The 72,089-nt window shown below is 42.9% G+C and overlaps 1 protein-coding gene across 1 annotated transcript; it reads right to left on the reverse strand.

The window, feature by feature from the left end:
• Window positions 1-11,769: 11,769 nt before the first annotated feature.
• Window positions 11,770-59,501, reverse strand: LOC138283591 (uncharacterized). Its single transcript, XM_069221530.1, has 10 exons — window positions 59,424-59,501; window positions 58,181-58,217; window positions 53,489-53,532; window positions 52,754-53,331; window positions 41,531-41,636; window positions 39,693-39,839; window positions 38,391-38,451; window positions 36,099-36,265; window positions 18,217-18,337; window positions 11,770-14,079 (listed from the first exon to the last, which is right to left on the reverse strand). The coding sequence occupies exons 1-9, from the start codon at window positions 59,499-59,501 to the stop codon at window positions 18,233-18,235; spliced, it is 1,323 nt and encodes a 440-aa protein (XP_069077631.1). The 3' UTR covers window positions 11,770-14,079; window positions 18,217-18,232.
• Between the last annotated feature and the right edge of the window lie 12,588 nt (window positions 59,502-72,089).

Genomic DNA, 72,089 nt, shown 5'->3' on the forward strand with positions numbered 1-72,089 from the left:
CAGTAGTAGATGCCCACTAACACTATTGGGGTAGGAGTGCTTCAGAGCCTGCCAAACAAGGGACCTACCCTGCCATGTGCGCCCTGGCCTAGGGGCACCCACATCCCACATCCCCTACCCAGGTAAACCTTAACGCGTGTACACTCATGATTCTGAATCTGTACTCAACCCCTTGTGGCTGTTGTGATGCCTTCAAGTGCCTATCCAACTCCGGATAGGCCACTGCCAGGATGCGGAACATCAGGGGGGTCAGGGTACGATGGGCACCCCTTCCTTGTTGGGAGGCCAGCCCCAGCTGGGCCTCCGCCATCTTCCTTGCCCACAGGTGCAGGTCCTCCCACTATTTGCGGCAGTCGGTGCTCCGTCTGTCAAAGACACCCAGGGTCCGCACCTCCTTGGCAATGGCACGCCAAATACCCTTTTTCTGGTGAGCACTGACCTGCATTGGAATGACAGCAGAAAAGGGAATTAGTCAACCGTCCGGACTGTCACACTCATGGCCCACCAGATCCCTCAAATCCCCTGACGCACATACATTGACCACCATACATGCAGCACTCTGGCCAGGACGCCTCAGACCCCCCTTACATGTGGCTTACACACATAGCACTCCATACATTCATGGCCCACGCATCATGCAGACCGTAGAGTAACGTGTACTGGGGTAGGACCCCATCCACCAGTTTCTCCAACTCCTCTGCATTGAAGGCAGGGGCCCTTTCCCCAGACACATGAGCCATGGTCGGTTCCACACACAGGTCACAGAGGCACTTGTAGTGTAGTTCCTCTCCTGTTGAAGGCCAGGTAGCAAGTGAGTGAATAGATAGATAATGGCGGTCCCATCGCAGCGGTGCGTACCATCACCGCTGGAGTACATCGCCATTTGCTCCTGGAACCCATAGGGCCCAATGATAACCAATGCGAAGTGGCGCGGCGGTCGTCGACTGCCTACTGCAACGGCAAACAATGCCGGCGGAATTACCTCATTTCCACTTGTCCTTCCTCACAGGTCAGGCAGCTGCCATTTCAGGGGGGCACAGAGCATGGCACCTAACTGCGTCACAGCAGATATTGGCACAGCAACTGACTCTCGGATTCACATACTGGTTCTTTAAAGGAAAAGATGCATCATTATTGCTATAGATGTGTGAATATGACCCTCTGCTCATCGTTTTCCTACATAGGCTTTAAACTCTGAGGATGAATATGAGATTGCGACATCATCCGATGTACAGACCCCTGGTGGACCCTGCAACAATGGAGGACAGACACATTATCATTACATACAGATTTGATCGGGCCACAATCCAAGAACTGTGTGCCCAATTAAAGCCATACCTGATGTCATCTATCCGCCAGCCCACAGGTATCCCCTCTCTAGTGCAGGTCCTGTCAGTGCTCCATTTCCAGGCCAGTGGTTCCATCCAAACAACAGTGGCCATGGCATCAGGGATGTCTCAGCCAATGTTCTCCAACGTGTTGACCAGAGTGTTGTCTGCCCTGCTGTAACACTTGCGCAGATACAACGTATTCCCAGAGGTGGAGGATTTGGCCACAGTGAGAGCTGACTTCTATGCCCTGGGACATATCCCCAACATCATTGATGCCATTGATGGTACACATGTGGCATTTGTCCCCCCAACACCGGAGAAATTAACAAGTGTTCAGGAATAGAAAAAGTTATCACTCTATGAATGTGCAGATGGTGTGTTTGGCTGACCAGTACATCCCCCATGTGACTGTCAAATATCCTGGCTCTGTGCATGACTTCTTTATTTTGAGGAATATCAGCATCCCATATGTGATGGCTCAACTCCAGAGGCACCGGGTGTGGCTAATTGGTGCGCCCAAGGTCCCCACCTAGTATGTATTGGTGTATGGGTATGGGGTTGTCCCTAAGGGTGAGTTTGTGGCTAACAGGTATCCCTCAATATTTGCAGGTGACTCTGGTTACCCCAACCTTTCATGGCTACTGAACCCAGTGAGTAATGCCAGGACAAGGGCAGAGGAACGTTACAATGAGGCACACGAGCGAACAAGGCGGATAATTGCAAGAACCTTCGGCCTCCTGAAGGCCAGGTTCAGGTGCCTCCATCTGACTGGCGGATCCCTGTACTACTCACCCAAGAAGGTGTACCAGATCATCGTTGCAAGTTGCATGTTGTACAACCTGGCCTTGAGACGCCAGGTGCCTTTTCTGCAGGGGGATGGGCCTTGAGATGGTCTTGTAGCAGTGGTGGAGCCTGTGGACAGTGAGGAAGAAGAAGAAGATGTGGACAATAGAAGTAATATAATACAGCAGTAATTCCAGTGACACACAGGTAAGACACTGTAACTTCACTTTACTTTTCAGTTTTCTGTTGGACATTGTACATGGCAGCCTGATTTCCCTATGTCTATGGCCACTTACTGTACCCTTTGGCATCTCTATTTTCATATCTCTGTGGCCCACTCTGGCTCCTGGTGTGTTTACTGCTGCCCGCTAAAGGTCATTCCAATGTAAATTTAACTGTACATATGACTTGCAATGCTTTGATAATGTTGTACTAATACATATTTAAATCATTTAACAGACTCCAGATTTGTATTTGTTCCAAGGGTGTTTATTTAAGTGCTCATAAGTAGAGGGTGATGTGCAATGGGCTGGGGTGATGGTGGAGGAAAATCCAGGGTAGAGTCAAGTCTCTTTGTATCACAGGTACCTTGTCTTAGGGGGCATAGGAAGGGGAGCAATGGCAGTTCAAGGTGGACAGGGTGATAGAGTGGGACAGAAGGGTGACAATCAGGAGAGTCTTATTTCCTGGCTGGGGTCTTGGCAATATTCTCTGGCTTCTGCCTGGATCGCAGGGACCGTTTGCGGGATGGTTCCCCTTCTGCAGGGGGTGGGGTGCTGGTGGCCTGTTGTTCCTGTGGCGGGCCTCCTGTCCACTAGCGCCGGCAGAGGTGGAGCGCTGTCCTTCGGTATGGCTAGTGTCAGGAGCCCGTTGGTGTGCCACTGCCTCCCTCATGGTGTTGGCCATGTCACCCAGCACCCCTGCAATGGTGACCAGGATGGTGTAGATGTGTTTAAGGTCCTTCCTGATCTCCAGGTACTGTCCCTCCTGCAGCCGCTGGGTCTCCTGCAACTTGGCTAGTATCTGGCCCATCGTCTCCTGGGAATGGTGGTATGCTTCCAGGATATTTGTGAGTGCCTCCTGGAGAGTGGGTTCCCTGGGCCTGTCCTCCCCCTGTCACACAGCAGTCCTCCCAGCTTCCCTGTTGTCCTGTGCCTCTGTCCCCTGAACCATGTGCCCACTACCACTGACCCCAGGTCCCTGATCGTCCTAGATTTGTGAGTTTGCCTGGGGTCCCTGTAGTGGTGGACACACTGCTGATTGACGTGTCCTGGGGACAGTGGCATGGGCCTGCTGCGTGGGTGCTGTGCTGGGGTTTCCTGAGGGGGGAGGCTCTGTGGTGGGCTGGGACTGTGGCAGGGTAACCAACTGTCCAGAGGTTCCTGATGGGCCAGGTTTGTCATCGTGATCCAGGTGTGCAGAGCTGCTGTCATCACTGTGGGCCTCTTCTGGGGGGACGGGATGTTGCTGGCAAGTCCTCTCCTGTGACATTGAGTAGGGGTCCTGTGGGGATGCAACTGCAGTGTTATTGTATCTGCGTGTGCCATCTTGTGCATTGGTGTGTGACGGCATGCAGGTTGAGGAGTGATAGTAGTAAAGATTTGACTTACCAGAGTCCAGTCCTCCTGCTTCTCCTGCGAGGCCCTCAGGATGCATTATTGCCAAGACTTGCTCCCCCCATGTTATTAGTTGTGGGGGAGGTGGTGGGGGTCCACCGCCAGTCCTCTGTACTGCTACCTGGTATCTTGCAACCATGGAACACACCTTCCCCCGTAGGTCGTTCCACCTCTTCCTGATGTTATCCCTTGTTCTGAGGTACTGTCCCACGGCGTTGGCCCTGTCCACAATTCTCTGCCATAGCTCCATCTTCCTAGCAATGGACGTCTGCTGCACCTGTGATCCGAATAGCTGTGGCTCTATCCGGATGATTTCCTCCACCATGACCCTTAGCTCCTCCCCCGAGAACCTGTGGTGTCTTTGGGGTGCCATGGATGTGGTGTGAGTGATATGATTGAGGGTGTGTGGGGTGCTGTGTTGGGGTGTGTGGTGTGAGGTGTGTGGATGGTGAATGGGTGATGGTGTTTTGTGGCTCTGATTGAGTGCTCCTGGCTTGTCTCTCTCTGTTTACTATCTTTTTTTTTTCACTGTAAGGGGTTGTGGGGAATGTGCATGTGTGTTTTATAGTGGTCTGAGTGTGTGGGTGTGGTGTGTTTGTGTGTCAGGTGTATGTAGTTTGAATTGTCCAATGTGGTGTAGTTTTGTAAGTATGGGTGTATTTTGAGCGCGGCGGTGTGTATTGCCAATGGTTTACCGCGGTTGAAAGACCGCTGCGGTGATTCGTGATACTGTGGGCGTATTCCTGTTGGCATAACGGTGTGGGTTTTGCTGTCACCAGTTTATCACTGACCTTTGGGCTGGTGCACTTGTGTGGGTGTCTGTATAGTGGCAGATTTCTCAGTGTGGGTCATAATACCGGTAGCGGAATACTGCCGCGGTCACGATATGTTGGCGGCCGTCAGCCAAGCGGTAGGTGGCATTTGCCGCCAGGGTTGTAATTAGGGCCTAAGTGCCTTTGTTACACAGCCCTCATTGTTATATAGTTAGAGAGTTGGAGATCAAATATACATCCTCTACCACCAAAGCTAGCCTTACATCAATCTATACAAACAATGTCACAGCAAAGGAGATCATGGAAAGTCGCTTTGGCTCTAGAGAAGTAGAGATGCAGGTCCATTCCTTCTCGCTCCCAAGCAAGGACAGCAGGCAGCAGGGCAGACACAGCATAGCAGGAGTCCATCAAAGTCCAGCAGAGTTCCAGCAGAGTGGCATCCCCTTTAGCAGCACAGAAGTCCATCTCCCTGGCAGAAGGTCCTCAGGTCGAGAAGTGTACTGATTTGGTATGGTCAGATGTCTAGTTCGTATATCCAGTGATGCCTTTGAACTGGGGGAGGCTTAAAAGAGAGGCTTTTGAAGTGCAGAAAGTTCCTGTCCATCCTTCCCTGGCTTCATACGCACTTCATGGGGTTGTGAAGCCATTGTGAGGGCTCAGGAACCAGCCCATTCAGGTTGTCAGCTCCTCTGTCCCATCCTCCCTGGGATGGCCCATTAACATGCAGGTGGACACTCAGTCATACCTATGCTACCTTTGCGTGTAGCTGTCTAGAGGGAAGTCACAAAACCCAGCTGTCACCCACCCCAAACGTGTATTTAGAGACAGGCAGATGACACCAAATGGGTTGTAGTGTGGTTAGGTATATGTATCCTTTACACGTTTGCTTCAGGCGTTAGGCCTTTGTGCACTTTGCCCTGGGTGTATTTTTATTCCTTTGCTTGCAGCATTGAGCCCCCGTGCACTTTGCTCTAAATGCATTTTATTCAGCTTCGTACTGTTATTTTTTCAATAGCCAGTTCTACGGTTTTGTTTTATTTTCCAGTATCATACTGTTTGGCCTATTTATGGGCTGGAGTTCTCAATAACACATTCTTGCTCACTCTGGGCTCCAGTCAAGGATACAGTCTGGTACATTGCCGATAGAAGTGGTAGGAGTTTAGTCTTTGAATACATTCTTGCATAGGGACATTTTGTGATCACACTGACATGTTAGTTATAAAAACACTTCCTTGTCATAATACACGCAGGAGGGAGATTCCGACCAGGGAACCACAACTAGACGCTGACTGCCTTGTTGCAGATGCTGAACCAGATCACAGGCCTTTGCTCAGGTATTAGGGTTGATGGCTTCCTAGGGAATCTGAAAGGCAAGCTAATGGCTTAACATGCTGTGCTCTAAATATAATCTATTGAGAGAGAATAGAATCTATTAACACCATGATAGCGTTGTTTTTATGTTCCACTCTCATAGTGACTATTTCAATCCTACTGTGTTGTATGGTTCTGGTTATTGCGGCTCATGCCTTAATATCTAACCTACAGTCGTTTTATTAAAGACAATCTATAAAACGTAAACTGCCTTTGTCATTTGTATATGAGATCATGCGGTAAATGAGAGAGCTGGTTGGGACCTGAGTGACCACGACTTCCCTGAGAAGTTCTATAGATGTCATGCGCTCGGCTGCCTAATCATCCCTTCCCCTTGAGAGAGATGAGGCACTGCTAGTTAGCTGGAGCAAAACCGGATTGAAGGTAACAAAGGTCCTTCTAAGTGGGTAAGACTCAGTCCCCCACACCAGGAACGACCCTGCTACCCAGAAATCCAGTAGTCTCATTTAGGATAATGAGAGCCCACGCGACAGGGTAAAGTAAGAAAATGGCAACTTTCTAAAAGTGGCATTTTCAGGATTACAAATTCAATGTTCGACTTCACCATGAGATGTGATATTAGATTTAAATGTTAAATGTGATAATAAAATGTAATAAGGTTATCACAGTGTTATCCTATGAGGGAGATGGGCTTTGCAGTAGTGAAAAATTAATTCAAGAGTTTTTCATTGCTAGGACATGCAAAAACTAACAGGACATACCCTACATTTTAAATACATTGCCCCCTGCCCTTGGGCTGTTCAGGGACTAACCTAGGGGTGACTTATTTCTAGTTAAAAGGAAGGTTTTGGCCTGAGAAGAGGGTTAACTTGCCAGGTGACATGGCAGTTAAAACTGCTTATACAGGCTCTGCATTGGTAGGTCTGACACACATTGAATGGCTACTTCAGTGGTTTGCACAATTGGTTCTGCAGGCTCTCTAGTAGCATTTAATTTACAGCCCCTTTGCACATGTAGTGCACTTTACTAGGGACTCATAAGTAAATTAAATATAGCAATTGTGGCTAAGCCAATGTTTCAATGTTTTAGCAAGAGAGCATAAGCACTTTAGCACTGGTTAGAAGTGGTAAACTACAGAGAATATTAAATTCAACAAAAATGAATTCAGCAAAAAGGGGAAGAGGAGGCAAAATGTTTGGGAACGACCCTACAGAAAGGACCAAGTCCAACAAGAACCCTTCCAGCCTAAAGCCAGGGGAGACTAATCAATAGCTTGATGGACTTCCCTTTTTAGGTGACAGGACATAGACAATGGTTCTCTACTACAGGGGCATTTGCCAGTTCTATGTCTCTCTGAATTCAGTTTGGTCCCTCTGTTTATAATCTCCTGAACCACTGAATTGACCCATGGGAAACCCTTCTCCTCATCTGTGGACTCAATCTATGCAGCACCTAACCTTAACTTGCTCACAGATGCAATCAAGTAAGCAGACAGTACCACCATGGCCAAGAAAGTGATGTGACCCGTTCCATCCCTTGTATTAGACTTCTGTCCCCAATCCAAGGAAATCTCTGTCCATAAGGACAACAATCAACAGAGGCCACTGACAGTAGTCTGGGTCAAGAGTGAACCCCCAGGCCATCCAAGGGCCTCTTACAGGCTGTGGTTTCTCATAGTGGGGGGCAGTAGCCCCTAGTATCTTGACCCCTTTCTTCACTCACCTTCCACCAGTTCAGGGGTGATATCATGAAACTTGCCCTTCAACCCAGGGAATGTACCCTCAGCCTGAAAATGTGCTTAGCAAGCCAGGACTTCTGGGGGAGTACCACTAACCCCCTTCAAAGGAGACACACTCTGCGTGTGTCATGCTAGAATCTGCCAGATGCAGGTCCCCAGCCCTCCGTCTCTGTGACGGTGCATGGAGCCCACCTGGCCAAAAGTGACCTCACCACTTGAGTTGCTCTGTTCTCAGAGCTGGCAACCCTTGAACCACTGGTCTTCCCACTGTTGACTGCTTCCACCTACTACCCCTCCATCTTGCCCCTTTACCCTATGCTGTGAAGTGGTAGCCCGAGAAAATAGACCTGGTAGGGAGCCTGTGGCCGCCACTCGATTCAGCTCCTATGACACTGTGGAGCTCTCATCAGTGGATGGTCTCTTGCTACAGACCAGGTCCCCATGCTTGTGCCCCCTCATGGAGGAACACAAGCTCTAGAGCTGGTAATAGGGCATCCCGGGCCTTTGCACACCCCAGCCTCCCCTCTTACACTTAGAAAGGACATGGGGCCTTCCCACACTGGGACCTCTCTGGGTTAGTGCATACCTCCCTCTCACTCTGTTGGATCAATTCCTAATACGCTTCCAGACACTCTGGTACCCACCCAGAGGTCTGCCTCCTTTGCATGTTTCCTGTGGTCAGTGAATTTGGAATCAACCAGGTATTGGCGTACCTCTGGGAAAGTGACTGAACATGTGTTCTCTAGAAATCAAATTGTACAGCCTCTTATTGGTGTTTACTTCATTACCCTTCACCCAACCATTCAGTACCTTGCAAAAGTAACCCAGGAAATCCCCCCAGGACTGATGAGACAGTTTCTGACTGCCCCTGAATTTCAAACCTAAATTCTTTTGGAGTGAGTCCATATCTCTTGACAAGGGTCTTCTTCATGGTAGGATACCTCCGTCTGATCCACTTTGGTACGGCCAGTAAAGCTTCCCTACCATAACAAGGCATATGCCTCCATATGCCAGCTCCTAAGTCCCCCTCAGGGATCCTATGCACCTGTAGAGTAACCTCATATGCCTCAAACCACGTCTATGTCATCCTCCTCCTTGGAGTCAGGCATCAAGGGTGTGTGAATTGTTCCTTCACCACTGGACACTGCGGTTTCACTGCCACCATTCCTGCTAGACTCTACCAGCTGTATGAGCCAGCAAGATCATTTTTTCTTCCAAGGCTCTCTCAGCCTCATCTTTTCTTTGTTCTGCCCGATAGCAAGTTTCTTCTTGGCTAAGGTTCTCTCAGCCTCCGGCCTCCTCTCCTTTGCTAGGGCTTTTCCAACCTTAGCTCTTTTCTCCTCTGCAGCCAGTTGGGAAAGCTGCAGCCTCAGGTTCCTCTCAGCGTATATGTCACTTAACTGCTCCGGCGACAGGGTTTGGGAGGAGACACCAGCATTGGATCCAGCAGAGGATTCCCTCTCTGGGGGCTCCCCTCTCTCCCCTGGAGCCTCTGCTAAGTCATTTTTCTACTCCTCTTCCTCCGTCCAAGGACCACTACTTTCTTGGGGCTCTGGTTTGGGATCCTCCAGGTAGTACCAGGGCTCTACGTTCTTGAATCCTAGAACGCCAAAGGGGTCATCCTCCTCAGACACCTCCTCAGAGTCATCACCCTCCTAGTTCTCTGCTTCCTGTATCCAATATGCTTATTCGTATACACACAGAGTTTTCTGCAGGCCTATATTAGTGGACCTCTTTTTCACATGCACCCCCCTCTTCTTGCAGAAATCCTTCAGCTCCCTCATAATGTGGTATGCTATGCAGTTCAGTTCCATGAACATTCTGGCAATGTATCAGTGGTGCTAAAACAAGAGTCCCAGGTCTCAGAAGGTGAATCAGGTGTCAAATTCAGAAAAATGCCCAATTGAGAGAACAAAAAGGAAAAAAAACTTGTAATGGTCTTCTGTGTGGAATGGAGGTGTACACCAAATCACTGTAAGGCACGGCACAAACACAAGTTCTATCCTCACTGCTGATCACTAATGTTAGAAAGTGGGGTTCTGGTTGTCAGAGGTATGCACCTTGTCCAAGCAGGAACCACAATCCCTGTCAGGGTAAGTCACCAAGACACCCCACACCCCAGGTTAACCTGCGTTCACCCTCTAGCAGCTTGGCACAGAGCAGTCAGGCATAACTTAAGAGGCAATGTGTTAAGTATTTGTGCAACACTTCAAACAGTAAGACAGTAACAGCACCACATAAAACGATGCCAAACATGGCTAAACAAATAGAACTTAATTTAATAAGTAAAACAAGACCAAAACAACAAAAAATCCAATGAGTAGAACTTGAGTTATGAATTTGTTAAATTAAACACCAAAATAGAACTTAGAAGCAAGAAGTGCCAACTGGGGGTATCTGGTCATGCCAGACCGGGACAAAGTAAAGAGTTCAGATGGACCCCAATGGAGTGTGGGCTGGCTACAGGGACTCAGTGAGGCCTGCTGCACAAAAGCACATACTGGAGCGATGCGTCGGTGTAAAACCCCGCAGTCAAGGTGATGCATCAACCCTTTCCATGTAGTGGCAAAGATGCGTCGATTTTCTCCACACAGCAGCGGCTATGCATCATGTATGAGATGGAGATGGAGTGGTACCAAAGGTGATGCGCCTAGTCAGATCTGCTCCGGAGAGGCGATGCTTTGACTCCAATCCACGCAATGTGGCAGATGCACCAGTTCTGGTTGATGTGCCTGTTCCAATCTACGGTTCAGCAGAGATGCATTGATTTTGACTGAATAATCCCTTTATACCCACTTCCAAGGGCCCAGAACTAGATTGGCACCACTTGGCAAGGCAAGAGTCCAAGTGCTGTAGCAGGTAAATTAGAAGTCTTTAGTGTCCTTGAAACGTCAGAAAACAGGAGGCAAGCCAACAAGTCCTTGGAGTCACTTTGGTTCTGGGTTGAGAGATGCAGTTCCAGTCCTTCTCACTACCTGGTAAGGAGGGCAGCAGGTCAGCACTGTAGAGCAGTAGTCCAGCAGAGTAGCATTCCAGCAGATTGGCAGCCCTTGTAGCAGCACAGCAGTCCTTCTTCCTAGCAGAGTATCCACAGGTCCAGAAGTGTACTTAGTTGGTCATGTCTAAGGTTCTGTACTTATACCCAGTTGTGTCCTTGAAGTGTAAGAGACTTCAAAGAGAGGCCTTAGAAGTGCCCAAAGTGCCTGCCTTTCCTGTCCTGGCTCTAGACTTACTACAGGCGGATATGAAGCCCTTTGTGTGAGGAGAGGACATAGCCCATTCAGATATGTGTCAGCTCCACCCGCCCATCCTGCCCAGGATGACACATCAGGCTGTGGATGGCCCATCAGTCACACCTAAGATTCCTTTGTCCATGGGTGTCTAGAGGGAATGCTCAAAGCCCAGCTGTCACCCACCCCAGACTTGTATTGAGAGACAGGCAGAAGGCACCTAACTGTTAAAATAAGAAAATTACAACTTTCTGAAAATGCCATTTTCAAAATTACAGTTTAAAGTCCAACTTCACAATGAGTTGTGATTTTAAATTGCGATTCTAGAGAAACCAAACTTGGGGGTCCCATCTATTTCCAATTGGAAATTACACTTATAAAATATAATAAGATAATCCCGATGTTATCCTATGGGAGAGATAGGCCTTTCAGTAGTGAAAAATGAATTTAAGAGTTTTTCATCACTAATAAGCCAATGTTACCCCAGAAAGCACAAGCACATGCCCAGAACCCTAAGGCTATCGAAAAAATGAAAATGAAACCAGCAAAAATGGAAGGAGGAAGGCAAAACGTTTGATGGTGACCCTGCCAGGTCTAAAAGTTTTAACAATTCTACCTTTTCTTGGTCTCATACACAGTTTTTTCTTTTCCTTCCATAGTCATTATTCCTCTGATGCACTCTATTTCCTTTTCCTCCCTCCCCATACTCACATTGAATGCTACCTAGTTGGCTCAGAAATCAGGTTTCTGAAACTATTCATTTAATTGGTTGAGACACGGTAGTCCATAACAGAGCAAATAAAATCAGTTTATTGCAATACATAGGCACAGGACCACATGCCTCTGATAAATTAACCAATAATTATGAGGTTCAGATCACAAATCATAAAAGATATGTTCACATGTCTTTATTGGATGCATATCAATGTAAATTTTATTTTATCCCATCATCATTTCCAAGAACAGATAAAGTTTTGCACAAAAGATCCATCCAGTTGTTCTTTCACATTTCAAAACAAAATCTCCCACAGAATATGAATACATTGTGGTCAATATCACTGACTAACTAGATATTTTATGTTTTTATATTTATCAACTAGTTACAGAACATTTACATGATGATTGTGTGATAGTGAATTTCTTCTAAATCATCAACCTTTGCTTACAGAGCTTTCTACCTGGTAAAGGGGACCCAGACTGAGAATTTCAAATACTAGCAGGTATTGTATACATTTTGCAACAATCACAAATGTTCCCAAACAGACTTGCACTGTTTTATTGTGTATTTATATAAATCACAGAAATTAAGTTATCTTTTTTAACTTGTACAATATAACACAATTTCTAACTCAAAAACGGTATACTGTCCTACATGGTTATTAAGTCATGTAAATGGATGCATAATTAATTTCTCTTGATTTGCTCTTTGTAACATATGTCAGAAGGTGGATTTATTTCTCTTTTCGGTACTTGTCTGCTTTCTTTGAAAAGGTCCTATTTCCCACTTTAAGCTACAATGATACAATTTAGCAGCTAAATACTGGTGTCAAATTATTTTCCCTACTTTTAGAATCATTAACAAATTCTTTATTGTGAATACACACAATTTGAAAGTGGAGTTTGTGGAAACCAGGGTCAAGAATAAAGCCTATTTTTTAACTTGACCAACATGATGAAAATCAAAGAGATAATGAGATGCAAAAAAGATCTGCAAATGTTGTCCTTTACACTAGATTGATTGTTAGTGGTGTATGGCTCAGATATAACAATTAGATATTCACATTAAAAAATACAGTAAAACAAGGTCTAGAATTCTGTGTGCCCAACTAAGAGCATCTCCTTTATTTTATTTACTGAAATATTTTCTACAAACCATTATTTATGCTCTCAGCAGCGACGCTATGTATGTTCAATAAATTCAACAACACATTCAGTATGACAGCCACTAATTTATTTTATTCAGATAATGATGAATGTAATTTATGTGAATAACAAGTGGAAGTAACTTCTATGGTTATTTTGTACTATGAGTATTTACAATTTGCTGAATTATTAAAGCAAACAGAGGAAGTTTCGCAGAAACCAACTAATTTATAACCATAGTTTTCAATTTCTTTTGAGAACAGCATTTTTTAAAAGAGAAATGGGTGGGTAAATATTGTATGAATGGCCCCACCTCATGATTTTTGACTTTTTAGGATTAAATCTTTTGAGAAATACATGTAAAATGGATCTACTTAGACAGTTAAATGGTTGGATAAATTCATTTTTGATTGAGAACCTTTGTATATATTTTCAAACATCTACTACCCCTTACTCATAAACAATGAAGTTATTTTAACGAGGTGTTTTACAGTGGAAATCAATGACATTTGAAGTGCTTATATTTCAGAAATACTCATAGTATCCCCAGCAGTTATTATACCAACATACTTGTTGTCTGTTTCATTGAGTTAGACAGGGTGCAGTAGTACATGATAGGATCTCCAGGATAGGCCGCAGATTCTTGTGATATTTTTAAATGGTAAATGTTGGCTATTCATATTTCAATAAAGATAAATTATTGATAATTTTCATTTTTCTTAGGAGAACTTCCACATCTTCATGCATTTTCTCAAGTTTACCAGGGTTGTTCATTCTTAACAATGTTTAATTCAAACACGTCTTTTAGGTAATAATAAAAATGGTATCTCACGAAGACACATATCTTCCAAATGTGTTTTGCTATATTGTAAATTCTGGTTACATTACATAAAAGTTTTGCCGATGCTGAATTCATAGGCTAATTTTTGAAGCAGTAAACTATTCAACAGGCAATGAAACGCCTCAAAGTAGCAAAAATACTTTTTATCCAAAAAAGCTTTCAAAGCTATTACTATAATACAATATTTTGGCTACAAAGCATAGATGTCTAACTCCATAGTGCAGACAGTGAGCATTGGCAAAGTGAAATGTCTGTGGCCAATAGATAGCTAAATTTGGCATGAACAAGTTCAGTATAAAAATCTAATTGTCAACTCCAAAATATTTCTTCATAGACATGAAAGTGCAGTTCATCAAAATGTTTTGATAGTGATGTTCCCAAACAGATGCTACACTTTGGTAATGTAACGAACACCAGGGATTTAAGACAGCACATTGATCATATCTGCTGACATGACTTGTGTGTGTATTTGAAGACTATGGAGCGTATCTCCATCAGTTTTCAGTTATTGTACGGCATCTTCATTAGTTTCACAGCAATAGCAAACATCAACCAGCACCATGGTCTTCTTCCTAGAATAGGATAAGACATATTTTGTATGATTTTGTGTATATGTGTACCCTGCTTCAGTAAACAAATAGTAGGACATTCATAGGCAATCATTGGCATTAAACAGTCTTATATAGAATATGTACATAGGCACCATGTCACACTGTTGAAAAGATCACCTGAACTTGTGAACATTGTCTCCCATGATATCACAATTAAAGATACAAGAACCATCCACTAGCACTGAAAAAAGCCAAAGGTTACAGGGACGTAGTAGCTATGGTCTGAATATACCCATACAAAACTGAGGGTGTGAGTTATAGTTACCTTAAGGCGCAAGTTATAGTTACTTGAAAGAACTCTAACTATAATGGCTGGATTTCTATGGTTTTGTACGAGTACATTCAGAACCTAACTATAACATCCCTGCAACCTTTGTTTTTTTCAGTGAATTTCTATGTTTCTTTTAATGTATAGTAATTTTCATTACTATATGTTACTCCAAACTTACTACGCAGGGCCTTTGGCCGTGTGAGGGGCTGGGTGGCCACAGGGACTGGGGCCAGGCCCTGAGGTCAGCCCTCTATAGTACTTTTCATTACTATATGTTATTCCAACCAGCGCCGCGCACGGCCAACCCCTGTAAGCACCCAATTGTGCACAGCCTTCACCCATGCACTTATGGGGTTGCCTGCCAGGGCTGTACTGCAGCCAACCCCTGTGGCAAGCACCCCTGTGCTCCCAACCCCATGCTGTGCACGCCCCTTTGGCCATGCATGGCAAGAGTTGGACGCACCCTCTTTGGGTGTGAGAATAGGTGTGAGAGGGTGTATCTGAGAGTGAGAATGGCTGTCAGAGTGTCTGCCTGCATGTGAGAGTGCGTACATCATTGTTTTAGTGGGTGCATCACTATGTCCATGGGTCTGTGAGTGGGTGCTTGACGGTGTCAGTGGGTCTGTGAGTGGGTGTGTGACAGTTTGAGTGGATTTGTGAGTGGGTTCATAACTGACTTAGTGGGTCTGTGAGGGTCTGACTGGGCTGTGAGTGAGTGCATGAGTGTCTGAGTGGGTCTGTCAGTGGGTGCGTGAGTGTCTGAGTGGGTCTGTCAGTGGGTGCGTGAGTGTCTGAGTGGGTCTGTCAGTGGTTGCGTAAGTGTCTGGGTGGGTGTGTGAGTGGGTAAAAGATTGAAAGAGAGAGAGTGAGTAAGAGGGAGAGAGATAGGTTTTTAGGCTTTGATATGTGCATACTTAAAATGAGATACTTCTGTACAAATTAAAAAGAAAAATATATTTGGTATTTAAAAAGAGTAAGATTTCCTTTCAGTACAGGCCTTAAAGATTTGTATTTAAAAAAAAGAGGGAATCTAGTCCAGCTTGACTCGAACCCTGAACGCTGAGTGTGAAGGTCTGAGCCCTTCACACTGAGCTATTGTGTTTTTTCAGTGTTTTTTTTTTTTTTTTTCATTCATGGGCTATCTGGAACTGTGAGGTCCCTATTTATTTTTTTATTTTTATGTTTTTATTTAAAAAAATGCTCTTTACGGGCTATCTGGCACTGCAGGGGATGCCTTAAGGCTTCCCTGGCGGTGCCATTGCTTCCGCAAGCAGGGAGCTGCTTTAACAGCAGATCCCTGCTTGCTGAAGCATTTCATCTCCGTCCTCTGCATGCATGCAGAGAATAGGGAACAGAGATGAATGCTCCACTGTTTGACAGCGGACCTACTTTACAGGTCCTTCTGTCAAACAGTGGAGTGTTTGCAGTGGCTTGGCTGCAGCTGCAGAGCTGCAGCCAAGCCACAGCAATCAGCTATATCCCGGGGGTTGGCACCTCGGGAGATATTAGTAGCTGGCCCGGGGGGGGGTCCCCAGGGCCATCAGTGGCTCCAATAGGGATGCTGTGTGGCCCCCCCTCCAATGTTAAGATAACCCCAGGGAGGTGGTAGTCCCTGGGTCTATTGTGGGTCTGAAATGAACCCCTTCACTATTTTAATGCTTTGCCCCAGGCGATGGTGGTCAGTGGAGCACAGGGGGCCATGGGCCCCCCCTGCATATATTTAAATCAAACCCCCGGGGAGGTGATATTCATCAGGGCACAAGGGGTGCAGGCCCCCTGCATAAATTAGATTGAAAGCCTTGAGGAGGTGGTGGTCCCTGGGGCTGTGGGGGCTGGGAGGCCCCCCACACAAAATTAGCAGTGCCCCGGGACGTGGCCTACCCAGGGGCCTATCAAAAAACAGCCTGCGCTTGTTTTTTTAAAAATATTTTGTGCCGCCAATACACGAATATTATGGGGGAAAAAGTATTTTAAAAAATGTTTTTTGCTTTGGAGGGATCCCTCCTGGACCCCCCCATCATAGCTTACGGGTCAGGATGACTCGACCCTGGCCCCTTTTTATTTTTTTTAACTTTTTTACTGGGACTCGGCTGAAACCGAGTCCCAAGATTGCTGCCAACTCTTCCTGGTTTGAAATGTTGGCAGCTAATCAGAGCTGTGAATCCCTGCACAAGCTCATCTTTGTTCCCAACTACTTCCCGACCAGAGATATACAAATTTGAATTTCGCTAAATTTCTCAAAATTTACAGAACAGATTTCCACCAAATAAGCAAAAGTGTAATCTGCCTACTGAAAGCTAACTTTCTGCCAAATTTGTTGTAATTCCGTCTGGTGGTTCGGGCTGTAGAAGTGTCTAAAGGTCTATCGCGATTAGTGTGGGAAGCACAACTTTTTGTAAACCCCCTTTTACTCAGCCCTGGCTTGGCGGATCACCCTGACACCCCGACGTGACACCTTTAAAAAAAAAAGAAAATGTGAAGATTTGTCAAATGGTGTCAAAGATATAGACAAGACAAAAAACGTTTTTTTCTATGGACACATGGTCCCAAATATGAGTACATAGTGGCGACCACTATATATATATGGTATCTGTTCAAAGCAGACCTTAGGTATATGCTTGTTTTATGATTACTCCAGGAGTATTACTTGACTAAACAGTTTTTCAAAGAAATGTAAAGAAATACTAGACAGAATATTGTCTAATTGCACTTTGATATTTTTGGCATCTCACATACAATATGTGTGCTTCATTGCTTATTTAATGTGTACAATAGTGGAATAGGTAAAGATGGTGTGCACTCTGCAGCTCGACCCCACAATATCAAAGAGATACAATATTGAGGAAAAATATAGAAAAAACAAATATCAACAAGTCTTGATATTCCATATGTAACCCCAAATATATGTCCCTATGTGGTGCATATTACTTCAATATACATAGAAGTGCAGCTAGGAATACTAAATCTATACTTGCCTGTATGAATTTACTTTTCAATATTTTGCCCCTCAATATTCTATTATATTGATATTCCGAGGGTTGGTATTCAGTAGTACAGTCAATAAATACGACAGTGGGATGAGGGAATGAAAAGATGATTTCACTCGTTTAGCTTTACACTTGAGAGGTCAATGTTTGATTGACAAACACAGTGACTCCAGGTCTGTGGATTGTAGTCCTTTAACCAAATTCCTCAACTAATTGCAAATGATGCCAAAGGGTGAATGTGCATGCACCTTATTCACAAAAAGAATTTAATAAAAGCAATAAACCTTCTATGGAGTGGAATTGGCTCTTTCATGCAGCTCCTGTGTGTCATCTACTTATCATGACTATTTTCTGAGGCTTATCTAGAATTTTAATTAACTGAATTGTTTCCTTTTGTGATTTCACTATTTAAACTAATTCTTACTTTTCACAACATGGATACCTTATAAATATTACATCAATTTAAAATATTCAGATACGCTTCAATAGTCGTACTTTTATTAATAAGTCATGGTTAGCCATGGTTTATTCAATGTCAGCTTTTGATGGCCTGTGGGTAACCTCTTTTGACCTTACCTTTAACTGTATGCATGACATTTTTGGTGGGTGTGAAGTTTATGGGACCGATTACAAGCTGGGCAGTTTTCACAAGTATTAAACAAGATACTCAAACGAAGGGAGTGTAAAGGAATTTAAGAGCAAAGGATGGGTTAAAACTTTGGATAGCAGAGGCATTTTTCAACCTTAAATGGTGAAGTGCTGAAAAAAGAAACTTAATTAAGAAATCAACAAAATGTCATTACGATATACTCATTGTACTGGTGCTTTAGTTGTACATACCTTCCACGAGTTAACCCTACAAACTTGGAAACCTCATGGGACGATAGTTTGTTGTATCTTCGAGCAATAACTGGAGGTTTATGTCATCCATTGGATGAAATAACGAGCAGAAGGCGTAATACTACCAAAAACAAAACAAAGATAAGCATACAGTGAGGCCAGTGTTTTGAAAGCATCCAATTTTCACATTGGTAAATTTAATAAAAGAAAGAATAATAAAAGACGTGCTTTACTTTTACATTACCTAGATAGATCATTGTGCAGGAAACGTTGCATGCTATTTTGGACACAGTGAAGTATATTTACTTGACTCAGCTTCACAATGGATGAGATAAAACAGACTCGCTGTGTCTATGACTTGTGCAAGAGATTTGTAAATGATATTGTACAAAAGGTTATACATGATACCAGTGATGACTGGTGACTTTTAAAAATGGTCTTGGTTTAAACTCAATCCTGAATTTTCCTGTTCTTACAAGCACAGCAAAAGCGCTGTGGGGTACTTTGCCCGAAAAATGTGCTTAATGATATGCTAAAATTATGGATTTTGAAGCATATTAAATAAATAGTAGGAACACTCATAAAATTCAGATAATGGTTGTTTTGCCAAGTAAGCTAATGTACACCATAACCTCGTCTTTTCCTAGAATGTTTTCTCATCTCTTTTTAAGTACGTACTACATATTTTTGCGTGTTACACTTCAATTCTTTAATAATCACCTCATACTTTTGTAACTCCTATCCTGATTGTCATGTCACCCCTTTCCTAGCTATCTCCTTCTCTGTAATTTTTCAGTTTTTCAGTCGTTTCTTGGTTGTTAACTCACCCTTTCTTGAATCTCACCTCATCCATTCCTTGATTCTCTTCTAATCCATCCTTTAGCTGCCCTTTGTCTCTTCCTTAATTGTCTTGCTATCCATTTGTTTGTTGTCTCCCCATGCCTTCCTTGACAATCTCCCCAACACCTTCTGTTTATCACCTCACTTCTTCCTTAAATGCTTCATCACTCCTTTCTTCCTACCTCATCCTTCTCTGATTGTCTCCTCAGGCCCTCTTGGCAGCTCCTCTTTCTGTCATTGAATATATCTTCATCTCTTCTGTCTCTTCAATCCTTTCTTAATTGCAGCCGCACACTTTTGTGATTATTTTCTATTCCCGTCCTTAACTATGTTCACATCCCCTCCCTTGACTACCTCTGCTTTACTTGTCTGTTTTTCCATCCCTCCCTGACAGTCTCTTCACATCTTCTTAGCTACCTCCTTCTTGATTGCCTCCTCTTTCTTTCCTTGGTGGTGCCCTTGCTCATGTTTGTTAACTAACTCATTCTTGTCATCTCATCCTTTCCTTGATTGTAACCTCATTTCTTAATTGACTCTCTCTTCTTCTATTCCATAACTATAATGACTGTCTCCTCACTCCTTTTTATTACCTCAATTTTTTTACATCTCTCCCCTTTCTTTATTTTTCGCTGTCTCCTTACACCTTCCTTGTTTCCTCATCCATTCTTTCACTGCCTCCTCTTCTCTTTCTTGTCACCTAAACCCTGCTTATTCATAACCTCATCTTCATCTTTTCATCTCCTTCACCTTTCCCATCGCTCATCTCCCCCGTCTCTTTCCTTTCAATCACCTCCTTCTTGCATCTAGTCTATCTTCAGTCCCTTTTTCCCTTTTTTCACGTCATACTTCCCCCATTTACCATTTCCTACACCTCCCTCGGAGCTGCATGAAAGTAGGGCTCACACTACCTGTGGTAACCAGTATAATCTGTGAAATGAGATCTGCCCAGGTCGCTGTTTCATCGGCTTCACAAAGGGGAGGGGATGGGAGCTAAGCAGGTTCTGTAAAGATGTCAGAAAACTAGGGCTACCCACCACAGTAAGAAGTACAGGAGTGGGAATGCAGCCATGGGTTCTGCAGCCACAGAATAGGAAGAGCAGAGACAAAAACTGCATAGGTGTGTCATGTGGGAACATGTCCTGCATTAACTGGTATTGCACTTATAATATCTGCTTCTAGGATCCTGTACCAAAACACAATGTAGGAGGAGCTCATATAAAAAATTCTTGTGTTGATATTTTCTGCACCCACAGTTCCTGTACTCACAAGCCCTACATTGGAGGTGCCTCTGGCAATTCCTGGAGTGAATTATCCGGTGCTGTGCTCTACATATATAACTAGAAATTCAAATGTATAATCTCAACTTGAGAAGTCCTATATCCGAATGACCTGCACTAACACATGTTGAGAAAGATCCTGTCCTGACCTCTCTTGCACTAATGCTCTGAGGCCACATGCCTTACACCCACAGGTTCTACACCCATAATTCTTCTAACCACAGGGCCTACACCACCACATCATGTTGAAATAGCCTGTATCTACAGCTACTGCACTAACGTCCGGCACTCACATGTAATGTACACACAACTTTGGCACTAACACTTTATACCCATAAGAATTAAATAAAAAAAATCTGTGGTACAGTCTGAAATAATAACTAATTTCCAGAGCTCCATCAACAATGGTTTGGGAAATATCTCAGTGTAGATGTAGCCAACATCCATTTACCTCGATGCAAGTCATTTGATTTCACTTTAAAGACCTGTGGTATGGTAGCAATGTTGGTAGCTATAGGGTGTAGTAGGTCTTGTCTGAGAATGTTCAGGTAAAAGCTTGCAGTCACATTACAGGCTTTCCCCATAACTGTTGGGTCTCCCTTGGTCGCAGTTTGTGGTTATACCAAAGACTGGCCTAAGATGCCCCTAGGTAACAACATACGGTGTCCTGGTATGCTCTTGGGTGACTTCTATTAACCTCCTTACCAATGCTCAACCCAAGAAACAGAGATGCCTCTTCCCGGAGTGCAACGCAATGCTCAACCCAAGAAACAGAGATGCCTCACCCCGGAGTGCAACGCATGACTACAACTGAGCACGTAAAAAATAGAAAAATTATTATTCACAGAAAGTGCACCTGTATGTGCAACATAATAGATAATTTAGAAAAAGTGTAGCACAGATGCTTATTAAATTAATAGCATTTTGTCAGTAAGAGGAGTTTATCCATACATAGAAAGTTTGCATTCATTGCTTATTTGTTGTGACTTGCTAAATTCCATGTTTTATGTCTATGTGTGCATTCCTTGTAATAAATTATGTTCCCTTTTATTCTGCTTGTGGCAACTGTTAGTCCCTATCCATGCCCGCCACTGTTGGTCACTTTGGGGTGCCTGATCTCAGACTGAGTGTTTGTTAAACATAAGAAAATAACCACAAGCACCACTAATATCTAAGTCAGTTCCTCTGACATGCCTCCTACACATTAAGTGAGAGATGATTTTTTGCAACAAAGATCCTTTTTAACAGATACCTTCTACAAGAAGCCTGTCCCTGGTACTCTCTGAAACATGATCCGCCTGAAACAAACAAGGTGTGTTCCTGGTGTTTGTTTCACAAAGACCTCTACAGATCCTACCTGCATGTAGGTTTGTCTCTGGTTCCCCTGCGAATAAGTCCTGTCCTGGGAAATCCCTGCTTGATGCAAAGTGGGAGTCAGATCTAAACCTGCTAAGGTGTAGCACTTATCAATGCCTAGAGAGACCAGGCTTCAGAACTAATAGGAGAATTCTCAGCACTTCCATACAACCACTATGAGCTCTCAAGTTTTTGCTTCCATACATGAGTAGCTAAGCCTAGCCATGGTTTTTCTTTGCTTCCTGGAATTCAAAGTACTGCTGGTTCTATTAGAAAATTAGAACTACAAGTCCCAGAAAGCAAAGAAAGCCATGGCATGGCTGAGCTGTTCACGCATGGACCTTTAAAACTTGAGAGCTCTGTTTCCACTACGGCACAGGGTCTATGTTTACACCCTCTGAAACCAAATTCAACGTTATCCTAAGCAAACATGTCTATTACAGCACCTGGGTCCCCTCCCACACCCCACAAATACAACCAATATACACAGAATATACCCAGTTCCTATGAAAATTAACTTAACAGTGACGTGTTACTGAAGAGTCAGCATTTTACATTAGATGAGCTGGTACTCTTCTTCACCTCCCAGATATAACCTCTTTATGTACAATCTTCATTTTTTTTTTCACGTCAGTAGTGGCAAAGTTTGAAGCCCATGCTATTTCCAACTCTTTACTGGGTCTTGTAGAGTCTTTGCGGCTTGCCCAATTCCGACTTCTTTGTCACAAGGCCAAAGGGGTGTAACCTTACTGAATGATGGAGAACTGCAAAAAATACAGGCTGAAGCCTAAAGAGCCCAGCCACTGCTAAATGAACGAGACTTCTGTCCTTCACGTAGGGGGGTGGTTCTACACTACTTGGGACCACAGCGGGTCTGGCCTGAAAACACACAAGCCCTGTAAAATATGCAACACCTGGCACATGCGCACTAGCGCATCTGTCTTTCAAACGTGCCTGACAGTCTGAAGCCGAGGATGAACAAGGCCCATGCAGACATAAACAAAACAGTGTCTAATTGGCTGCAGAAAAAAAACAAAGAAATACAAGCCAGAATATTGGGAAGGCTACACTCCAGCGCTTCAAATAACCTACAGCCACTGCATTAAGCATTCTCTTATTGTTAAGTTTTGTGTTGATTTCATTGTGGTTAGCAACTTCTTTAAGTGTTTTCTTGGTGGAGAGGGCACTTTTTTACTAGGAAAGTAGTATTGCTGTCTGGGATAAAAAGAAAAGACCAGTCTTTTCAACTATTTGATGATTTTCATGATGGGCTTTTTTTTTCAAAAATAGGTACAGATACTCATACTCCCTTTGATAATTAAACAAAATGCAAAGTCCTTCATGTACCCGCATGTGCAAGAAGGAAAGCAATTAAGCAGATGATTGTATTCTAACCAACACGAGTAAACTAAAGTGGTATACAAAATTAGCTTGTTTATTAATAACTGTGTAATTGTTACGGTGGCCTACAAAGTTAACAAGCTTTGGTTTAATTTGTGCCTATGCCTCAACTTTCTTGCTTTGATGAGGTTTGAGGAGCAAAACACATCAGGTGTTTCAAGTTATATAGTTTAATCCTCTTTGGCATGTTCAGTAATTTACTAAACCGATCACTTTAAACAGAGTGGTAAGCCCTTAATGCAAGTTCTGACTTGACAAAGATGGCGTTCCACTGTTAAAACAAATAAGCCATTTGCTAGTCAGCAAACAATTAATTTGTAAAAATAGATCGCAGCTGATGGGTTGATACCTTCCAATAGGATTGCTCTTCACAAACAAAAGACTGTACAAAGCTCCATAGTTTTGGCTTTTGAAGATTTAATGTTTGAAATGTTAAAAACAATCTAACATTCAGAAACTAAACAAATAAAATCAAGCAAAAAAGTAAAACAATTGAAGATGACTAGAATTTGTCCAATAGCTGCTGTTTAAATCCATCATATCCCTTCATATCCCTTCAAACCTCTTAATTGCAGGTTGTGCACGCTAATGGATCTTTCAGTTAAATTTCATTATCCATTATGATTTGTTATTTCCGTGACCTTTGCTAGCTAGAACACTTTCTTACATTAAATCAATTGTATATTCAGTACGTGATTTTCTACTAATTTACATCTTCACCTATTGAATGCACTGACAAAGAAATAAATTAAGGATCATTGAGACGGTGGTTCATAAGAAGAAAGTGAAAAAGTCAGCAATTAATCTAATGAGAGAGTTCAGTGGAATGATTGACTACATGATGCAATTTTCTGTATGCATAGTGAGGTCACAGTAGATTTCTGGCCGGGAGGAGCTAAATCAGACTTTGATTCTTCTGACATAGATAAATGGATTCCACTGAACTCGATCACACTGAGTACTAAGGTTGGTATACAGTGCAGGGATTCTATAGTAATAGGCAGTGTTGATAATATGAAAATATAACCATTTTATTTTTTCAGAAGTGTACAAATGTCATAATTATGCACATCTTAAACTTGAAAAAAGTATGCTTTTCTGTGCAATTATGTCTCTGATTGTATTTCTTTGCAATCTCTTTTAGCTTTTAGCTTTTAGCTTTTTTTTTTTAAATAGAAGGAAACATTCTGAAGGGTTTTTATTTATTTTGTTGACAAAAATCAGAAAGTTGTTTTTAACATCAGAGACATTGCACCAGAAGTCACTAAAACTGAAGCTAAGATTTGCATTATCTTCATTAGGCAAGTAGGTGGGTATTACCATTAAATATTATTTATGTTGTTAGCACAAATTCTAAACTATATATATATACATATATATATATATATATATATATATATGTATATATATATACACACACACACACACACACACACACATATTTCTAGATAGAACAATAGACATTTATTGAGTATAGATGCCAAATTACCTATTTGTGTATATGTATACAGATAGATAGATAGATGTTCCAAAGTGCTCTTAAAGTGCTACCCGTGCATGAATGGGGGACCATGAACCCCCAAACAATGCTTTCACAATGGAGATAACGCTGCACACCCGGAGTCTTCAGTTGGCAATGTCCTTTAATAGGCATACAGCGTGAGACCCCACGACGTGTTTTGACCTACGTCTTCATCTTGGTGGGTTAGTCTCTCTGTGAACCCCCTACCGTGCCTTGTATCTTGTAAAGACATTCTGGGAGAAGTAGTTCTTTCATTAATGAAATCGAAAGTCTTAGTCATCCCTTTTAAAATAGTTCAATTATTTAATGATGTCAACGCTTCCTACAAATTACAAAATCTCGAAGAATGCCTTCAATTAAAATAGAATTCCAAGCATCCAGACCCATTTCTCCACATAATTACGGGTCCCACTGGTGAGAAAGTATGAGGACAAGTGCTCACCATTATCCTTCGATGAGCCTGTCTTCCTTCATAACAGGTCTCGCTAGGCACTTTTGAAGATTAGACCTCTGGTCTGCCTTCTTCATGTGTAAAATCACGGCTCAGGGTATTATTATCTCCTCGCTGACCTATATTATTAAAGTTGTTTCATCTCACTGGGCTCTACCACTATAAATCTAATAACTTTCCAAACAAAGTGATCTAAAAGTGGTGCACTCTTGCTGCTGGTGCACGTGTGGGGGTAAAAGACCATGAACCCCCAAACAATGCTTTCACAATGGAGATAATGTTGCACACCCATAGACTTCAGTTGGCAATTTTCTTTAACAAGCATACAGAATGGGACCCCAACGCATTTTTAACTACTCTTAATCTTGGTGGGTTAGTCTCTTCGTGAACTCACTATTGTGTCTTGGGAGAAGTAATTCTTTCTTTCATAAAAAATCGAAAATCGCATTCATTCTTTTTAGAATAGTCTAAATATGTATTGATGTCAACGCTTCCGACAAATAACAAAATCTCCATTAATGCTGTCAATGAAAATAGAATTCCAAGCATCCGGACCAATTTCTCTACATAATTACGGGACCCATCGGTGAGAAAGTATGAGAAGACATTGCTCACCATTATCCTTCATTGAGCCTGTCCTCTTTTATAACAAGCCTCACTAGATGCTTTTTGAAGTTTAGACCTCTGATCTGCCGTCTTAAGTGTTAAATACACCACATAGGGGATTAATATCTCCTCGCCGACCTGTATTATTAAAGTTGTTTCATCATTTAAAATGTGAGCTTATCTATGATGTTTCTGTAACCGTTGGCATTTTAAGTGAATTTCTATGTTTTTTTTAAACTCTATTTCCTAACTATAACATCCCTGCAACTTTGTTTCTTTCAGAGAATTTCTATGTTTTTTTAAAAAGCATAGTAATTTGTACTACTATACGGTAATCCAACCATAGCCATACATGACCTTTGGCGGTGCCGTGGCAGTGGTTTCTGGGGTCAAACCCCTATAAGCACCCAACCTTGTACCGTGCACGGCCTTCACCCATGTGCAGTGGAGGTTGCCTGCAAGACCTGGCCTGCAGCCAGAACCTGCAGTGAATCCCCCTAATCTCCCAACCCCATGCTGTGCATGGCCCATTGGCGATGCACAGTGGGAGTTGACCACAGCCTCTCTGGGTGTGAGAATAGGTGTGAGTAGGTTTATCTGGGGGTAAGAGTGGCTATGAGAGTGTCTGTCTGGGTGTGAGTGCACATACATCAGTGTTTTAGTGGGTGCATCAGTGTGCACGTGGGTCTGTGAGTGGGTGCATAAGGATGTCTGTGGGTCGGTGCGTGGGTGGGTGAGAGTCTGAGTGGGTCTGTGAGTGGGTGCTTTACTATCTGAGTGGGTCTGTGAGTGGGTATGTGAGTGTCTGAGTGGGTCTGTGTGTGGGTGCGTAAGTGTGTGATTGGGTGTGTGAGTGGGAGAAAGATTGAACGGGAGAAAGAGAGAGGGAAAGAGATAGAGAGTTTTTTAAAGCTTTGATACATGATATATGTTGGACCTGGCTTTTTGACAGGGTCATCCCCAAACATTTTGCCTCCTTCCTCCTATTTTTTCTGACCTGTTGTTGTTGGCTTTTGAACTCTGGGCAGTTTACCACTGCTAACCAGTGCTAAAGTGCATATGCTCTCTGTGTAAATTGTACTGTTGATTGGTTTATACATGATTGGCTATTTAATTTACTTGTAAGACCCTAGTAGAGTGCACTATATGTGCCTAGGGCCTGTAGATTAAATGCTACTAGTGGGCCTGCAGCACTGGTTGTGCCACTCACTCAAGTAGCCCCTTAACCTTGTCTCAGGCCTGCTATTGCAAGGCCTGTGTGTGCAGTTTCACTGCTACTTCGACTTGGCATTTAAAAGTACTTGCCAAGCCTAAAACTCCCCTTTTTCTACATATAAGTCACTCCTAATGTGTGCCCTAGGTAACCCCTAGAGCAGGGTGCTGTGTGGGTAAAAGGCAGGGCATGTACCTGTGTAGTTTATATGTCCTGGTAGTGTAAAGCTCCTAAATTCGTTTTTACACTACTGTGAGACCTGCTCCCTTCATAGGCTAACATTGGGGCTGCCCTCGTACATTGTTGAAGTGGCAGCTGCTGATCTGAAAGGAGCAGGAAGGTCATATTTAGTATGGCCAGAATGGTAATACAAAATCCTGCCGACTGGTGAAGTCAGAATTACTATTACTATTCTAGAAATGCCACTTTTAGAAAGTGAGCATTTCTTTGCACTTAAATCTTTCTGTGCCTTACAATCCACGTCTGGCTAGATTTAGTTGACAGCTCCTTGTGCATTTACTCAGACACACCCCAAACACAGGGTACTCAGCCTCATTTGCATACATCTGCATTTTGAATGGGTCTTCCTGGGCTGGGAGGGTGGAGGGCCTGCCCTCACACAAAGGACTGCCACACCCCCTACTGGGACCCTGGCAGACAGGATTGAACTGAAAGGGGACCTGGTGCATTTCTTAGCCACTCTTTGAAGTCACCCCCACTTCAAAGGCACAATTTAGTATAAAACAGGGCCTCTGCCCTACCTCATCAGACACTTGCTGGAGAAGAAACCTCAACCAGAACCTGCATCCTGCCAAAAAGAACTGCCTGGCTGCTCAAAGGACTCACCTGTCTGCTTTCTACAAAGGACTGCTGCCTTGCTGTTGGCCTGCTGCCTTGCTGAACTCTTGTCTGGCTGCAAAAGTGCTCTCCAAGGGCTTGGATAGAGCTTGCCTCATGTTCCCTGAAGTCTCAGGACCCAAAAGACTTCTCTTTTTCATTTTTACTCCTCGTGCGGCAAATAATTTGACGCACAGCTTGCTCTGCGGTGAGAAAATCGCCGCACGCCGATCCAGAAAGTCGCCGCTTGACGTGACGCCTACTGTGCGACTGGAACTTCGATGCACGGCCTCTCCTGGACAACGCCGCCCTACTTCCAGAGAGGAAATCAATGCAACGCCTGCCGTGAGATAGAAAATTACACGCACAGCCTCCCGGAACGACGCGCAGCCGGATAACAAGCCGAGGAATCCACGCACAGACCCTGGGACATCTGGTAATCCCGCGGACCATAGAAGGAGTCTGCCCGCGTGCCGGAAAACGACGAACGTCTTCCCAGAGTGAAAAATAACGACGCAAGTCCGTGTGTGAAGGGGCGAAACCAACACACACACCATTTTTCCACGCATCCCCTCCTCTGCGGCCCTCTGCTGAGATTTTCCACTCCAAACCAGGTACTTTGTGCTTGAAAGGGACTTTGTTTACTTTTTAAAGACTTAAGACACTTCATATCACTTTTTAGTGATATCTTTACAAATTCATATTGCATCTTTGATCGTTTTGACCTGCAAATACACAGATAAATATTATATATCTTTCTAAACACTGTGTGGTGTATTTTTGTGGTGCAATATTATGTTATTGTATGATTTATTGCACAAATGCTTTACACAATGCCTTCTAAGTTAAGCCTGACTGCTCAGTGCCAAGCTACCAGAGGGTGAGCAGATGAGGAGGAGGACTACTCAGATGAGGAAAGAGAACCAGTGAGAGATGAATGGCTCCTAGAGGCAGAGCGGTCGCTGGAGGAGCTAGATTACTTTATTGAAAGGGCTGAGGCAGCAAGAGTCTTAAGCCTGGAAAAAGAAAGGATTGCAGCTCAAGAACTGAGCTGTGAAGAGCTGAAACTGGAAGCCGGAAGGGCTGAGTCCATTTCAGATGGTGGCAGCAAAAATCTTGCATCCTGTACTGCTGAAGGAGGGCACAAGCCCAGAGATGTGGTGCCCAACTTGAAGAAGGGAGATGACACACCCCAGGCGGTTTAAGAGTATGAGGTAGTTCCCGTTATGCACAGGGTCCCTGAGAAGGATTGGGGATCTGGCACCGGGAGTCATATTCCTACTGGGGGGAGGGACACTTTACTGGCTCTAGAAGAGAGTGACAGGGAAAAGGGTTCCACCCTGGTGGACGTCCTGGATATAGAGTGTGGAGACATCCCAGAAGAGTATGGGTTGAGTGTCAGGGACAGTCAGATACTGTCTCACCAGTCTCTGGAGGGTGATGTAGAGTGCTTTTTCAAGGCTGAGTACTGGATGGTTGGGTGAAGGGTACTGTGGTTAATACACGTGAAGGGCAGAATGATGTAATTGCTGGAGAGCATATGTCTGGTCCTTATTTTCCAGAGCTACGCCAACACCAGGTGGAGTGTGAGTTCTCTGACCCCAGGGAGCTTACAATGGAGGCAGACTTCTGGGTGAATACCAGAGAGTCTGAAGAGGCATTCGGGGGTGCTCGTTAAGGGAGTGGTCTAGGTGTTTCCCAACCAAGGGAGGTGGGAGAGGATTGTAGTGTCCCAGGTAGGTCCTAGAGGGTTCCATGAGGGAACACCAGGAGGGAAGCCTAGCCTGTACCATACGGCCACCTGTTGACGGAGGCCCGCAGGGTCAGAAGAACTTGGGGGGGTGACTGTAGCCAGCATCCCACCAGTTCTGGTGCCTGGCAATACCACTCCTAGGGAGGGGGTGCAGAAGTCCAGACAGAGGGTTGAGAGGGGGTTGCAGACCCCAGTGGAGGTCCTGGAGAGTCAGGGGTCAGCTCTGAGAGCAGAGACCCCAGGAATGACCCAGGTGAAACTGTTTCTGGCTTGGGGGAGATCCAGACTCTGCCGGATGGGAAGAGGTCAGAAGACATGCGCCAACCAGACTGTTGTGTGGCCCTTGGGGACGGTGTGTCCCTTGTGGGGGGTGAGTGTGCCCCCCCAGGAAGTCCTGGCATGCCAGGCAATTGTTCAACCTCAGGGTGGTGTCTCTGGGTTGGATGACCAGGTTCAGGGGTTAAACTCTTGCCTTGTGGGGGGTCAGTGTGCCCCCCAAGAAGTCCTGGTGTGCCAGGCAATTGATCAACCTCAGGGTGGTGACTCTGGGTTGGATGGCCAGGTTCAGAGGTTAAACTCTGACCTGGTGGGGGATAGGTGTGCGCCCCAGAAAGTCTGGTTTTCCAGGCAGTGATCCAGTCTGAGGGTACAGACCCTGGGCTGGAAGACCAGGTTCAGGGTGTCCCCCAAGACCTGGAGGGAGGGGCTACTGATAACAGTGCCCCTACCATGTTGTCTTCTGAGGAGGCCACTCCTAGTTGGAGGGTGCTGGACCCCAGAAGGGAGGGCAGGGGGAGCGAAGCCTCACCCCAGGCACTAGTCCAACCTGAAGGTACAGACCCCAGGTTGGAGGGCCAGTTGCAGGTTAACAGCCCTGCACTGGTGGAGGAATGGTGCAGGGCGGCTTCTATAAGCACCCTGACCATGTTGGACTTTGGGGGTACCAATCCAGGAGGGAGGGTACAGAGCCTCAGAGGGGAGGACCAGGTTCAGGCTGTCATCCCTGACCTGGTGGAAGGGAGAGTGGTTAAAGGGTGCCCAGCACCTGGGGCTACCGCCCTCCACTCTCCACAGCCACAGTGGTTGGAGAGCTTTGAGAGGCCTGGGGCCTGGCTCTCCTTCCTGACAGCTGTCAGTAACCACTGTGGCTTGCTGTCCGGCTGGACAGATTTATCCCCGGGGAGGGGAAAAGTGTCACACCCCAGGGGTAGAGTGGGCAACACCACTGTGTTGGTCCTGGTGGTACTATCCTGCTCCTGGGATACATCTGTGAGCAAAGTAAGGTTAGGTGCTGCACAGATGGTATCCGCAGGTAAGGAGAAAGGTTCCCCATGGGTTGGCTTAGTGGGCCCTGAGAGTATGGACAGAGGGATCCAATTGGAGTCAGGAAGGCAAAGAACTGGAGCATGCCCCTGCTGTTGTGGGCCTGGGTCCTTGTTCTATCGCCTCAAACAGGGAAGTACATCAGGATAGTGATTGTTCTCCCCTGGCTTTGGGCTGGTGGGGGGTCATGTTGGACCTGGCTTTTTGACAGGGTCATCCCCAAACTGTTTGCCTCCTTCCTCCTATTTTTTCTGACCTGTTGTTGTTGGCTTTTGAACTCTGGGCACTTTACCACTGCTAACCAGTGCTAAAGTGCATATGCTCTCTGAGTAAATTGTACTGTTTATTGGTTAATCCATGATTGGCTATTTAATTTACTTGTAAGACCCTAGTAGAGTGCACTATATGTGCCTAGGGCCTGTAGATTAAATGCTACTAGTGGGCCTGCAGCACTGGTTGTGCCACCCACTCAAGTAGCCCCTTAACCTTGTCTCAAGCCTGCTATTGCAAGGCCTCTGTGTGCAGTTTCACTGCCACTTCACCTTGGCATTTAAAAGTACTTGCCAAGCCTAAAACTCCCCCTTTTCTACATATAAGTCACTCCTAATGTGTGCCCTAGGTAACCCCTAGAGCAGGGTGCTCTGTGGGTAAAAGGCAGGACATGTACCTGTGTAATTTATATGTCCTGGTAGTGTAAAGCTCCTAAATTCGTTTTTACACTACTGTGAGGCCTGCTCCCTTCATAGGCTAACATTGGGGCTGCCCTCATACATTGTTGAAGTGGCAGCTGCTGATCTGAAAGGAGCAGGAAGGTCATATTTAGTATGGCCAGAATGGTAATACAAAATCCTGCTGAGTGGTGAAGTCGGATTTAATATTACTATTCTAGAAATGCCATTTTTAGAAAGTGAGCATTTCTTTCCACTTAAATCTTTCTGTGCCTTACAATTCACGTCTGGCTAGATTTAGTTGACAATTCCTTGTGCATTCTCTCAGACACACCCCAAACACAGGGTACTCAGCCTCACTTGCATACATCTGCATTTTGAATGGGTCTTCCTGGGCTGGGAGGGTGGAGGACCTGCCCTCACACAAAGGACTGCCACACCCCCTACTGGGACCCTGGCAGACAGGATTGAACTGAAAGGGGACCTGGTGCATTTCTTAACCACTCTTTGAAGTCACCCCCACTTCAAAGGCACAATTTAGTATAAAACGTGGCCTCTGCCCTACCTCATCAGACACTTGCTGGAGAAGAAACCTCAACCAGAACCTGCATCCTGTCAAAAAGAACTGCCTGGCTGCTCAAAGGACTCACCTGTCTGCTTTCTACAAAGGATTGCTGCCTTGCTGTTGGCCTGCTGCCTCGCTGAACTCTTGTCTGGCTGCAAAGGTGCTCTCCAAGGGCTTGGATAGAGCTTGCCTCCTGTTCCCTTAAGTCTCAGGACCCAAAAGACTTCTCTTTTTCATTTTTACTCCTTGTGCGCCGAAAAATTTGATGCACAGCTTGCTCTGCGGTGAGAAAATCGCTGCATGCCGATCCAGAAAGACACCACTCGACGCGACGCCTACTGTGTGACCGGAACTTCGATGCACGGCCTGTCCTGGACAACGCCGCCCGACTTCCAGAGAGGAAATCGACGCGATGCCTGCGGTGAGATAGAAAATTACATGCACAGCCTCCCGGAACGACGCGCAGCCGGATAACAAGCCAAGGAATCCACGCACAGACCCTGGGACATCTGGTAATCCTGCGAACCATAGAAGGAGACGGCCCGCATGCCGGAAAACGACACACGTCTTCCCCGAGTGAAAAATAACGATGCAAGTCCGTGTGTGAAGGGGCGAAACCGACGCACACACCATTTTTCTTCCCGCAGAACGACACACGTCTCCTCGTGTGAAAAATAACGACTCAAGTCGGTGTGTGAAGGGACAAAACCGACGCACACACCATTTTTCCACGCATCTCCTCCTCTGCGGCCCTCTGCGGAGATTTTCCACTCCAAACCAGGTACTTTGTGCTTGAAAGAGACTTTGTTTACTTTTTAACGACTTAAGACACTTCCTATCACTTTTTAGTGATACAAATTCGTATTGCATCTTTGATCGTTTTGTCCTGCAAATACCCAGATAAATATTATATATCTTTCTAAACACTGTGTGGTGTATTTTTGTGGTGCTATAGTATGTTATTGTATGATTTATTGCACAAATGCTTTACATATTGCCTTCTAAGTTAAGCCTGACTGCTCAGTGCCAAGCTACCAGAAGGTGGGCACAGGATAATTTGGATTGTGTGTGACTTACCCTGACTAGAGTGAGGGTTCTTGCTTGGACAGAGGGTAACCTGACTGCCAACCAAAAACCCCATTTCTAACAATATACTTCTGTACAAATTGAAAAGAAAAATGTATTTGTCACTTAAAAAGAATAAGGTCACCTTTCTGCATGAGCCTTAAACATTTATAGTAAAAAAAAAAAAAGGCGGGAAATTAGTCCGGCTGGACTCGAGTCATCAATGCTCAAGAGTGAAGGTCTCTGACCTTTACAGGGAGCTATTCTTTTTTTTAATGCCTTTTATTTTAGCCCTTTATGGGCTATCTGGGACCCTACATTATTTGTTTTCTTTATTATTATTTTTCAGTGCCCTTATGGGCTATCTGGGACCGTATGAGAAACATCAAGGCCTCTCCTGTGGTCCCGTTGCTTAGGCAACTAAGCAGCTGATTTAAGCTGCAGCTCCGTGGTTGCTAAAGCAAATCTTTCATTTCTGCTCCCTGCACGCATCCCTCCATGCAGGGAACAGAGATGAAGCATCCACTTTCTGACAGTGGAACCTGCTTGACAGGTCCCGCTATTAGAAACTGGATTGTTTTTCTGTGACTTGGCTGCAGCTTTAAAGCTGCAACCAAGGCACAGCAAACAGCTATGTCACAGGGTGGACATCCCAGGACACAGCAGGAGCTAGACTTGGGGGGGTGGCGGTCCGAAAGGTCAGCAATGGCTCCTAAACAGGCCCCCCCCACCAATGTGGAGGTAGCCCCAGGAAGGTGGCGATCCCTGGGGTTTGGGACTGTGAAATGAACCCCCTTTACATTATTTAGTATTTGCCCTGGGGAGGTTTCTGTCAAATTTGGTGTGATTCTGTCCAGTGGTTTTGCACTATCGCTGTTCAATTTTTCCTATGGGAATTAACATTGGAAACGCTCCAAATGTCACCCTAAAACTTTCCAGACAGCAGCTCACGTGACTGTATGGAACTTTTGTGAAGATTTGTCAAGAGTCACCAAAGATATAGGCAAGTGTGTGAGTTGGAGTGGTAGTGGTTTTGTGGGTCTGTGACTGGCTGTATGAGTTTGTGAATGAGTGTGTGAGTGGGTGTGTGAGTGACTGTGTAGGTCTGTGAGTGGGTGCAGGAGTGGTTTTGTGGATCAGTGAGTTGGTGCAGGAGTGTGAAAATGGTTATCTGACTGAGAGGGTTTGTGTGTGAATGGGTGTGTGAGTTGGCGTGTGAGTGTCTGTGTGGGTCTATGAGCAGGTGTGGTAGTGGTTTTGTGGGTCTGTGAGTGGGCGTATGTGTGAATGAGTGTGTGAGTGGATGTGTGAATGGGTGTGCAAGTGTGTGTGTGAGTGTGTGAACGGCTGTGTAAGTGAGCGTGTCAGCAGCTATGTGGGTCTATGAGTTGAGTGGGTGTGGTAGTGGTTTGATGAGTGTGAGAGGGGGTGTGTATGAGAATGGGTGTGTGAGTGGGTGTGTGAGTGGCTGTACAGTTGCGTGACTGAGTGTGTGAGAAATTGTATGGGTGTGTGAGTGAGTCTGTGAGTGGGATGTGAGTGGGTGTATTTTTTTAATTGGGCCCTGTATCATTGGATCCATCATGAATTCACATGGAGGGCCTTGCTGAGCACAGTGGTGGATCTGCAAATTCTTGCAAGCCTCAAATAATGTGTTTGGGCAACTTCTTGCCCATGAAGGGTCCCTCAGAGATCCCTCCATCACACCTATGAGGTTAGGATACCTCTATGCTGACCCCTTAAATCATAGTTTATTGTTATCCCCCATCCTTGTGAATCATGTCTCTTTTGACAAAATGGCGGCTGCAACTTTCCTATCAGGTTGCGGCCAGCCTATCACAGCATTGCTGTTGGCCACTGGATCCGCATCTCTAGATATACATACATATTTCTACTTTTATAAGTTCAAAACTACTGAACAGATTTACACCAAATAACTCAAATAGGTCTTTGTTGACCAAGATCCAGCTTTCTGCTAAGTTTTGTGTAGTTCTGTTCAGTGGTTTGGGCTGTAGTCATATACCTATGAGAAATTGCAAGGGGGAAATGCTTTTTGGGATGCCCCACTTTTCTCAGGGTCTGAGTGGGTGTGTGAGTGGGTGCATAAGTATCTGAGTTGGTGTGTGAGTGTAAGAAATTATGTGAAAGAGAGACAGAAAGAGAGAAAGAAAGTGAGAGAGAGAGAGAGATTTTTAGGCTTTGATGTCTGATATACTTAGAATGAGATATTTGTGTACAATTTAAATTTAAAAATGTGTTTGTTATTTTTAAAAAAATATAATAATCTGTTTTTATTTTTAAAAAAAGAGGAAAATAAGTCCAACTGGACTCAAACTTCCAAAGCACAGTTTGAAGGACACTACAGTGGTCTAATTAAGACATTAAAATATTTTTTACGTCAAGTGTTGCGATAATCATGAATAAATCACAACGCTCAGCACGGGCCCTCCTGTGTAAAGTTGCAACACCTTTGCGAATATCAACACCAACAAAAAAAACTACAGACATCCACTCTCAGACAGTGATGGAAGCATTTACAGACTCACTGAGAGTCTCATGCTCCCACTCACTAACCCACCCAGACACTATCTATCTATCTATCTATCTATCTATCTATCTATCTATCTATCTATCTATCTATCTATCTATCTATCTATCTATCTATCTATCTATCTATCTATCTATCTATCTATCTTTCTATCTATCTATCTAACTATCTATCGATCTTTCTATATATATAAATATATACATATAGTACTCTTAAAGAAAGGTTTTAATGTACCTGCAAAGTGACGCATGGGGAAATTATTCCGGATGTACTGACCACAATCTAATGACTTAAATGTGATGTGGTTCCATCGCCCGTGGAAAGGCAGTATCCTTAAATTGTGACACGGCCCTAATTTACAATTTTTATTTAATAAATTGATTTGGACTGGAAGAGTATGTTGCTTCCGAATGCATTATATAGTAACGAGATTTGAGTGTGTAGAAGTTACACTTACCTCCGAAACGGGATCTGCACCCATGCATAGTAAGCAGCTTACTGCTTCGTACATTTGATCTTTCTTGAAAATGAGATGTTTTTGAGTGTCGGCGGTCAAGTCATTTCTCTGAAGCTCTTTCACCGCTTCATATTGCCCTTGGATAGCATACTGTAAGGGGGTTAAACCTACGGAAGAATCAGACAGGCAGCTCAGAATCTGACTTTGTGGCCAGAGAAATTAAATATGCATACATAAATATACAATTAATTTAGTGAAGGGCGGTAAGGGTAAACCAACAAAAAAAACTTAAATGTATCTTTGTGAAGGAAGTTGCTGATTTTCAATTGGGACAATGACATTTCTTCTATCAGTGGAAAGTTCCCGTGCTCTACTGCCCACTCTTCTAAGATTCCATAGTAAATTTAGCAGACGCAGTGTTGAATCAACAATCCTCGTTAGAGTGGCTGATTTGTCAACATGTATGGCAGAGTTACATCCAATGAGCATTGAAAATGCACAATTGATTTGTACAGAAATATGATACCATTGCATATCCGGATAACGCATTTCAACTGTGCCAAATCCAGGTCGGCATTAGGGACATGAACAATGCACACTGGGAAAACTTCTGAAATCTGAGTAAATGTTAATGGCCCTCAACATACAAACACTTACTGAAATCTTATTGGTACAGATGTAATAGTGCTAACGCTACCTCTACAGACTCCCGCTGATACGGAAGCTACATTCATGCATATGGTCCCAAACACAGAATATGGTTGTCCAGAGCAGACTCTTACTCCTGAAGACAGTCATTCAGAAAGGCAATACTCGTGCATCATGTTTAGTATCTTTGGTACTCGCTGGCTGGCTTCAACATCATCTTAAAAACTTTAATAGTTGAATATGAAATGTGTTACGTCATTTTCAGATTATTTCCCAATCTGTAGTTGAAATCCTTTTGCTTCCTCCTAGGTTTGTAGAGCGCAAATACATCAAATATTCTTAAAACCTTTTAGATGCTATCCGAGTCTACAAGATTAGAGCGTGTCCGGCCTAACCTTTTCATAATCAGACATTAAGTTGATTCTATTATTTGGGAGTAGCTACTAAAATGAAAAAAAATCAATGTGCATTAAAGTTACAAGCTACCTGTGACCTGGACTACTAACGGTATGTGGTACAGTTGACTGAATTATGCTGCAAGAAAAGACCAATTAAGCAACCTAATGCAGCACATCGTTTGGTAGTATTACTTCATTGTTTTGTAATTTTTTCACATGTTGACACTGTCTGGGTAAAGATTTAACTTCATTCTTACCAGTTACCAATGAGCAACTGAGCATGACCAGCCATCCTTTGCATGAGTCCTTCCACCGAACTGCAACAATAGTATTTTGACGGCCAGACCAAACTTTTATTAAGGCACTGAGCCGTAAATATTCAAGGGTGACATTCTCACTTTCAAAGTGACCTGGAGATGCTCGAGGGTCAATTAGGCTCTCAAATGTTATTTGGGATCCAAAATCCACTACAAATCTTTTTCCAAAACACATTTTTATACTGCAAGGAAGGTTAGACCCTCAAAAAGCTAAATATTATTTCCTCCCTCTCTCAGGCCCCGATTCACAAAGAAAAAATAATTGAAGTCTAAGTTTAGACCCGAAGTCTAGCCCTAACCTTAGACTTGAAGCCTAAGGCTAAATTCACAGAGGTAAATTTATACTTTAGGTTTACCTTTGTGAATTGGGTTCTTGGACTTCAGGGATAAACTTAGACTTCAGGTCCAAGTTTACTTTTGTGAACTGAGCCCCTCGTAGCTGCCACTCAGTGACTGGTCTCTAGCTACCTATCAGTATTCACACATTTTAGGAGTATTGTGTTGCAGAATGAAGTTCTTCTATTTTGTCGGTTCGTAATCACCTGAATATCTGTTGAGTCTGTTTCTACAAATACGTTTGCCTAGGCCTGTAGCTCTTAATCTCAGAACTGGATGAGCATTCGTAGAACCGGCTTGAACATAGCCTTCTCTCCAATCAGATGGCCATGAAAAATGTGCCTGATAGTCTTTACATGCTAAATCAAACTAAAACCCAAAATGAAGGTCTCTTAAATAATATTAATTATTATTTTTGTAGTTATCATAGGCTAAAACCTTGGGCGTAATCCGTTATTATCAATACTAGAGTGTTAACATGTGCTCCTTTTGAGTCATATATAATACAGTAAGTTTGTTTGAAGGGTGGTAAAGTATTCTTGAAAGTTTTATAAATGATGTACTTATTTGTCTTGCAGTGTACTCAAACTCACCATTATGGTCAATTGCATCAACTTGAAAATGAAGTCCTTCGTCTTGACTCTTTCTAAACATCTGATAAAACAGAAGAGAAACGGTTAAGCTTTCAGAAATAGTTACACTTTTACATTAACCCGTTTTTTAATGAAACATGGCAAAGCAATTAAGAGGTGGATGATGTGATGAATTAAAGCAGAGTGCCATCTTTGAGCCGGACCCATCCCACATAGTCAGGGTCGTCACATGATACACACATACATACAAATACTGTAGCTGGTATTTATTCTACACATGCCGGTGTTTCTCCTGAAAAAGTGAGTTAGACCTGTCTTTCGCATGACAATAATGGACACACCTCAAAAAGTTTCATCTAAAATCATGCACATGAATTTATATTACTGTAACCCCAGGATTAGCCTGTCTGGGCCAAACTGAGTCCATCACACAAAGAGCCTGATTTATATTTATGTATGAGATGTTTGAATTATGGGTTTTATTTTATAGGATATTCTACTATGTTCAATGGAATTATTTACAGACTTTAGTTAATGAACTACGCTTCAAATAAACATATTTTATTAACTGAACCCGAAAGTAGTGTTGTAAGAACAAGTGGTAGGTGAAAACAAGGTATGGTGGTTGTTGCATGGATTTGAAATAATCATCTGTCCTATATCTGTGTTTGTTAGGTACACACATGTATTACCTGTCCACAACTCAGCTTCCTCTCCTAGCACTCAATGACTTTATACTTGACTTCAGCAATATACACTCCACTGTCTTTTGGCTAGCTTCACACTGTAGAAAACCCAGGCGCATATCTATATACATACATACATACATACATACATACATCTGGCATCAGTCCTATGGCAGTATTATTAACTGATATTCTGGACATCCTCAGCATTAAGTGCCTTTGAGTTACGTTGTGAGACAGAAGAGTAAAGTTCATTATTCTTTGTCCTATCATAGGGAAACAGTATTTCTTTTGGGGGGGACTTTGAAGCAAGGCAGGTAACAGGAAGTTGAGATGTAGAGCTTAGATTTTTTTTTTATTTGTTTTTGTAACACTGAGTTTAGTACTTTACACTACTGAGAAGATGCTACTTAGCACTCCATCATAGTTAAGCGATTCAGCCTGCTGAATCAAACCACTAGAAGCCTGTATATTTTGTAAAGTACCAGTTTAAAGGTTATGCATGACAAATCTATGAAAGTTGATCATGCGCATGAATTATAGTTTATGGTCAGTGTGCATTATAGTTAGATACAAAGAACATGTTTGATTTGAAGGTGATAATGCTTTGACGCACCTCTAGAACCCTCCAGTAGCCATGTTCTGCACAGATGTGTAGTGCTGTCTTTCCTGAATGGTCTACCTCATTTCCATTGGCTCCCAGGAAAAGCAAGTCTCTCACCATCAAGTGTTGGTTCCGTTCCGCAGCCAAATGTAACGCTGTCTACAAACAAGGAGCAATAAGAGAGTCAAAGAGATACAGCCCTAGCACCACCAGAGCGTCACCTTTCCTATTTACAAGGCGGCTTTAAGACACTTTTTTTGGCTTAATGCCACCTTCTAAATATGACCCTTCCACACTAAGCACTTTGCCTGGAAAGGGCGTGCAATGTGTGTTGCTGTGGGCGTTCCACAGCAGCACCCATTAACTTTTGACGCTGCCCCAGATTTACAATATTTAGTAAATCTGAGGCAGCGCCAAACTCTAAAGCCACCCCTGGGGCATGACACAACTAGGAGAAATGCTTCAATTTGTCCTCGTTTTTTGCTCTTTCTATGTGTGCTGCATTTCACAGCATGCATAGAAAGAGCAAATCACCACTGAAAATTGTTTTTGTGAAGGGAGGTGTCCCTTCGTGCACAAAAACAATCTCCCCTGCAATGCAGCCATCCTTACACAATGGTATAAGGGTGGCTGCATTGGAACTCAGCAGCAAATTTAGCACCGGCGCAGGAGGAAACATAGGGGTGCGCCGTATTCTTCTTAATACAGCGCGTCCCTTCATTTCTAAGGCGACGCAGCATGGTACTGCCAATTCTGGTGCCGCGGTGCTCTGCACCACTTTATTGTAAACATGACCCCTTGGCTTTATGATTGTGAGTCGTTACTCACACCAGCAAATTCATTTGATTGAGTTAGGATTTTCCCAATTGTTTTTATTACGCAGTTATGGGGTCAACAGTCAACATTCAACCGTTTCAACTTGCAATGTAAACCTTGTACAGTACATTGTCTATCTTGATACTATATGGTCAAGTGTATTGCGATTTGATTATCCGCCATCTTTGTTTTGTGAATTCAAATCCATTGTACCCTTGATGTGAACTATGGTGTTACAGCTGTATTTTTTAATGGACGGTCTGTTTGGAATAATTATCTGCTTATCGGTCTCCGCTGAGTGCATCCAGAAGAAAACGGTGGGAAAGAGGTGCAAAAAAGAGTGAAAGAGGAAGAAAGTTAACATGACTAATACACAGTCCCAAAAGGTTGCATTCTACTCGCTATTATAAACAGAAAGAGTGAAGCATGTTTTGAGGGTGTAAATACAAGGAAGTTGATTGCGTAAGTGGTGTCATTGGATATTAATTCCCGCTGGCTTTGAAGTAAAATGCTGTATTGACTGTAGAATTGTGTAACTATTGCACAATTTAGGCCTGGTTGAAATTTAAATTACACCTGTGTAGCTTTCTTAACTCTGGGATTTTGTTTTACAGTTGTTTCCTGAGACCCACCATTAGGCCATGCCACTGAGATTAATGGACTGATTAGAGTTTGGTCGAGGGAATACTCCATTGGTCACACTTGTGACGGAGTAACCCCCTCCACCAAACTCTATCTAAATCAGGCCCTTCATTTGGGCACATGTTGCTTTCAAGGTAGCATGCAGAGAACGTAAACAAACCAAACGAGAGCAGCTGCTGCTAGCGCGAAGTGCAGTTGTTCACTGCTTTTACCATAAACGCATCCTCATGCCAAAAGTAATGAAAAATGCAATTATGCACGTTTTGCCCGGACTTAATTGTGACTTCTTGCATTCGCAAATAATAGTTCTCTAATACATTCTGTTCATGGAAACCTCTCTGTCTTCTCGTTCACGATATACAAAATCACACATAAATAAATGCCACATTTACCTTGCTCAGTGCATCCTTCATGTCAATGATGTTGAAAGCAGCTAATTGCTGTGCAAGCGCAAAGACCAGGGCTCTTCTCCCATTGATCACCGCGTTGTGAATCAACCTGTGGTAAAATAAAATTCCTTTTTATTAGTTATTATTTGTTTCATATTCGTTTTTTAAATAATATCATACTGGTCCAGGCCAGGCTTCAGTGGCTAAGGAACTCTTGGGGTCCCCCTGCAGGAAATGAAGAGTGGGCCCTCACAATACCCTCGAACTGAGAAGCTGAGGGCCCCCCTTTATGTATGGAAGGCCGGAGGCCCCACGCACTGCAGGGGCTTCACAGGTGTCCCTTACACCCCTGCCAGGCTTGCCTTAAACATCTTGATATTTCTTATCACAAAGCAAACCATTTTTCTTTAGAATCCTGGAGCAAGACAGGCAGAACAAATATTTGCTCCCCAGACTGCCTTTCAGTGCCAGACAACAAACCAACAGCTGTTTTTTATGCTGTATAAATCAGATTATATCAGCGCCAGGCACACCTACTTCCAGGGAACTGTGACGGCGAAGCGCACAGAGACTTCGAACCTTCCCAGAGGCGCAGCTATTAATGCAGCAGGTGCAATGGCCTCGGGGCCCATTGGTCCGAGGGCCACACAGCACCCCTAACACTGGCTGTTTTTTTCTTCATTATGAAACTAAGGGATAGAGTCCCAAGTTCATTGCTTGCATTAGGGACCAGTGCACCCTTTCTAAAAATTGAACCTCCCTTATTTCATTTTTTAAGAGCTCTTTATTTTTTATTTTGTTTCAGTACATATGCATTTGTCATCATGTTTTACACAGATGTATTATAGCACATTACGAGCTAGGTTACCGTAATTGGTAACTCCTTGACATATATAGAGCTCCTAACTATAACGGTAAAACTTTAAATATAGCTAGACCGTACATGCCATTACTGATGACATGTCTCTCTGCGCATCCCGACATCCCGTGCGTTAGGTCCACATCTAAATCAACGTCCCTTGTAAACAGTGTCATTTCTTAAGAAGTTTACACTCGTGCCCCCCCCCCCCCCCCGTGTTGTATTTCGCTGGACATGTCGTTTTGGCATTCATCATCTCATGTCCACTCCCTGTGTTGCTCTATGTGGATAACATGTGTAAGTAGCCGGTTGTATTATCGGGTCCATTAAGGATGCATCTCTGTTTTGACGTGTATTGCCAATATTATTACAGTGGAGTAACAAAAGCCCTCGCCGCCCCCGTGGCGCGGGTTGGGGTCCAGCACAGTATCCTGGCCAGAGAGTTCCTGAGTGAGTTTGGAGGGCCCCCTCATGTTTCGTTATGGCTTTGGATGATAGTGTCCCATTCTGTAATTGTCATTCCCCCGAGGTGTCTGTTTTTGTGAAATGGGTTATAGTACCTGTATCTCTGTTATCATCCACTTCTGTAGACCGTGTATTATTTTATGTATTGTTGGGCCCGTAGGAGGTTTCCACTGCATTGCCAAGTTTCGTTTACCAATGAGCAAGGCCTGATATATAAATCTAGATACATTCCTGACTTTGTAGGATCTTCCAAACCTTCCCAGAAGGGAAGTTGCAATGCAGACATCAGGTCCCTTTCCCTTAAAGTCCCATATGACCTCAATCAATGCCTCCAATAATCCTGTATAACTACAGTGCCACACCATGTGGAGAAAATCTGTGTAATCAGCCTTGCATATGGGGCATGTCAATATTCACCTTGGATAGATTTTGGCTATTCGCATTGGGGAAAGGTAGGTATGCTGTAGGTAATTTAGCTGGGTATATTTAAAAATTGTGTTACTAGTTAGTGTTTTAGTGTATTCTAAGATCTTTGTCCATTCTTCGGTCGCTATTTCCTCACATGGATGATGCTCCTAGTCGCCTGAAGTGAGGTCATGAGAGGCTTGAAGGTTGAAGTTAAAGCTCTGAGTATGTATGTGGCTGCCGTGTGCTGTGCACCTTGTGTAATAATTATATGCAAAGCATCTGATTTCGGGGGCTCGGTCATACCAGTCATACCAGTAATCCATACCATTTCCATCTCGTCGACCAATGCATTTTATGTCAGAGCCTGACCAACATGCAGGACATAATAATCCACCACCATCTGAAACAAAGTACGTCTACCATTCCCATTTAGGTCTCCTAGTACTGTAACGTCATTCAGTGACCAGTCTTGAGTGGGGTGTACCTTAAACACTACAGCCAATTCAGGTATTTTCCACAGTGACATTTTCAGGGAACACGGGCAGAAGGCCCTAGTTTAAGGGTGTATTTATGCTAGCATTCCCTACCAATACATTAGGAACTGCTATATTAATTACCCACCTTCTCCTGCTAAACATCAGTAAATCACCATTGCTGGTAATGTTCATTATGTCTGTTCATCTGGGGACTGTTTCCACCGCCAGCCATTGTGCCATCCATGCCATCTGGGCAGCTAAGCAGTAGAGTTCTAGGTTGGGCACCCCCATCTCTTCTGCATACAATGGGCAGACCACTTTGTCCATTGATATGCACTTCTCTGTTGGGCCCAGATAAATCCAACAAAATGCATTCAGTATCTCTAGAAGAGTGGCCCGTAATAGACCGTGGGAGTACCATGAAAAAGCAGAGCAACCTGGGCAGCGTTATAATTTGATTACAGGTCTATGTCCTCCCCAGTTGTCATCCCACAAGGAGGGTCCATTAGTGAATCTGGCTGCAACCTCCATGTTGGTACAACATGTGTAACCCTCTTATACCAGAAAGTTAATGGGTTATGGCCTGAGTCAGTGCAGCACAGGTATTCTGCAGAATGCAGTTGATAGCTAAATCTTCAGTTCCCTTATAAATATCTAACAGCATATGTATGTCATGAATGGGTGAATAGAATGAGTATTCCTGAGTATGTGAATTAAGTGCTCTCCATAAAACATATAGACCGAAGGAAGAATTGCATATGGTACTCCTTCATGGGTGAACCCATCCCTCGAACATTCCACAATAGAAAAGTATAATTCTGGATGGTGATAGTAATGTATTGGCCTCCATACACTGGGGAATTCCTCAGGGGACACACCACATTTCAGAATCAATGGGAGTGTGGATGAGAGATAGGTGGACGCCCAGCTGTGTGTCATGGCCTGTGGCAGTCCAGCAGCAAAACCCAACTTGGGTTGTTCCGAAGGAGTGGATGGCATAAGATTGTGCTATGTGCCACAACGTGTAACCAAATTTGGATTGGTATTAACATCCCCAGTATTTGTTGAACATGCTTTCACTACCTTAACACCAACAAGTAGCACAAAATTATACAATTCGAACTCTAATCTCTCACTTTCGCAACTGTGCAGTAGCATATGGGGGAAAAACAAAGTGGAAAAATATATCTCTATGTACTTTCAGGTATCCACCTCACCATTGTGGGCATCAGTAGAGCTGTATATTGTAAAAAACTACCACCCACAGTGAACCATGCAGATTTTACCTCAGAGCACCCCAGACTGGTATCCTGAGTTCACCACATGATTCAGTGTTGCATCCGTTGGTGGGATCAATAGATAACATCTGTTGTCATAGGGGTGATGTTAGAACCTTTCTGAGATGCAGGCACAATACCTGATATCAAAGATTATGACCCCTGTCCAATGTATTTGAGTCACTGAGCCCATATTGCATTAGCAGCATCCTAGGAGCTGGCAGATCCATCAACAAAGTGGCCATTGCAGCCGCAGCTTGTTCCTTAGTGAGAGTCTTTAAAGGTGTCACATGTATAGTGGTACAGTCCTCAGTCTTTTGGGTTTCTCTGTGCATTCTTTTATGTGCGCAACTTTGTGGCCTGTGGCTTACTGCCAAACCCAGAAATTGACTGGGGTCATGAAAAGTGTGTTTTACCCTTCATCACCACTCTAAGTTTTCCATATCCATTTCGCCTGTAGGAAGCTCTGCTTATTTTGGTGCACAGGTGTGGTAAAGTCTGGAAATATGTGGATTTTTTGGTTCTCTAGTTTTCATGGGCAATTCTTATGAGCAAGCTAGTGGATGCTCTCTGTTCTGATACACTGAAATTTGTGCCACTATAGGGTGTGGTGATGTGCCCAGTGATGAGATGTGCATTGGGACCCTTTGTGCCCTTTCCACAGGGAAGAATCAAAAGCACATGTTCGAAGAACCATGTTTCTATAAACAATTCTGCAAATGAGCAAAATATATTTTTAGGAAGCCTATGACCCTTATGCTATAGTGACAGGACTGACCCCACTCGTTCTTGACTCTCTCATGTAGTATGTGGACCTCCTATCTTAGTTCTATAATTTTTTGGTTGCTATGGGTCAGAGACCGACGGTCTCACGACGGCCAATGTGGATTCATTTTCAGCCACGGTGTTGGATAGCTTTCTGTGGTTACAGCAGAGCAGTCCCACCTCCAGTGCCACTGCATTACTTTTCTGCTCTGAAGCAGTGTGTGATGCCATGATAGGTTGTAGAATCTCAGTGGATTTGTTCAATGCTGGTACGAGGGTCTTAGCTGATCTGGGTATTTCCAGAGCTTGCTTGGTCATCCCAATGATTATCTGACGTGGGGCTTTCTTTCGCCCATCTCCATCTGGGTGATCGAGTATACACTATCAATGGTATAGTCCCATTAGTCTATGTTTCTGGGCAGATACGTAGGTTCTTCAGCGGTGAATGATGTTGCTGCAGAACACAAGGAAACAATGTCCCCTTGACTGTTAGTTAGAAGTTTGCATGGTTTCTGTTAGACCTGACAGCCTTGGGTGGTCACCCCTAACTTTTTGCCTGCCTCCCTCCACTTTTTGGACACTGTTTTTGCTGGTTTCTAGACTCTGTGCACTTTAGCACTGCTAACCAGTGCTAAAGTGCATATGCTCTCTCTCTTTAAACATGGTAACATTGGATCATACCCAATTGGACTATTTAATTTACCTATACGTCCCTAGTAGTGTACACTATATGTGGCCAGGGCCTGCAGATTAAATGCTACTAGTGGGCCTGATTGTGCCACCCACTTAAGTAGCCCCTTAACCTTGTCTTAGGCCTGTCATTGCAAGGCCTGTGTATGCAGTTTCACTGCCAATTCGACTTGGCATTTAAAAGTACTTGGCAAGCCTAATACTCCCCTTTTTCTACAAATAGGACACCCCTAAGGTATGCCCTAGGTAACCCATAGGGCAGGGTGCTGTGTAGGCAAAAGGCAGGACATGTACCTATGTAGTTTGCATGTCCTTGTAAAACTCCTAAATTCGTTTTTACACTGCTGTGAGTCCTGCTCCCTTCATAGGCTAACATTGGGACTGCCCTCATACGTTATTTGAGTGGTAGCTGCTGATCTGAAAGGAGTAGGAAGGTCATATTTAGTATGTCCAGAATGGTAATATAAAATCATAATCCTGCTGACTAGTGAAGTTGGATTGAATATTACTATTTTAGAAATGCCACTTTTAGAAAGTGAGCATTTCTCTGCACTTAAATCTTTCTGTGCCTTACAATCCACGTCAGTCTGGGTTTAGTTGATAGCTCCTTGTGCATTCACTTAGACACACCCCAAACACAGGATACTCAGCCTCACTTGCACACATCTGCATTGTGAATGGGTCTTCCAGGGCTGGGAGGGTAGAGGGCCTGCTTTCACATAAAGTACTGCTACACCCCCAACTGGGACCATGGCAGACAGGATTGAAGTGAAAAGGGACTTGGTGCACTCCTAAACCTCTCTTTAAAGTCTCCCCCACTTCAAAGGCACATTTGGGTATATAAACAGGGCCTCTGCCCCCTCCAACTCAGACACTTCCTGGAGAAGAAACTTGTAACCAGAACCTGCATCCTGCCAAGAAGAACTGCCTCGCTGCCTAAAGGACTCACCTGCCTGCTTTCTGTGAAGGACTGCTGCCTTGCTGTTGCCCTGCTGCCTTGCTGCTCTGTGGCTGTGGTGAACAAGTTCTCTCCAAGGGCTTGGATAGAGCTTGCCTTCTGCTCCCTGAAGTCTCAGGACCAAAAAGACTTCATCTCTTCAAGAAGGACTCCTTGTGCAGCGAAATCCGACACACACCCTGCCAGAAATTACGCACAGCCTGCACCGCGGTGAAAATTTCACTGCACGCCGAACCGGATTGACGCAGCCTGACTTCGCAATGAGAAGATCGACGCAGCGCCAGCGTAGTGATTGGAAATTCGACACACGGGCCACTGGATCGATGCATAGCCTGGCCGGAACGACGCAGCCCGACTTCCAGAGAGCAATCGATGCAGCGTCTGCCGTGTGGTAGAAAATTTGAGTCAACGCCCACCGAAGTGATGCAGCTCCTTTGACTTCATCCTGCCAGAGCAGGAAATCCACACACCATCCCCGGGGCATCTGAAAACCCTGCAACCTGAAGAGGATCCATGACGAGCGACGGAAATCGACCCTGTGTGGAAACTAAATGAGGCATCGCCGTGTGGGGCCTGAGAAATCGAAGCACACCCCTTTGTTTCCACGCTTCTCCTCCTCGGTGGCCCTTTTGCGGAGATTTTTCACGCAAACCAGGTACTTTATGCTTGAAAGAGACTTTGGGGGTGATTCTAACCTTGGCGTCAGAAGACCGCCGCGGTTATTCTGTGTTTCCCGCTGGGCTGGCGGGCGACCGCCAGAAGGCCGTCCGCCAGCCCAGCGGGAAACCCCTTCCCACGAGGAAGCCGGCTCCGAATGGAGCCGGCGGAGTGGGAAGGGTGCGACGGGTGCAGTAGCACCCGTCGCGATTTTCAGTGTCTGCATGGCAGACACTGAAAATCTTTTAGGGGCCCTCTTACGGGGGCCCCTGCAGTGCCCATGCCATTGGCATGGGCACTGCAGGGGCCCCCAGGGGCCCCACGACACCCCTCACCGCCATCCTGTTCCAGGCGGTCACACCCGCCAGGAACAGGATGGCGGTGAGGGGGTCGGAATCCCCATGGCGGCGCAGCAAGCTGCGCCGCCATGGAGGATTCCTCAGGGCAGCGGAAAACCGTCGGGAGACCGCTGGTTTTCCGTTTCTGACCGCGGCCATACCGCTGCGGTCAGAATGCCCTTGGGAGCACCGCCAGCCTGTTGGCGGTGCTCCCGCGGTCGTTGACCCTGGCGGTCAATGACCGCCAGGGTCAGAATGACCCCCTTTGTTTGCTTCTAAAAGACTTAAGACACTTTTTATCACTTTTCAGTGATATCTCTACATTTACTTATTGCATTTTTTACCTGCATTTATCCAGATAAATATTATATATTTTTTCTAAACACTGTGGTGTATTTTTGTGGTGCTATATGGTGTTAGTTTATGATTTATTGCACAAATACTTTACACATTGCCTTCTAAGTTAAGCCTGACTGCTCAGTCCCACGCTACCAGTGGGTGGGCACAGGATCATTTGGATTGTGTGTGACTTACCCTGACTAGAGTGAGGGTCCTTGCTTGGACAGGGGGTAACCTGACTGCCAACTAAAGACCCCATTTCTAACAGTTTCACAAAGTGCTAATGACCCCCAGCCACTTCTAAGAATCATGATGTGGAGAGCCGATAATGAAGTCCATTATGCTGCCAGTGTCACTAAAAAGCCTGTATACCCTGCAGTCTCAGGTCCTGCACCGACATAGGTTGTGAACAGGCAGCAGAGGATGTTATGTTAAGTTATAAATACTTGCTAATACTTGGTATAGCGCTAAAAACAGCTTACTTCGTATGGAATAACCTGGTTCTAAGGCGTTATAAGAGGAGGCAAAATCAACTCAAATCTCAGAAAGAAGTAAGATTGAAAAACAGGTTTTGAACCTCTATAAAGAGCCAAAACATGTTGTGGAACAAATGTGAACAGGTAGCTTGTTCCAGTAGTGAGGGAACCGTTTTGAGTTGTTCGCATTCGGCAAGGATATGGAAGTGGAGCTGCAATTGGCCAGCCACATACATGGTCTTGTAAGTGAGGCTGAGAAACTTAAATATGCACCTTTTCCTAACTGGGAGCCAATACAAAGATCTCATCATCGGGCCTAGTCTGGTGCCTACTGGAAGGTGATAGACCACTTGGCCTGCCAAATTTTGAACCATCTGAAGGTGAGTCATCAGGGAGAGATTCATATCCACTAGCAAGGTGTCGCCATAGTCCAGGCAACTAGATGTTAGTCCCTGAGTCACGGTCTTCCTGCAATCCAAAGGCAACCATGAGAACACTTTCCTAAAAATGGTGTAATATACCAAAACAAGTACTACATGCAGCCTGAATATGGCTTTCCATCGAAAGCTTGTTGTCTATTACAAAGTTGAAGTTTCTGACTACCTTTTTAGGGCAGGGTGGTGTACCTAATTCTTGGGACAACCAGTCCGATGACCAAGCCTGGTAAGCTTTTCCAAAGATCATAATTTGAGTTTTTGCCCTATTCAATTACAGAAAATGTTGCTTCATTCATTTAGCTAGGCAGGCATGCAGTACCCTAATCTAATTTTAGTAAATTCTGTCTCTTGAACAAAAGGCAGCACCAACTGGGTGTTGTCTGCATAAAATAGAATCTTAATTTCAAGCGACCTCTTGACCTTTGCCAAAGGAGCAACGTTGATGTTAAAAAGCAAAGGGTGGGGGTGTGGTCTGCATGGAGTGAGATGCGTCTCTCAGAACCAGGAGCATAGCTGCTCAATCAGCGTAGCTCCACGCTTGCTGTGTATCCGCAGCCTGTAGCCTCGCTGACGTCATCTTGTCCTGAACAGGCCACGGACATCAGAGCTGCGCAGCCAGAGGCAAGGACTTGTGGCCTAAGAATTGCCGCTAGCTACACCCCTGCGGTGCATAGCATGACTATTTGCAGTACCTCTCCTCGCAAAGTAAATAAACGTCATGGCAAGAATAACTTAACTATATGATTGGTGAGGCAGGAGCTCAGAGTGTAAGCGTCTACTGTCTTAGGCTGCTTAGCCACATCCTACTCTTATGATCCCTCAGGTAGTTTGATGCAATGACTTCTAGAGCTCTCCAAACTGTGCTATTACAGTAACATCTCAGAAGGGCATTCATTGAGGCACAAGAAAGTGATAGACACAAATGGCTCGATTTATGACTGCTAAGTATTCAAAAAAGCTAATCTTGCACTCAAAAATCCTTCTTCATATGCAATATTACTCACAGTGCTACAATATTGCACTGGCATAAATTCCACTAAAAGGGAAAAGAGTGCGATTTCTTGGGAAATTTGAGAGCTTCTTCCTGTTTGATTTTTTGTTCATGGAGAAAAAAACGACATTTCACACATGCAGTGGATTTTTATTTTGTTCAATGATGTACCAAGTGACGAAGTGTACATGGACATGTACTGAAAAGTCACAAAGGTTTCGCAGGAGGTCGTCTAAAAATCTGTTGCAGGTTTTGGACGTGCTAAAGAAAAAAGCTTTGCTAAATCAAAACATATATAAATCTGCACCAAATGAAGGTCTTAAAATAGTGACTGATGATTTGATCACTTATTTTTTAATGAGCCCCCATTGTTTAACTTATGGGACAGCTTCTCAATTCTTCAAAAGTCAAGGGGTGGATGATGGATTGTTTTATCTTTTCACCTAAACCAAATGAATGGCTCATTGGTTCAGAGTAGTATACCTATAGCAAATGAAACAAAATATGGCAGAATTTTGTCACGGACTGGAAACCACTAGTGTTATTCATGTAACTTAATGACAGAGATATAAAAGTCCTGCGAAATAAAGTACGAACCTTTTTAACGGCTGCAAACCAGATGGTTTGTAACCATTATAAAGCATTTTTTTTATCTACTAATCCCCTTTATTGATTCAGAGATGTGGTTCCAATCCACAACATCACAGGGCTCGTGACAAAATAATGAAAATTTTCAATGCACTAAACCCATTTTGTAATTCAGAAAACCCTTTCAGAATCACAAATTAAGCTTATCAACTCATTCTGCATCATAATTGGAAATGGGAGTGAAAGTGGTGTCCCCTTCTAATACTTAATCATAACGAGATGTATCAATAGTTTGCAGCTGCAACAGCTGCCACAAACTATTGATAAGTTGCTGTTTTCTGCAAAAAAGATGGTAACCCATTTGCAAAGCAGAAACTGTCCCCATTTCCCCTTGGACAATATCCCCTTGGGGAATTGTGTTGTTCGGCCCAATGTGACAAAGGCAGTGGGCCAGGAGGCCATTGCCCTCTTCCACTGATTTCTACTAAAATAGTATTTATTTTGAAGCAACACCATCCCCTCTAAGGGATATGGGCTGCTTTAAAAAATAAACGTTTCTAGTTTGGGAATACGGAGATGGTGCTTTTCTGTTCCTTGTAGGCACCCATCTCTCTGTTTGTAGCCAATTACAGGGAGATACATATAGGTACCTGCTGAATTAATATTCATTAGTCTGTTTGTTCTGCAACCTTCTGAGACTGGAAATATTGCAAAGCAAACTATTAGTACATGGGGTGCATCGCAAAACTTCAGGCAGGTTGCAAAAAGTTGGGGTGCAATCTATAACCACTATAAGGGACCTCTCTATATGAACTTTGGGACCTGAGTGGTGACCTGAGTGGCGAAGGCTAGAGTGACATGGTTTATGTCATGATCCAATGTGGTCAATCTTGTTTAGATTACTGTTGATAGTAAACAATTGAAGTCATTCCCATGGAACAAAATTGGGCCTCAGCAACATTTAAATTGCGTTGGCGTAGTTCCCATAATTTCAGGAATTTCGCAATGCGCTTATTATGCAAAGTTCCAGAAATTAAGCCATTTTGAGTAATTATGTGCCTTTTTTGGTAAAATTTAACAAGAAAAGCACTATTCGAGGTTACAAAAATTTACCATAAACATATGCGAAAAACAGAATCTGAACTATTGCTATGTGTGGTGCTTGGATTGAATGTATCTTCATGTCAAAAACTGATGCAAGGACACATTTCACACTAAAATATGGAGCAAGGTGAAAGATTTGCATTTTGCATAATTAAGTGTAACTCCAATAATCGTGCCAGAATTATGTGTAAGTAAACAAAAGGACATTTCACACACCCCTAGATAAGATCAGATTTGAATCATTCACTCCATCAATCCCATTTGCACACTGTATTTCCAATAAGTCAAGTGCGACAGACGCAACCATCATAACAAACAAAATTAAATGATTGATTTACTGCCACAAAAACTTTAATGTTCAGATTTATAGAGTGAAGAAAAGGAAATTATTTTCATACCCATTGCCGTTTTCATCCAAAGCAAATAATACTTCCAGAGGAAGAGTATGTAGGCGAAGTTCTTCTTGTAGAATTTGAAACTGGAAGACGGAGAAAGCACAGTGATCTTGGTCTGAAGAGAGATTTGGAGATGTCACTACTACTGGGCAATTCTGTACATGATCATAGTGCCCACCAGAACATTGAAATGAAGGACTGTGATTGGTGACCACAGAAATATCAATGGGAGTATCATCAGTATAGTATTTGGAAAAGGCTTCCTGAATCCTTGTGGCTCCTAGGCTATCTGGCTGTTGAGCTTGAGCAATTAGGCACTCTGGTGTTTCAGAGTGAGGTTGTGCACATTTATGTGGATGGCTACCATGTTTGGCATAGCACTTCTGACTTCCCGTACAGCTGTCGTTTACATCCAGCAAATCATTTAATGTACCACCTTCTTTTTCCTTGCAGCAACTGTTCAGGGCAGGTGCAACAGCCATGTGAGACTTCTGCTTCAAGTCTTTCTGCAGGATTTCACACAGCGCATCCAACTCTTCATCTACAATTTTTCGCACTCTGAAATCCTCCCTGCTCTTGTTCTAAAAGTGGAAAAATAAAGATGAAATTAATTTGTGTATGGTAAAATATACTTTTATTTGCATGGTCATTTGTACAGTAAGATTAAAATTAAGATCAAAACTACTATAAGGGTCATTTCTTTCCTTGATTATCTACAACCAAAAAGATGATACTCACATGTTTGTGGCGTTTTGTTGAGTAAGGATGCACTCTCCCTTTTTCTGGGGAAGAGAAAAAATATTATATTAATTAGATAACATCAATTACCATTCTCAGATTTTCAATAATTACATAAATTTCATTAACTGAGTACAATAAGCTCTACAAACAGTCACAAAAATTGAGAGAAAATGATGTGAGGGCTGATGGCCTGTTTTCACTCGGAATATCCCTCTCTCAATCTCCATGCTGGGACAAAAGCCCTCATCATGACTTCCAGCTACAGGAGTTGGCATCGCCATCAAGAATCTAAAAGAGAAGCCTTTTTGCTGCATGTGGGTCTCTCATTATATTGGCACAATCAACATATCATCCTATGAGGCTCTACCAGCATTCAGACATAGTTTCTGGAAATTTCCTTCCTTGGCCAATCCTGCCCACTTTCAGAAACCCTCAGTGTTGGAAAGTGGATTTTTGGTAATGTCAGGTAAGTACCTACACTTAGCAATAGGCCACTAACCTCCACTTAGTTCTAGTTACGTCTCAATAAATTAAACCCAGCTCAATCCTTGGTAGCTTGGTAATGAGCGACAAGGCTTAAGTTAGGAGACAAGTGTGTAAAGCATTTACAAATCACAAAACAGTAAGTAAGTAAACCACAAAACACAATAAAAGTCCAACAACAATTTATAAAACTAGATTATCTTTTTATCTTTAAAATGACACCAACATGATTAAAATCAGATGGGGGAACCAGAGATATGAATTTTTAAAGAATTAATGTTTTCTAGAGCACAGAAGCAACTAGCACTCAAAGGGTTAAACAAGTTCACACTGGACAGTGGAAAAGTCCAGAGTTCAGGCCATCCACAAGGTAACACTATTGCGCGTACTTCCAGAAGTGTTTCTTGATTCAGGAAAGTGGTCCACAGCACCAGCCAAGGATTCAGAGGCTCTGGTTTGCCTCTTGGGTTCTGGGACTACAACTCCCAGAAGGCAACTGTTCAACTTATGGAGTTGCTCCAAATGTCTCCAGACTTCTGGATCTTCTTCCAGAGGTCCTTTTTGGGTCCTTGAATTGTCTGCAACTTGATACAAGGTTCTGGATGCTCTGAGTTGCTCCTTGGGAGTTGTGACTACAATTCCCAGAATGCACAGTGTCAGGATCTTCAATTGGCCAATGGATGCTGGCCAGATGGACTCCACTTGCATGACTTGATGCAGGGGACTCTGGGCAGCTCCTTTATACCTGTTGCAAACAAGGGAGTCCCTTCCTGAAGCAGTAGAAGACAGGCAAAGTCCTTTTAGTGGTGAAGCCCAAGTGTGCAGCTGGTGCAGTCCCTCAGAGTGCAGTGTCCAGGTGCAGGTCAGGAGTCCAACAGGGCTGTCCTTCTTTTTCTTTGACTTGTTCCTTCTAGGGATCTGACGTGTGGGTGCTGCTCTGCCATATTTAACCTCCTCTTGGATAGAAAGCAGGGGGGCCCTGGTTATCCAATCACAGGCAGGCCCCTTCCCCATTTGATGACCACTTCCTTGGAAGTTTGGCAAAAATCAATCGCTGGGAAGAAACATTCTTCAGAAATCCAACATGGCTGAAAGCATTTTTTGGAGGTCAGATCTAGCTGAGCCTACCCACTGGAGTGGCTACAAATCCTAAACACACCCCTCTCCTGCCCTCTTCTAATCTAATCAAGAGGGCACCTAATTGTCTTGTGGGGTTGCAGGATGTGGGGAGGTTCTGAGCAGCTCCAAATGTCCTTCCCTGCTTTTGAAAACCAGTTTGGCGCTCTTCGCTGGTCCTGCTTCACCATCTGCTGAGGGAGATCTTCTTCCCCAAGCACATCCTTTGTGTTCAGCACAGGCCACTTCACACCTCATGAAGGCAGCATGGCCAGGCTGCCAGAGGCTAGCCAATCAGAGAAGTGCACTACAGAGCTGAAGTTGGCAACATAAAGGTAGAGTTTTAAAACTCTTTACCTGAACAAGTTATATTAAATCCAACAATTGCAAGTTGTCAGATTTAGTATAACAATAAATTTGATACAAACTCAAGGTATCTGGCACTTAAGGGCACTTTGTTAATTAAAATAAAGTCTCCCCATTTTAGCCTATGGAGACCATTTACTACAGTGAGGGAAAAACAGATTTGGCTATTTTACCTCACCAGGGCCTATAAAACTATTTATATAAGGTCCTTTCTTATAGTTACATGGCTCCAAACCCTAGGGGCACATAAGCCACACCTTAGGGGTGATGTATATGTAAAAATAAGGTAGTTTAAGACTTCGGAAGTACTTTTATTTCCAAAGTCGAATTTGCATATAACTTAAATTTAAAAGCAGCCAGCAAGGCAGTCCTGCCTTTAAAATAACCCTGGGCACCTCAGCAGTGCACCTATAGGTGCACTACCTATGGTGGGGTCCCTAAACCTGCATGCTCTACCATATACTAGGGAGTTTTAGATAGGATGAAATAGCCTATTATAATTAGCCTAATTTGCATATTCATTTTAAACAGAGCACAGGCTCTGGGACTGGTTAGCAGTACCCTGGACACCATCAGAGCCAGGAAAACACCAGCAAAAAGTGAAAAATGGGGGTAAAAAGTTATGGGGCCTCTGCAAGCAGCCCTGTTTTCTCACACTCAGTGTATGATTATATTCTACTACATGACCCTTACAGACCATTAGCCTGCTTTCAGACTTTCCCCGCAAGCCTTCAAAGAACCTCACCCAGCCACTAGTCCACCTACCACTCACAGAGACCACAACCGGCTGTCAGCATTCTGCCTAGGCACTTCAATTTGACCCTTAGACACACCAAACTGTCCTTCAACCTCCCACATGGCACACTTAGTGCTTGATTTATAGTTTGTTGGACAGGTTATTCCAATCAAACTTGATGATTACCCCCACTGCCTTATTTCAAGTGCACTGTATGCTATAGAACTTGTATTGAAGCAATGGAAATCTGTCATATTTGTGATGGAGTATCTGTACATCAAACTTTAAATTGGGAATTTAATTTCTAATAGGTCTGAAATATTTCCAGGTCAATTCATAACTGGCACTCGCAGGGGTGATCACATTCAACCTTCTATGAAACAAAAAATTAAAAACTGGATTTAAAAAGCAGAATTGAATCAAAAAAGTGATCTAAAAGTGATTTTTAACTTCTAGAGAAATGCAAAAATGCAATTGGGTTGTCTAATGGCTTTCGCCCATTTTGGGTCTTAAATTCAAACATTATCACTCCTTGCCTTGTAGCTTCCCTGAGTAGTCCTCTCTTTGATTCTGGCACATGGAGGTGGAAGAAAATATTTTGTTCCCTATAGTACTCTTTCATACTTATATTAGGGTTTACACCCAAATTAAAGTTGTCACTTATTATAATTTTGTCCATAAAGGAAGACACATTTCATGTACATAGAGCGGAAAGGAGTGTTTGAGTAGGGAAATTATTTAATGAAAGTAGAATTAAATATTCTGACTTTGAATTTGGCCTCCCAGAGAGCAAAGCGTTTTGTAATCATCAGATATTCCGCTGGGTCTTACACAAGTCCATACATCCACATAAATCTAGATGTACCACACAATTTCGAGAAGGGTTCCTCACTAAAGAAGATGAAATACCAATCTTTATAGCACACTAAGGGGAGAGTGAGAGGCAAATGACACCTAGGTGCAGCCTCGCACATACATGTAATGAATACACGAGATACGTAGATATTTAGCTGTTACATCCTACATTCAGGTCTCAGGAGTGACAGCAAATATCCCAAGATGTTGGAAGAGGAGACCACACTCACATATTATCATCAGTGTCCCCTCTCCATCTCCATCAAGATAGGTAAATACCCTCTTGGCGGGTTCGACCATCAGTGGGAGTTCTCAATAAAAATACTCAGGATAGGAGCTGGGATCCAGTAACTAAAAATATGTAAGGGTATACTCATAGGGTAGTTATCTCTATTTCTAGGGTACCCACAATATGATTAGAATGCATCGTTAGGATGTGTTCTGAAGCCAATGTCTCAGACATACTCTTTTCAACATACTACACAGTTGACATTTACCTTCCACTGAACTAACGTGTATTACTAGGGATAGGCCGTTCAGGCATCTATTATTTGTTCGACCTTGTGCTTTCCTTAATATTGACAGACTATTTCATTCCTTATCAGAAATTGTACTATCCCTCTGTTTTCATAGCAAATATGACCTTGTCGTTTACAAGGAATGTGAATTTTACTTCCTCAATATTTCAAAGTTGAAGTGTCATTTAATTTAAGAAAGGTAATAACCACTCACGAAACAACGGTGAGATTGTAGGTTTGAAAATAGTGTCACTGGTTGTGCGTTGACGTCTGGTATCTCACGCTAATTGGTAGGTATAACTGTCTTTAACATACCTTTAGCTCTAAAACATGTGGAACACTGAAGTTACAAGGCACAAATGAACATTTCTGATTAGTCAAGAAAGCAGAAATTAAAGATATGGGTACAAGTAGGTTTTCGCTGCTTCAGAGTTGTGAGAGAAGAAATACTAGTAAGTCAAATAGAGTGACCTAATTATTTAACATTTAGGCCAAACATTTATATGTAGATACCAGGGGAAAATAAAACTTAATATGACCGTTTACACTGCGGCTGGTGTTGCTTATCTTTGTTTTGGAAATGGTAACCATTGCATTATAGTTTTTTTCACTTACTTGTTACAGCGTTCAGTTCTCCCTGGAGAGCTGTGTCCTGCAAAATAATAATAAAAAAAACAATGTTTTTATTTGAATTAGGAACCAGTTTAAACAAACCTCTGTATAAATTGCAGGTGGTGCTGGACAAGCAAGAGATTGCCTCTCTCAGATCTTTACAACTTTTTTCTACTCTCTCTGCTTTCGGTGTCATACTGTCTTTCTGTTGATTCCATCTTTGTGGAGTTTTTCTACTGTGTGGCCTCTCAATCATTAGCACTAAAGCAAGACTGTACAATGAAGGAATCTTCCTACAATGTCTAGTATGTTTGTTGGACATATTAAAAAGAGAACGTGATGGTACAAATCTTGAACAGTAAAGCAGAATAGGTGTCCTTAATGGCAGAGTCACCCATTTTAACAACACATGCTCAAAAGGGAGTTGTTGGGTGACGTGTTAGTGTATGTGAAGCAGAATATGCAAAATAAGGAGGGAAATAACTGATTGAAGGAGAACTACAATTGTGTGTGCCTGTGTCACTCTTTATTGTGTGTAAAAAATGGTTTAAGAAAGTAATCCATGCTGTATTGCTAATGATTGAGATGCTACACACTAGAAAAACTCCACAAAAATGGAATCAACAGAAAGACAGTACCACACCGAAAGCAGCGAGAGTAGAAAAAAGTTGAAAAGATCTTAGAGAGGCAATCTCTTGCTTGGCCGGCACCACCAGCAATTTACACACAGGTATGTTTAAATTGGTTCTTAATTAAGCGTGCAAGTACAATTTGTGAAAAAATTAAAACATAAAATTCACATCAGATTTTTTTTTTTAATGAATCGCAAAGTTGAAAAAATCATTTTATAAACAAGAGTCTATAACAATGCAAGAAAAGCCCTTTATCCAAATATAATCCAAATTAAGTAAAAAGAAGATAAGACATCAAGTCTATCCGGCAAGACTGGTTTGAGGGATCCATCGCTAAATCGTCCAACTATCCATTGGAAAGCCACCTAGTTATAGGTCATGCATTTGGGAAACATGGAAAGATTCTATCAATTGCCCTGTCGTTCAACTCCTCACCTTTCACTACAAACCACAACCATGCTAAGCCTTGGCCAGTTCATTACAATATCCTTTTTCAGCTTGATCTGTGGCACTGTTTCCAACCTCACCTGCTCGTTGCCACTCTGTCTCGACACATCCCTGTTCCCATGTTTCTGCTTTTCTCCAGGGCTCTATCATGCCCTGTGCTTCCATACCAGCCTTCGATGCCTTTTCCTAAAGCGAGGTTGCGGAGGTTCCAAAGCACTCTCAGTACGACCTCTCCGACAGGCCATCGTTGTAACCCCTACCTAGTTTTGTTCCAAATTTTTTGTAGTGCAAGAATAATTATTATTAAATATGAATTTTATCAAGACCGTTCTTAACCAATATATCAGCCTTATTTGGAATGTCTGGTGGTGACATTAACACGGTAAAATATCATGATGATCCAATGTAAATGCAATTTGAATAGGCCTTCGCCTTCATTTTAGGTCCACGCCTGGGTATCGGAATCCAGACCTTTACAGCCACTGTAGCCCTCCGCAGCAAGCTATAATGCTTTGCCAGCAACCTTCTGTTAACCATCTAATTCTTACAAACTGTCTGGACTACCCCTGCAGCGTTATAAATAGCTGTTTTGTACTTAACTTTTTAGCTTTCACATAACCATCACTTAACAAAAGCATAAACATACCTAACTGTCGATTTAAACTTGATAAACAAACAACATGATTCATTGCTTCATTACTCAGACATTGTATACTAATGCAGAAGTCTGGTTGTTTAGATCTTCACATGGTACTCTTCATATACCATGTTAATGGGTGTCTGCAGCAACACGTATGGCAATTGCTTGTGTGGACTTGATGTGTAGCGATTTTCTACTGGGAAATTTCCTTCCTCAACCAAATTTATTGTGAGGTAGCTTGGTGGGTTTAGGGTGGTTCTTGCTGTTTTCCAATCTAATCTTTTGAATGTGGGGTACGTGTTGGCAAGTCTTTGCATGGTGATTTATACTAGGGATTCCCTGTTTTTGACCCTCTGTTTTGAACCTGTGAGCTGCCATTTGCCTGAAGCCAGTTATGTTCAGATAGTCCTTTTGTGTCCTCCAGTGAATGTGTCATTCTAATGACTAAGGGCCTGATTTAGATCTCGGCGGAGGGAAATACTCTGTCACAAACGTGATGGATATCCCGTCTGCCGTATAACGATCCCATTATGTCCTTTGGGAATCCCAATACAGGATATCCATCATGTTTGTGACCTAGTATTCCCTCCGTTGAAATCTAATTCAGGCCCTAAGTGTAGTGGTGCCATTACCTGTTCTGTGCTGGTTGGTGGCTTAGCATCTAGTCTCATTAGCTGGTGCTTTGAGCTTCTTATTATAGATCAGCAGATGCTTCCAGGTTATTTCTTGGTGTTCTGATTTTAGCCCATTGCAGCTGATGACCTTTAAATATGTGCAAAAGCATGCTTATTTTTTGTGAATTGTGATATTCATAATGTATTATGTCAAGTTATGTAGATGTGTGTGATACATTAATATTTCTTAATGTTTACTGACATTCATTTAATGCTCTGAATTAAGGATAGATTGTTTTATTAAGTGCAAAAAGTGAGCCTGGTCCCAAAAGCATGGCTGACAATAGATATGATTATGAGAATTGGAAATGTTTGCACAAGGCTTAAAAAATAATATTAATTATTTAGTGATGGCCCATGCCTTCCCTCAACCTCAGATTTCCATGTTAATTGTTTTGCTGTTCACATGTATCTTGAACCATTAGGTGATTTGATGGCGATATCTGTCATCACCAAAGACACCATAGCCAAATCCTCTTCATTGAAAATGTAAATACATGCATCAGTTTTCTGCTAATAGCAGCAAACACCCACTGGGCATAAACATGGGCTCTACAATTACTCCTGTTATGTCATTCTACATATTCCTTCTCAATGGCAGCCTGAACAAAAAAAAATTGAACGGGGCAATATTAAAGTACCCTCATAAGGAATCCGTAAAAAACAATTATTGTTTCTTTCACCAGAAATTGCAAACATATTCGACATAACCTGACTACAAGAACTTAGGGCGGTCATTTTTGACATAATTAGGTTTCTGCCTTGACCCCTTGTAACAATTAACAGTTGACATCCAGCCAACAGTGAACTCAGCGTAATTCCCCATTCATACCACCACAACATTTTCCAGAAAGTTTGCAGCTGTCCTGTTTTTTAGACATGTCTAACATAAACCTCAGACCTGCTCTCTGACAGTCAGACCAAGGTTTCCTCTTTCTCCGTTTAAAAAGCTGGTGTGAATGAAAGGAAACATGCCAGTGTGCAAATATCTATATTGTTTTCTCATGAGACGTTAGGAAAACATATCAACCTGCTGACCTTGTCCAGTCTTTTTACACCATCTTACTCATCCAGTATTCTCGATAGCTACAGAGATATAGAAGATCTGATATGAGGATATTCTAGCAGACCAAAATTCAAAATCAGTCTTCCTTAGACTCAGCGGTCTGAAACTGGAACTCCCTGCCTTCTCCAGGAACCTTAACAGGTACCTATTCCATAACCTTCATTGATATTGTAGACTCCCCTGGGCTCCAGTGAATCAATCTTCCATGTACGATACGTTGGCACAGCACTGTGTTATTTGTGCTCTCCTTCTCTCTTGTCCCATCTTCCTTTCCTTCACTTTTTCAACTTTCCCACATATCCTGTATATCCCTCTAAGCATGCTTGCATTCTATGAGAGCTATGTAAGATCAATTAGCAACAGAAATGTTAACAATATAAAAATGTATCTTAATAACAATAGTGATGATGATGATATGATAATAATAATTGTTATGAATGATCTTCCATTCATTTACAAGTATTTTCTTACTCCCACATCGATCTGTACGCAAAAAGTATGCTCCCAAATCCTCTCTTTAGCCGCCATGGAGAAGTAATAAGTCACTTCAGATAGACACACTCCTGATGGTCATGGTATCAAGTCCAAAGTAGTTTGTAAGTGAGAGGATGTCTATGTTGCCTATGGTAACTGGCTTCTCCTTTCCATCCCTGCAGCACACCCGTAATGTAAAGATGCCATGCCAAGCTGCACTAATGACGTGAAGCCTTAAGCGATGGCAGTGTACCACAAAAGCCTTGTTATTGGAGTTTCGGGTACAGACCACACTCAAATCCCACCCCTCTTAATGGTATTCATTTTTAAACTTTGGAACTGTGACTTGAAGAGGAGTTAGGCAGGGCTGTATTTTAGCGATGTTTTAATTCCTGTTATATATAAACGGCCTTTATAGTTTTTTAATAGCAAATGGTAAAGATTTCCCTAGAATGGGTGCGAGACAGCTCCCTGTATTATTTTATGCAGATGATGTGGTTTTGATCGCCCGCACTGCTAACGGTTTACAAAGTTTGATGGATAATTTTTTAATCTTTATGCAAGATTTATATCTGAAAGTAAATTATACAAAGACATATGTAATGACGTGGTCCTATAAATACAAGAGCTAAACGTTTTATCATTGGAGAGATCACTATAAATAAAGTAAAGGAGTTTTGCTATCTGGGTTTATATCTTAATTCCTCCTTAAAATGGAAGTCCCATCTTACCTGCAAGACCCAACAGATGATGAAAACCTTTGAAGAATTTTCCGGTTTGCTCGCAAACTAGCCCATAGGCCAGTTTACCATATGATTAGGCTTTTTAAAGCAAAATGTGTATCTGCAGCCACTTATGGGGCAGGTCTGTGGGGTTTGAATAAAGCTGACTCTCGCCAATGTGTTGAGAATAAATTTGTACATAAAGTATTGATGGTGCCTAAGAATGTTGCTAATTTGATTTGTCATGAGGAATTGGGACTAAGTTATATCGGGGATTTGGTTGGTGTTGGCCCACTTTTATTATGGCTGAAGGTCTGGTTGAATCCTGTGGCCGTTTTGGTAGAAGACTGTCTTTTGGATTGTATCCATCTGGCCAATTCTAGCAGGATCCCGTGGCTTTCTTATTTACAAACTAATTTTCGGAATTTAGGATTGGAGAATATGTTTTCCCATCCTAAGTCGCTGACCTCGAATGCTAAGGATCTGGTTAAAATTCGATACTCTGAACATATCTCAAATACGAGATTACATGAGGCATCGCAATTGAAAACTTTTGACCCCCATGTTAAGATCTCAACTGCATCTTGGAGGTAACACTATTTATCTTGGTTCCCGAATTTCTCAGAATTTTCTCTTCTTTTATTTAGATTAAACCTGATTCATTCTAGAGTGACTTTTCCTAAGCAATGTTGCTGGCAAAAAGCGCTTCCGAATTGTCCGTGCAACTCTTTTTCTAAACAAAGTACATGTCATTTTCTTTTATTTTGTTCGCTTTATTCTGCTCCTAGACGTACATTTTTACTACCATTTTTACGGAAATCACAATTTACATTCTATAATGACGCTTTGACGTTCATACAGCAGCTGAATTCGATTGATATTTGTTATGCCATTTTAAATTTCTTAAGACTGGCTATTGCTATCAGAAAACGTTATGAATTAGTGGAGGCAGTGGTACTCTAATATAGTGAGATAGTGTACAGGATTGACCAGTATGAGAATTTTCTTGTGGTTTAGGCATTTTATGTGAATAAGGAATTTATGAATTTGAAATTAGTCTGTAATCAATATAGATGATGTATTTTACTATTGATGTTTTTACGTCTTAATATTGTAAATAATATTATGTACAACAATTGAATTTGTTTGATTTTTTTTTTTTTTTTAATGTAAAGGGTAGCTATTGCTATCAGAAAAGGTTATGAATTAGTGGAGGTAGCTGCACTTTAATTCAGGATGTTAGCGTATAGGACTTGATCATGATGAGAATCTTCTTGTGGTTCTGGGTTCTTTATGTGAATATGGAATTTATGAATTTGAAACTAGTCTGTACCTAATGTAGATGAGGCATTTTATTATTGATTTTTTATTTTATGGACTATATTGCATTGTAAATAATACTATGTGAAATGAATTCTGTTCTTTTATGGTAATTTGCCGAATAAAGAATTTTGACTGACTGACTGACTGACTTGAAATTCTGGCCCAACCCTATACAAAGCTATGTACAGGTCTATTGAACTTTCCGATGTAGAGCATAGCACATGTGAAGCAGACCAAATCAATCATGTTTTCGCCAAGTGCATAAAGTTCTTACTTGCATATCACCAGATGCCTGTGCATTTTCTATGCGGATTTTCTTGAGTATTTCTTTCACTGGCATTCGCACTCTCACTCCAACATATTTCTTGGGAGAACGGCTATAGCAGTTGGCAGGATCTGAGAAAACATTAAGTCAGTGCCATGTCAAATTAGGATCTTTAGATTCCTTAGTTGCAGTTGCTGTCTCTTCACAGAGGACAATGCCATTCAGATGGGACTAGGTTATTCGTGCACGAGGCAGTGTGTCAATTTGCCACTCCATTTGTCTGACGGGGAACCATGTGCCATATTTGATGCTGCTATAAACAATATGGCGTTTAATACCTGGTAGCAACTAGGGGCCAGATGTATGAAAGGGTTTAACCCATTCTGTGTCTATGGGAAAATTCTTTCATACATTCCTCCCTAGGTTACTGGCTTGACTTTTCTTGTTATACCACTAGCTGTAGAGCCAATATACTTCTCTCTATGTGAAAAGTGTTTGTCCGAGCCAGCTAAGTGACCTAGGTACTGAGGCATGATGGCAGTGAAAAATGATCTGCTTTCATGCTAGCCCTGCTGCACTCATCAGATGTCTCCAAATAAATTGAACTACATACTAGGAAGCATAATGTAAGAACATGTTAACATATGTATAATTACATTGGCAGTGGAGATCTGCATTGAAGTTGGGTAAAGGAACTATATTAACACACGAACAACAACAGTCATTGACCAATATGCCATGGAACTTGAGTATTTTTTATGCAAATGACAAAGTATTTTTGCAAAGTAGATTAACTGATAGATGTAGAACTGAAAAGTGCAAAGAAACACACCTGTAAGTTAGTAAGGCCTTTTTCATGCAGTGTACCCATATTATTTCATTGTACCTCAAAACAGTTTACTAATGCCACAGACGATGCTGTCTTGCGACTTTGAATGCTGAGCATATTTCTACATCTTAGTCCAATAAAAATCCGTAGTTTTTTGCATTTTTCGACAAGCGACACATTGCCTCAGACCTCACTTCACCTAGCTATTTGGCAACTCTGGGACTCTGTTTTTAACAGGTCTTTAGATACTTAGGTAGAGAGACTTGAGGAAATGTTAGGTAAAGACAAGCAATCATCAAAATGTGTATTTCGCCATATCTGCTCACACAATGATTTGATACAGGCATGAAAACTCACGGGGAGAAGCCCTTGCTGTCGGATGGACTTGAACACTGACTACAGGCACCTAAAGTCTGGCCCTACCCTGTCCTGATGATGTACCTGGATGGGTTTTATAAACGTTCATCCTACTCATTTCAAGTTTTTAGAAAGGGCTAAAAGGTTTAATCTTTATACAAATTATTGGATAATAGGAAAAATTGCTTCTTAGTAAGATGTGTGTCAAAAAGAGAAAGGAAAATAAGAGATCCTAAGTGAAATGCGAAGTGCCTGGAGCACATCACTGCAGTGCCCATACTCAGTACACATGTGTTGAAATGCATGTTACAGTTTCAAGTTCCATCACTAGCTGTCAGCATGTCTCCATGGACTATGGCTGAAGTAAGGTCTCTGACCTCGTGGGCACTGTGTCAAATAAAAGTTCAGTAGGAAGTCCAGCTCTTATTGTACTATATTGAGCCAAAAATTATAATTGTAATTGATATTGCACTGTACTACATTGTGGTAATTCATACTTTATAGTGTTTTCCTCCCCGCAAAAAATGTTCTCTTATTTTATTTTATACATTTTATTGGTTGTACTCGTTCTACCGGTTGGTGCAACGGTTTTAATGAACTATGCACTTAAATAAATAAACTTGAACTTGAATTTGAAACGTGAACACTGTACTACAGGAATATGCTAGGCACAATTGTTAAAACACATTCTCCAAATAGTTTAGCATTTACAATACTAGATTTCTAGAATCTGCATTACTAAATGTATTTTCACTGAAGTGTTTTGAAACTCTAATTACCATATTGAGTCCTTTCTCTCCTTCTTAGATGATTGAAAAGTTTCGTTTCACTGCTTTCTAAACTATTCTAATAGAACATATTTTCAAGTTACCGATTTGCATTTTGGTAGAGAACGTCTGAATATCTATAATTGGTAAAATCCCTAAAAGTCTGAAAACCTAGAACTTACTTCATCCACACTTTAAAACCCACAGGGGTGGTTTCTTTTTTAGGGTTGAGGGGCTGTGCCCTTCTGAAATTTATGCACATTTACATAAAAAACATATTAAATAGATCGATATGATTGGAGCTACGATTGAGTCTCTAAACAAATTGATGCATTTAAGTTCTGGCTGTCTGTCCCAGGCTGCCTGCCCTGCCTCTCTTTGAAGCAGGAGACGGGAGCTAAGCAGTAAATCATCTTTCTGCACAGTGATGCACAACATAGAGCTGCCTTCTCTAAAGCCCTTCATTTCCATTGTGGTCTATGGTGGTATCCACTACAGGCCAGTATTAGCGTCATGGTTTCAGGCTTCAGAGTCTTCATCCCTGCTTCAGGGCATCCATCTGTCATTCACAGGCATAGATCACACCTTTTCCCTATTTTGTCACGCAGTAGGAGTGGATGCAACAACTTGTGATTTAATTCCCTGTCTTCAATAATGGTGTTATACTGCTACTCTTGTGTTATTTGTGTTGTACTGAGAACCCTTGTCACATTAACCTCCCCCACTGTGACACCCCAGGCCCTGCAGGCAGATCTCTGGCTCCTTTAGAAATGGAGCTGCTGTATCTGTTTTCCAGCAAATTGTTTCCAAAATATGAGCAGGGTTCTTATTCCCTTGCAAAATTGATCCAAATATCTGAGTCAAGCACAAAGGGAGAAATATGTGCATACAGTAAAGGCATTTTTCTGTTGTATGGTGTTAAAACTGGCCCTATCTTCATGCCCTCAACATTAATGCCAAAAATGCGAATAATGAGTGTTAAAAGTGTTAAGGCAATGTGTGTCAGAAACGTAGTTCCTCTTAATTCACGTTTTATTTAAGGCTGCATTCTCCAAGAGAGTTAGCTGTTTCATAATGCTAGGTTTCTCTCCATTCTATTACTTTTGCATAGTGCACACTTTGACTCTTGCCAGGTGTTTATGAGGTTCTTTGATTGAGAGGGCTGGTGCTGAGGCATAAGACAAAGCAAAGTGCCTGTCAGTGGCTTGGTCTCCGCAGAGTACACATAACAATGGTCATGTATTCTAGCTGCAAATGAAATGCAGTGTAAATGTGTGTGAAGGGGTGTACAGAGGTCAAAATATTTAGATGACAAAAGGAGATAAAGTGCTTAATTATTTATAACTAATTGATGTTACTCATTTATCTTAAACAGCTAACAACCATTGACAAAGTCAATAGTACTGACAGCTTTTCGGTGTATGTCAGTAGTGTCATACTTCTGTATGCAATAACATCTTAGAGAAAAGCCAAAATACAGGTATGGTGGCACACTATGGAAATCACAGAAATAAATTTTACATGTTTTCTTTTGGAGAGCCCCCCACTTTTCACATCCCACTTAAAGACATGTCTGCACATATTTATGTATGACTGATTGCAGCCAACAGCTGTGGGTGCTTCTTGATGCCTGGTTAGAACATTTTCTTCCAAAGTTGATGCAAGACACTGGGCAAGCACACTCTTTAAAGGGCCTGAAGTTGGTGTGCTGTACAATTTGCACATTAACGTAACTGTTGAACATATTAATACAGTTAGATATGGGGCAGTTTTTAATGTGTTTAATATTTCAAGATTACACGTTCCCAATGCTTCATACATCTTGCTTTGTCACTAAATAAATTTTCTTTCAAAAGCACCATTTGTCAATCTTTTTTAAAAAAAAATTCATGGGAGGAGGACCCACCTTGGATCCGACGTTTGTTCATTAAGTTTGCTTGCTTCACGCGCTACCTAAAAATCACACCCAACTTTTACACCCCACCACTTTAAATGTCACTAGCCACCACTGAAACCCAAACTAGCCTTAAAAATGGTCGAATGGCCTTTGAAAATTCCTCTGTTCTGAGTATTTATAAGACACTATGGCCCTCATTCTGACCTTGGCGGTCTTTTCGCAAGACCGCCGAGTTACCGCCGCGGTGAAGACCGCCGACCGCGGCGGTGTGCCGCTGTGCGCATTCTGACCGCTGGGAGCGTTCCGCCGGAAAACCGCCAGCAGCCACACTGGCGGTCGGCGGAAAAGTGGAGACTGGTCAACCTCCACCGCCACGCCAGCAGAACACCGCCCCCAGAATTACGACCCACATTTCTGTGTGGCGGTCTTCTGTTGGCGGTCTTCTGTTGGCGGTCACGTCCCTATGGCTCCCGTCGCCTCCCGGAGGACCAACGCACAAGGTAAGTTGATCGTCCGTGAGGGGAGGGGGTAGGGGGGTGTTGTGTGATGTGTGCGTGCATGGGGGTGTGCGTGTGAGTGTGTAGAGGGGTGCTGTTGTGTCTATGGGTAATGTGTGCTGTTCGGCAGGTGCGCATGTCGGCATGTATGTGTGCGGGTATGTGTCCCCGTTGTGTATGTGTGTGTAGGGGGTGTGTATATGTGCATGTTGGGGGTGTGTGCATGTCGGGGTACATGTATGTGCATGTCGGGGTGGGGGTGGGGGGGGGGTTCGTACCACCTCTGGGGGGTGGCAGGGGGGTGGAGGGTGTGGGGGGAGGACTCGGGTGGGTAGTGGGGGGTGGGGGAGACCCCTATCAGTGCCAGGGAAGGAATTCCCTGGCCCCGATAGTGCTTACCGCCATGGTTCGCACGGCGGTTCCCGCCCGCAAGAAACCGCGGCGGTAGGCAGGGTCATATTACCCTTGGCGGTCTTGGGACGACCGCCGGGCCGGAGTGCGCAAACTCCAGCCCCGCGGTCATGACCGCCGCGGCGGTCGGAGCGGAGAAGTAGCGGTCGGTCGCGGCGGGGACCGCCGCGGTCAGAATGCCATTTTTAATACCGCCGGTCTGTTCGCGGTCCGACCGCCGTCTCTCCGCCGACCGCCAGGGTCAGAATGAGGGCCTATTTGCCTTAGCTGTGACCAACGCTCTTCTAAGAGCAGAACTTGTGCATACATTTTACATTCACCTGTAATGTACTCACTGCACCCTGGGGCAATTGCATAACATCCCTAGTTTGTCGTACAATCACATAAGTAAGTAAAATAACATGTACAGATGTACCAGATCACATGTCTGACATGTTTACACTTATTTTCCAGCAAATATATGACCAGGCGCACATTCACATAAACTTTGACTTAAGGAACGGATTCACAAACTCTGCCACACACTCACTCACTCTACTATTTACATGTGCAGTCAAATTACACACACACACACCCACGAACGCGCACACACAGAGTTCAAATTAAACTAAGATTACATACGTTTACAGAAATGATGGTAAAATGTAATCAAAGGTCACAAACAGTCCATTCTTACCTGAGTGTTTGGATTTCTTTTTGCAGTGTGTGGTCCCCGACATGCCAATGTTGCTCTCTTCTGTCAGCCCAGAGGCAGGGGAACAGGGGCTCCGTGTAGTACTGATTTGTGGGCTGGCAGCGTCCCCAGCTAGAGGTGACCCATGTCCTCTACAGTAGCCACTATAACTTTCACTTCCTCCAGAGTTCTCTTGACGCCGGGAATCAGGGCATATTCCTTGATTGAGTAGCATTTTTGCCGCTCATGTACCCTTACAGTAGAGGATCACTGTTGAAGATTTCGCAATGGGTCCAAGCCTGCACTATGGTTTGACAGCAACGTGCCGGTTAATATATCCTAAAAAAAATACACAGTTTTCCCGAAACAATTACTATTGTTTATTATTAGAGTTTGCGTGACATGTCCATGGATACTGTATACACTATATTGGACTCTCTGGCTGTATAATCTTTATTACCTGTGCTTTACTGCTTCCCTCGGCACCACTAAACTGCCCGAGTGGCATGTGAATTTGCAGGCTTTATAAACAGATAGGCGTAGATCATAGACACGCCTACTTTTCCTAGGAACTGGGTGAGCGAGCACAACAAGGAACACCAGTTATTTGACAGGTTGTTAGGTGAAAGCGACGCTGCAGGAAAACATGTACCTGCAAGCGTCTTCTCACCGCAGATGAGAAGAATTGAGGATGTGAATAAAAACTGCCTCTCAGACATCTTTAAAAATTATTTTTTCGTGGTTGTGTTAGCAGCAAAAAAAGACCTGGAAAGATAATATGATGTGCCCAAAGGTTATTTTGAAACGAAAGGTCATAGGGAAGGGTTAGGTTATGGAAATGCTTACTTGTATATGGAAACATTTGCATTTAGAACAAAAAAGACAAAAATAGACCTCGACCTGAGGTCAAAGTTCAAATCCCAGCGATGCAAATCACAAACAACATACATTAACCATTTTATTTGTGTCTATCATAGCAACAATCATAATCAACTTGTCAGAAAACACTAGACACAACGACCTAGATTTGCTCTCAAACACAGCCCTAAAATTCATACAAACTGCAACGCTGTGCTCTTCGTTAAATGTAAACACAGATAGATGACCTCATCATGCAAAACAATCACCAGAGTCTGAACACCAAATCCCGAAAGCACCACGATGGAAGATTTTTTTTAGAAACCAGATGTTTCGGAATAAACACTGACCCTCAAGTCGACCAAGAAACAATGTACAAAATACCACAGGTCCTCACTCGATCCAACCATATAAATCACAACATAAGGCTCTTCAAGAGCAACAATGCCAATAGCATACATAAAGTAAGATGATGAAACACAACATTGATTTCACAGTAAAATGCTCACAACAACAATAAAAAAAAATCACACATTAGGAATACCTAATTTAAATTAAAGAATGCCTACTTTCACTAAGAAATAGCCAGAACACACACCACATGGTTGAATAAACGTTTTCTAGCTTACACGTCAAGAATTTTCAATTCTATTAAGGATACTGAGGTGAAAATTATGCTTTTATCTCTCTTCACTGCAAACAAACAGCAGCCAGTTAAAACACTCAAAACAAAAAACTAAATTTCCCATGAAACCTGTAGTCCACAATATAACCAATCACAGGCTTGAGCTTTGTATATCTATCTCTGCAAACAGAGTCCTTCCTCTTTCTTTGCAATCAAAATCCAATAATACTTGACTCCCAAGAACTTGGAATCCCTGTAATACTGAAATGCCGCCAGAGAAACATCGACAGTCCTCTAGTCTGAAGAGACCAACTTTCTTCTTTTATGAATCCATAGCAATCAGGTAGTTTTGTTTTCCGCACCTGAACAGAATAAGAAAAAGACATGCAATAATTTCTAATCTTTTATAAAATAATCCTATAAAATAGTCCAATAAAATGGGAGGGCATACAAATCTACAAAACATGCACAGTATTGTCAAAAAGTATAGCAAGATAAAGATCATCATTATTTGCAGGGTGGGATAATCCTTGCCTCCGTGTCCTTAATAGAATTGAAAATTCTTAACGCGTAAGCTAGACACTTTTTTACTCTATGTCAGGACCGGAGGCTTCGGATTATGCTAGTTTAAAGGTGATTTACCACTCCGGAAACAACATCAACAATTGGTTTGTGATAAAAAACTTTAAATGTGGAATCTGAGGACCAATCAGCCGCTCTCATTATATCATCCAAACGAGAACCTACTGATAAGG

Source organism: Pleurodeles waltl, chromosome 3_1 (genome assembly GCF_031143425.1).
Source record: "Pleurodeles waltl isolate 20211129_DDA chromosome 3_1, aPleWal1.hap1.20221129, whole genome shotgun sequence".
In the NCBI taxonomy this organism is placed as follows: domain Eukaryota; kingdom Metazoa; phylum Chordata; class Amphibia; order Caudata; family Salamandridae; genus Pleurodeles; species Pleurodeles waltl.

What these genes read in the sequence shown, in the direction of transcription:
- LOC138283591 (XM_069221530.1), bottom strand. Translation starts at nt 59,501, where the DNA reads ATGGCCTGTCGGAGAGGTCGTACTGAGAGTGCTTTGGAACCTCCGCAA. An exon ending in GGAAAAGGCATCGAAGGCTG is followed by an intron (nt 58,218 to 59,423) that starts GTATGGAAGCAC and finishes ATTATTTTGCAG; the next exon opens with GACACAGCTCTCCAGGGAGA. An exon ending in GCTACTGGAGGGTTCTAGAG is followed by an intron (nt 38,452 to 39,692) that starts GTGCGTCAAAGC and finishes CTGTTTTATCAG; the next exon opens with ATGTTTAGAAAGAGTCAAGA.